The following is a 72,089-nucleotide window of genomic DNA, read 5'->3' on the forward strand; positions in this document are numbered from 1 at the left end:
GTTTAAGCATAACTGAGATATTTCATTGAGTTCAAACTCTAACTAGGTAGAGTTGAGATTGCAGAGGAGAGCAATAACTATTGATCAAGGAAGATCATGATCAGATGCACGTCCCCATATAGGAAATCAAATCTTTTACATGCAAATCTAGCTCTGAATGAACAGAAATGGTGGTCATAACTGTCATGATTGAGTAGATGGATAAACAAGGCAGCAAAAGAAAGAAAACTACATTTACCAAGCATGGGCAACACCATAGAGTGGTTGTAGGCGATCAAATGGATCTGATTTATCAGCAATCGAGTTGTTGGTTTCATGTTCACTATGCCAAATTAGATATATCATTAAGTCAACTAGACTCAATCCTTAGACCTATACTTTTCCTGTGATTTCATTGGGCAAAGACCCCCTGTCATTTTCCAGCTTGGACAAGAAAAATGCTTTTTCATGTCAAATTAGGGTATTATGATCTTATGATCACCTTTGAACTCAAAACCCTTTGTATCATCTTCAGCTTGGAAACTGGACTTTACGATCTTAAGATCGTCATTTTGTTGCATGATCAAGGGTGCCCTTTATAACCTTTACGATCCTATGATCACCACCTTTGTCATAACATCAACAACAAGCATCTTAACTCTTACGATCATAGTTTATCGTTTCATCTAACTTTTCTTCCTCTTGCCTTATGATCTTATGATCGCGACAGACTAACCTTGTCACGACTTTGGTGGCTTACCTTTTCTTCCTTGCGATCATACAACAGTAGTTAGCTAACCCTATCATGACATCGAAAGTCATTCCATAACCATTGTCTTTACCTCTCGATGATACGTTGGTTGTTGTCTGTCTTTTTCACAACCTCGGTAGCCTCAATGTTTACATTTACGATCATACGACAAGAAATCTATCATGTCTTCAAAAAACTTCATTGCTTGCTCCTACGCCTGGCCCACCATTTCCACGTGTCGTTGCATCGCTTTATTGCTTTGGCCAAACTTTGTGCATTTTCATAAAGAAGGAAAGTGACAACCATTGATCTGTTTCTGATTTGACAGTCACAATAAAACTAAACTCGTGTCATAGTTAGCACCTCTAACTAATCAGAACATGCAACTCTATCAACTTTCCCTGACATATTTCCTAGCTTATGATCTTATGATTGCTTCCCCCTTGTGGCTTTGAAAGCTTCCATCATCTAACCCTATGATCTCACAACAAAAACCCTTTGTATGGTTGTGGGTCCTCTTATAAGATTCATACGATCACATGTACTTACGATGCTATGATAACACTGACTATCATAACATTGATAGACTTGAAAGTCATCTTCATGATCATCCACCACATTGTAAGATTGTAACCTTGATGCTTGTTGTAACATCGTACCACCAACTTTCCATCTGCCGTGAGACCCTTACAATGTCACGACAATAGGGATATCATGAGATCGCAAATCTTGAAACTTACACCCATGATGCTATGACTATAAAGTATATCGTGAGATCAGGACCACTTGCCATCTACACTTACAATGATGCAATCAACTGGATCTCGTAAGATCAAAAGACTTATCATTTATCATTACGAACCTTCACCAACTTACTTCATATCATTATGAGAGACAATAATGAAGGATTACGACCTTATGCCATTGATCCCTATCGTAAGATCGTAACACCTGATGGAAAAATAAAAATGAGGGGGGGGGGGGGGGGGGGGAATGGTCAACAAATACATTGAAATGTGTATGTGATAATCTATTTTTTTGTAAAGATAGTTTGTTTAGGTGGCAAGGAATGCCTTTAGCCATTCATTAGTATCATTTTCTTCATTCTCTTGCCATATAGTTATGCAAGTTTTGTAATGCTTTGCAAGGTCTTCGGTCTTGTCTCTTGTGAACCTCATAAATTTTTGTTTTTCTATAACCATCATTTTCCCTCCTACTAGGAGGGTATTCTCTCATGTTAGGAGTGTGTTCCCTCATGCCAAGATTGTTTCTCTTCATGTTAGGAGGGTTTCTTGAATATTGGTTCTAGAGGCTTCTCCTTCTTCCCCTAGTTTCTCCTCTTTGTGACTAGAACTTTGTTCCTACATACTATGATATTCTTGATGTGCAAGGGTCTCAAGGTCTATCCACCCATCTTTCCTTCCCTATCAATCTGGGATTTCCAAATTGGAAATTCCTTCTTCTTTTTTGTATTTTCAATTAAGTTCTCTTCTTCTTGATTTGGCTCTTGGGCTCAATTTACAAGTTCTCTTAAATTGTAGTATCTTTCTTCCTATTTCCTATTCCATAGGAGTCACCATAAGGCAGTTTCCCCCCAGATTCCTCTTCTCGTACTCGCCTTGGGTCTTTGTTTGGGAATAGGGGCATGAACTATTATATTGCTTGCTTGATTTCCTTGGATTTTCCTCTCTTAAAGTTCCTATGTTTTTCTTTTAGTGAATTGCTGGAGCACTTGTTGCCTTCTCTATTCCCTTTGTGCTTCTCTTTCCTCCTCCATGTGTACCAAGTTCCTTGGGCCAGTAATCGAGGAATTTGGCCAAGAAGGTCATACACTACTAGTGGCACTAAAAGTTTGTCTCGTACCATTCTTTATGGAATCACTCTCTCGCAGGCTTCCCTTTGCACATACAGGTCAACAAAGACTTCCTAGGCTACCACCAAATCACATGTTACCTAATCCTCCCTTATGATTTCTTCCTCTTTCCCATCACTATTTTTTCACTTGTATTCATGGAAGAAATGGTCTACCCATTACTCCATTCCACCTAATACATGACATCCAAATCAAACTTAGGAAATTGGACATCAACCTGAATAACAGAACATATATTCAATGTATATGAATCAAAAGAATAATTAATGTGATTATCACATATACAAGAGTTGGTGAGGGAAAACTATATATTTTATTGATTACCAAAAAAGAAGTATATTATTCCTATTTCCAAGTTCTTAAATAAAGGACAGTTGGTTAGGAAGACCAACCAACACATCCCCTTGCTAACAACTACACATCCCCAACTAACTATCTTTAATTACAACATTGCACTATTAGGCGCTATAGACAATTATTCTTATATGTAACAACCACACTAAGTACAAAACTGCATTTGTATGATTTGAGGAAAGGATTTGGTAAGATTCATTAGGAAATGTAATTTGATTATTTATGATTCTAAGGTAGAACAGAGGAAAATTAAAATAAGAGATAGGAAAAGGAAGGAATGTGAAGAGATAAGGATGATTCTAGATCATTGATTTCGATCTATGACATAATCTAGATGATTCCTAAACCCTAATTAGGTTAAGGATTGAATATATATATATATATATATATATATATATATATATATCTAAAGAGCTATAAGGAACAATGAAAAAGGTTAGAGAGAGAGAGAGAGAGAGAGAGAGAGAGATCATTATTGTTAAGATAAGTATCAAATTTCTTGTTGAATAGGATATGCCAAGAGGGGTGACAAGGAAAATCTATTATTGAGCTGCAAAGAATAGAATCGGATATATCTATCACAAAAGGTGATCAACCATTGAGTATATAGAGGGATCTAATTAGCAAGTGTAAGTTGCAAATATACATATCAGTTGACTATTATTCTTTAATCATTATAGAAGATAAAATCCTTTCACAAGGTAGACTTAATAGCCTTATTGTAATCTCTTTATAGAATACACACTTTGCATACTATTGTAAAATCCTTGAAAAAGATAAATCCTTGCATATCTTTTTTATTACTCCTAACAGAATAAGTCAGAAGTGACACAATATTGTATCCATATCAAGGCAACCTCTTAGTGTAGTGGTGATGGATTTGTGGGTACCATCCCCACTGTGTTTTCCCTCTACCAAGGGTTCTTTTGTGACCAAAATTATTGTGTTATGTGTCATGCTTTTATCATTTATGATAACATGTTTATGGAAAGTTAGAATAGTTAAAGTTACTTTCATTTTCAATATTGATGTTAAGTTCATGCATAGTTACTGAGTTGTGAAAAGAACTAGGGCATAACAAATTTGATTAAGTCTTAAAGATCAAAGCATATTGATTCAACCACCTTCCCCTGTAGCATTCTACCTTTCCAAATTAATTCAATACTATTCAATGTCATTTTTGCAAGTAGATCTTCTTGTGGTTCACAATAGGGTGTCCACCTTAATGGGTGAGGTAATCCCCTCCTCTCTCTCTCTCTCTCTCTCTCTCTCTCTCTCTCTCTCTCTCTCTCTCTCTCTCTCTCTCTCTCTCTCTCTCTCGCTCTCTCTCTCTCATGCTAGTAGGAATATATCATAAAGCTAGGCTATTTATCATGTTTCCCTTGTATTTCTTTTGTCATCACTTATTCCCTTGTAGCAAACTTCCAAATATGATATCAATGGGTGAGATATTGATGGTCGAGGTCTCTTCACTAGTTGATTTGGGTTTATTAATGTACTAACCCCTTTTGTGTCTTTTTCTTTTTGGATTTGTTTCTTTTGTTCCATTTTGCACCCTTGTGCATGGATGTGGATTTAGGACCCTTTTCCTTGGGGGCTTGTTCCCTTTGACTAAGAGATGTTATCTTGTTATGATTCGCTAGAGCTCTTTCTTCTCTACTTTAACAAGATTTTTGGTTGAGCTTATACTCTCACTAAAGTGGGGGCTAAATGTACCCATCCCTTTAGTTTCCTCCTTTTCCATCTTATAATCACCAAAATCTATTTTACACACCAAAACAAGGATCATCTCAAGATTTGCACCTGATTTCCTGAAACCTATTATAATTCTTTAGAATAACTGAGAGGGGGGGTGAATCAGTTATTCAAGGTCCAAATGCCCTAATGAAACTTTTTCTTCTTTCTCTACAAATACTTAATGGTGCATAAATGAACTTATCATGCATGCAATTTAAATATTGAAACAACTATGAAAAGTAAACATGCATCACACCATAACACGAAGAATTTGATAACCCAGAAACCCTCCAGGAATAAGAAGGTAAAACTAGAGTGGGGATGATACCCACAAAATAACTGCGTAATTGATTTCAACCACTTCTAATGATCTGCCCTGTGAAAAGCTTGCCCTATTAAAGGCTACAACACATTGTTAAATATGACCTTGTTAGAGAATTTCACCAAACTGTTAGGAATGGGCTTGATTAAAGGACTTTGGAACATTCACTTGGAATGTCACCGTGTTAAAGGATTTACAATATGGCTATTAAACCAACCTAATTCCATAGGGTTTATCTTAACTATTACAATTGCTAGAGAGTAACAACATTGGCTTTTGATCTGATACAACTTACAACATATTTTTCAGATTACAGATCACACTTTAGTTCAATCTTTTGCTTGGCTTTTCATCACTTCAGTTCTATCAACTTGTCTTCCTCTCAAGCTTAGTCTTCTTGAGTCTTCTTACTCATCATACCAATGCAATCATATCTATGGTCATCTAGCAAAACAGAGTATCTGTGCTCTCTTTCTCCTTAGCACCTTCTTCAGCATTTCATGCTTTTCTTCCTTTTCAACCACTATATATTTGCTTCATGACCTTATGACTTCTTCAATAGAAATTTGAAATATCTTTCCCACTCAATTCTCCCTCTCCAACTTTAGGGTTTCAATGGATTAGGTAGGATACAATGTATCTACCCCATATCTCTTCTTCATCTAGAAACTTTGTCTAGCATCCAGTTGTATTCGCCAAAAAAATGTTTTACATGGTGTTCTGTGTCACCAGCTCATCACTCTTATCTTCTATTTAGTTTACAAAACTCTAGGTAACAACCTTGTTGTCTCAGATTTGGCAAATCTTCGATTTCAAAATAATGCAGCAACTCGACATTATTGGTTTACTGATGCTTGGCTTCTTCTGTGTTACTTAGCATTATTAGTTTACTGATACTCGGCTTCTTCTATGTTACTCGACACTTGTATCCTGCTCGGCACTTGATATTTACTTGGCACTTGAAGATTACTCGGCACTTGATATTTACTCGGCACTTGATATCCGACACACTCTAAAAGTGAACTTGCTCGGCTTCAACTAAGAATCTGTTTGGCACTAACTAGCTTGCTCGGCACTCTCTTATGAACTTAGTTAGGCTTTCACAAATTACTTAGCTAAACCCTTACATCTTTTATATGTTTTAGTGTGTCTATTATTTGTGTCTTAGAATATGTCAACAATACACTATTTCATCAATGGCTTAGCTAATCCTTGTACTTCATTACAACATCATAACTTCAACCTTTCTCTAGGTACTCTAGTTACATCTTATTGATTGCCACCTCCTTGTCAATCAACCAATTGATAGTATTTGTATCATTAAAACAATTGTCATTCCTGCAAGTAGCAAGTTTGACATCAATGACAAAAAAATGATTGAAAACATTCTTTGCCAATTCCATCACTCATCATTCATGATCTTATTCAATCATTTCCAACAATCTCCCTCTTTGGCATTGATGGCAAACCAAACTGATCATTTGATCAACTTAGTTACCCCCAAAATTACACACATTTTTTGCAACTTTCTGTTTCTCCCTCTTTTTCTATTTTCTATTTCTCATAAGTCTCCCTCTTTCATATATATATCCCTCATGAGTATCTCTCTCTGATTTTGTTTGTTTTGATTAGTTTCTGCATATATCTCCCTCTTTGACATAAATGCCAAAGATGTAGCATCTTTAACATGAGAAATATAAGCTTTGCATCTATATTTTCTCCCTCTGTCACCATGCTTGTGACTGATTTGGAGTTTCTTGTTTCTGTTGACATCCTCTGCATCATTCTTCTAATATTTCAATGATCTACTCTTGTTGATGCAAGGCAGCATCTTTGTTACTTTAAACTGCTTGAGTTAGGGGCATTACCCCCAACTTGCCTCTTAGATATTCATAAGAATCCTTGGGCAATGGTTTGGTGAAAATATCTGCAATTTGTTCCTTTGTGTGAATATACTCCATCTTCACTTGTTTGTCTTCTACCAGTTCTCTAAAATAGTGATATTTGATTGCAATATGCTTGGTTTTTGCATGCATTAGTGGATTCTTGGATATGTTTATAGCACTTGTATTATCATGATACAATATCACAGGTTTGGTTAGCTCTTCTTTCATTTCTTTCAATAGATGTGCGAGCCACACAATGTTTGTGCAATTGACTACTGCTGCCACATATTCTGATTATGCAGTGGACTGAGATGTGCATGTTTGCTTCTTGTTGGTCCAAGTAACTAGTCTTTTTCCTAAAAATAGTGCTCCTCCACTTGTGCTCTTTCTGTCATCAATGTTACCTCCCCAATCTGCATCTATGTATGCATTGAGCTCAAATTTTTCATTCTTTTTATAATATAGGCCAAAGTCATCAGTTCCTTTAAGATATCTCATTATCCTTTTTACTGCTATGAGATGGTTCTCTTTAGGATTAGCAAAGAATCTAGCCACTATTCCAACTGCTAATGCTATATCTGGTCTGCTATGTACAACATATTGTAGTTTTCCAATCATGGATCTGTACATTTTTTGATTAACTTCAGCTAATACATCATTTTTGGATAGCTTATGTTCTGTTGCCATTGGTGTGTTGACTGGTTTGGAGTCTTCTAATCCAAATGTTTTAGGTATCTCTTTGATGTACTTTGATTGTGTCATAAATATACCATGTTTTAGCTGATGTACTTGTAAACCAACAAAGAATTTGATTTCTCCAAACATAGACATCTCAAATTCATGTTTCATTTTGTCAGCAAAATTTTTACAAAGCACTTCCTTTCCTCCAAACACTATGTCATCCACAAAGATTTCAGATACAATAATATCTTTACCTTCTTCTGATTTGATGTACATGTTGTTGTTATCATCAATTCTTTCAAATCCTATTTGCACTAGATACTTGTGAAGTCTCTCATACCATGCTCTAGGTGCTTGTTTCAGACCATAGAGTGCTTTATGTAGTTTACAAACCATATCTTTGTTGTTTTCATCAACAAAACCATCTGGTTGTTCAATGTAGACTTCCTCTTCCAATATACCATTCAGAAAAGTAGGCTTTACATCCATCTAATAGACTTTAAAACCTTTATATGCAGCATATGCAAGTAAAGTTCTTACCCCTTCCATTCTTGCAATAGGGGAAAATGTTTCCCCATAGTCTAATCCTTCTTCTTGAGCATAACCTTTACATACTAGTCTAGCTTTGTTTTTAGTAATCTCACCATTCTCATCTAGCTTGTTTCTGAATACCCATTTGGTGCCAATCACATTTTTGTCATCTAGTCTGGGAACTAAACTCCAAGTTTTATTCTTCTTTATTTGATCAATTTCTTCTTCCATAGCTTTATGCCAATCACCATTTTGTAATGCATCATACACTATCTTAGGTTCAAATTTTCTTAGTAGACATGATTCATTTCTTAGTCTATTCCTTGTCATTGGTCTTGCATCTTTGTCACCAATTACCTGTTCAGCAAGGTGATGTCTCTTCACATATTTAGACAATCTTGGTTCTATCCTTGTTTCCATATTTGATCTTTCAGATTCAAGATCACTATGCACTTCGTTGTCAGGTAGTTCTACATCTCTGTCATATGTACTGACTTTAGAGTTAGAATAAGTATTTTCTTCATTCTGCAACTCGACTTCTGAATGCATCTCGGCATTCACTGGTTGTGAGTCAGCTGAAACTGTAACTTGTTGTTGAATCCCAGTTTGATTGATAGTATCTTCGTCAATAGGCATTCCTTCATAAGAATACACAAAGGTACTGTAGTTATCCATTTTTTTCGATTTTTCAACTTGGACATCTACATGCTCATCAAAGTTTACATTTGCACTTTCCACAATTTTGTTAGTGTTAGTATTTAAACACTTGTACGCTTTACTTCTAGTGGAGTAACCAAGGAATATGCCTTCATCACTTTTTGCATCAAATTTTCTATTTCTAGCATCTTTAAGGATAAAACATTTGCAGCCAAATACTTTGAAATGCTTTACATTGGGTGAGTGACCATACCATAATTCAAAAGGTGTTGCATTTGTACATTTCTTGACTTGTACTCGGTTCAGTGTATGAACAGCCACACTTATAGCTTCTCTCCAATATTTTAGAGCAACAGTCTTTTCCATCATTAATGTTCTGGCACAGTCATCACAGATCTATTTCTTCTCTCAGAAATTCCATTTTGTGGGGGAGTTCTAAGGGCTGATGTTTGTCTCTTGATTTTTTTTTCATTGCAAAATATCTCGAATTCATTTGATGTAAATTCACCACCTCTGTTTGATCTTAGGCATTTCAAACTCTTTCCTATTTCTTTTTCAACTCTAGCCACATACCACTTAAACATTTGAAAAGCATCAGATTTTTGCTTTAAGAACATAATAGTCATCATCTTGGAATAATCATCAACAAACAACATTATATATTTATCTCCTTTGTAGCTTTGTACTTCTATTGGACCACATAAGTCAGTATGGACTAACTCAATTACTTCTTTAGATGTATAGCTTTTACTTTCGAAACTTGACTTGGTCATCTTTCCTAGCTGACATTGTTTGCACATGATATTGTCAGGTTTCTTCAGTTTAGGTAAACCTCTGACTTTCTTCATTTTACTGATATTGACCAGATTATCAAAGTTGACATGACATAGCCTTCTATGCCATAACCACACATCATCAAATTTTGCAACAAGACAAGAGGTATTTTCCAGATCAAGATAAAATAGATTACTTCTTGTTTGATCTCCTTTTCCTATCAGTCTACCATCAGTATCATAGATTTTTGCAATTTTATTTCCAAATTCTACTTTGCAACCTACATTGCCTAACTGTGAGACACTTAGCAAATTGTAGTTTAGTCCTTCAACATAGTATGCATTATCACATGAGATTTTTTCTATAAGCTTAATGGAACCTTTTCCTTTGACTTGACATGGAGCATCATTATCAAATCTAACACAGTTTCCATCATACTGAGTAAAGTTAACAAACTTACTTTTGTCTCCTGTCATGTGATGTGAGCATCTGCTGTCTATGATCCATCTATCATTATTGTTCATGCATGTTACTAGTGTTGTAGGCTCTTCTTCATCAGATTGGTCCTTCATGGCCACATAAACAACTTCATCATCATTATCATCAGAATCTTCTTCAGCAATATAGCACATTTTGCTTTTCTCTTTGTAATCTCTCTTATCATCTTCTCTTCTATTTTTGTACTTGTTGCCTTCCTTGTATTCCTTTTTCCGTGTACACCTTGCAGCAATAGGTCCTACTTCATTGCAATTAAAACAAATGATAGGCAGCTTACCTTTGAATTTTCCTTTGCCTTTGTGAAATCTTCTAGCTAGTAATGCTTCCAATTGTTCCACATCTTCCTCATCAGTGCTACTGTCACTAGATACATATTTCATCTTTCTTCTTTCCTTCTTTGATTTCACCTGATCAACATCTTTTAATGATAGCTTGGCTTTGAAAGCAGATTCAACATTCTCTAGTCTGTAGTTGTCAAAGTTAGATAACTCAAATGCAATGAGTCTACCTACTATACCTTCAAAACTTAGATTGTTTCCTGGCACACATCTTAGCTCTTATATAGTTGATACTCTAATAGCATAGATAGCGAGCAAGGTTCTTAAAAACTTACTATTAACAATATCATCATCTAATTGACCATTCAAGCATCTTATTGCACTTACCACTTCTTTTATTCTAGCAACATACTGAACAACATTCTCACCTTCTTCCATTTTCATATCATTGAACTTTCCTCTAAGACTTTCTCTTTTTGCTCTTTGGACATTTTGATCTCTTCCATAAATGTTAGATAGGGCTTTCCACATTTTGAATGCAGTGCCACATCCTTTGATATCATCAAATTCAGCATAGTTGAGTGCAAAAGCAATTTCCAGCATTGTCTGATTGTGTTCTTGTTTGTTTTTCAAATCTTCTGTAGTAAGAGCACCAGTTGGGTCAACATGTTCAGTAATAATTGAATTTCAGGCATAATCTCCTATGGATCCAAGATGTAGCTTCATCAAGCTTTGCCATGCAACAAAGTTTTCTTTGTTGAGCTTGGGAGTTTCTCTCTTAGGCATTTTGATCTTTTTTGCTTCTAGTCCTTTTAAACTAAATCAACAGCCGAAGCTCTGATACCAATTATTATAATTCTTTAGAATAACTGAGAGTGGGGGGGGGGGGGGGAGAATCAGTTATTCAAGGTCCAAATGCCCTAATGAAATTTTTTCTTCTTTCTCTACAAATCCTTAATGGTGCATAACTGAAATTATCATGCATGCAATTTAAATATTGAAACAACTATGAAAAGTAAACATGCATCACACCATAACACTAAGAATTTGATAACCTAGAAACCCTCCAAGAATAAGAAGGTAAAACTAGAGTGGGGATGATACCCACAAAATAACTGCGCAATTGATTTTAACCACTTTTGATGGTCTTCCCTGTGAAAAGCCTGCCCTGTTAAAGGCTACAACACATTGTTAAATGTGACCTTGTTAGAGGATTTCACCAAACTGTTAGGAATGGGTATGGTTAAAGGACTTTGGAACATTCACTTGGAATGTCACCCTATTAAAGGATTTACAATATGGCTATTAAACCAACCAAAGTCCATAGGGTTTATCTTAGCTATTACAATTGCTAGAGAGTAACAACATTGGCTTTTGATCTTATACAACTTACAACATATTTTGCAGATTAGAAATCACACTTTAGTTCAATCTTTTGCTTGGCTTTTAATCACTTCAGTTCTGTCAGCTTGTCTTCCTCTCAAGCTTGGTCTTCTTGAGTCTTCTTACTCATCATACCAATGCAATCATATATGTGGTCATCCAGCAAAACAGAGTATCTATGCTCTCTTTCTCCTTAGCACCTTCTTCAAAATTTCATGCTTTTCTTCCTTTTCAACCACTATATATTTTCTTCGTGACCTTATGACTTCTTAAATAGAAATTTGAAATATCTTTCCCACTTAATTTTCCCTCTCCAACTTTAGGGTTTCAATGGATTATGTAGGATACAATGTATCTACCCCATATCTCTTCTTCATCTAGAAACTTTGTCTAGCATCTAGTTGTATTCACTAAAAAAATGTTTTGCATGATGTTCTGTGCTACCAACTCATCACTCTTATCTTCTATCTAGTTTACAAAACTCTAGGTAACAACCTTGTCGGCTCAGATCTGGTGAATCTTCGATTTCAAAATAATGCAGCAATTCAGCATTATTGGTTTATTGGTGCTCAGCTTCTTCTGTGTTACTCGGCATTATTAGTTTACTGATACTCGACTTCTTCTATGTTACTCGACACTTGTATCCTGCTCGACACTTGATATCCGGCACCTGAAGATTACTCGGCACTTGATATTTACTCGGCACTTGTTATCTACTTGGCACTTGATATTTACTTAGCACTTGATATTCGGCACACTCTAAAAGTGAACTTGCTCGGCTTCAACTAAGAATCTGTTCGGCACTAACTAGCTTGCTCAGCACTCTCTTATGAACTTAGTTAGGCTTTTACAAATTACTTAGCTAAACTCTTACATCTTTGATATGTTTTAGTGTGTCTATTATCTATGTCTTAGAATATGTCAACAATACACTATTTTATCAATGGCTTAGCTGATCCTTGTACTTCATTACAACATCATAACTTCAACCTTTCTCTAGGTACTCTAGTTACATCTTATTGATTGCCACCTCCTTGTCAATCAACCAATTGATAGTATTTGGATCACTAAAAAAATTGTCATTTCTACAAGTAGCAAGTTTGACATCAATGACAAAACAATGATTGAAAACATTCTTTGCCAGTTCCATCACTCATCATTCATGATCTTATTCAATCATTTCCAACAAAACCAATTCCTGGTGTGGAATCCTAGGGAATCCAAAGGCTTTTTACGCCTTGAGGCCAGGGACATAGTGCATCCCTACCCTAGGTCAAGGATGTAGTGTGTTCCTACCCAAGTTAGGGATGTAGTGCGTCCCTAACCTGAGACCTATTTTAGGTCCCCTTCTTGGCCTGTGTGTCAAGGTTAATCTGATACATTATTTTGATTGCCTAGTCATATGGCGAGAGAAATTTTATTCTAAATCCTTTATAAGCACCTCATTTTCTCCATTTTTCATCCCATCATCTACATACATAATCCACCCATCCATATCAAGCACATGCATTCAAGTCTTTAAGCATTCTAGGTGTTCAAGCAAGTTCTTACTTGAAGATAAAGAATCCAAGTACTCAAGCAATTAAAGGAGTTTATGCAAGGTCTTTCATAGAATTTTCAAAATTCAAGATCTCCCTTTATACATTTTGGATCCTTTGTTGCATCTTCTACATTCATTTTTCCAAGATCCACATCCATTCCTAGGGAGACTTCCAAGCACACTCATTCATGAAGGTTTTAATTTACTTTGATTTCTTTTTCTATCATTTTTGAAGTTGATTCAAGTCTATTACATCAACATATTTGATTACATTCTTAATTCAAGACAATATTCATAGATTTACATTTCTTCATGTTAGATCTACTTCTACTACTTGCTAGCATTCTCTATTTTAATCTTGATTTAAAGGTTAATTCTTAAACTAAGGTTTCAGTGATGACTTCCAAACAATTATCACTTGTATCTATAGAAGTTATTGAAAGATGATGATCTTACAATAACTTAATTTTCTATTATGATGGATATCTTACAATATCTATGCAAATTGTGATAGATTATATTTTTCATGGTGAATGTTTATATTGTAAACATTATGAAAATGTGTGTGCACATACCTTATAAACATTTTGAGTACATGGTAAATGTTATGCGAATTGATATTTAGGAGGCCATTACTCTTAATATCATTGCTCAAAGTATTTGGTGAATATCATGTGTTGATAATTTGAAGGCCAATACTCATGATATCAAAATGTTGGAGATCCTTTGGTTAAAGGTTTCTTTTAAATTTTCCATTCCTTATATTACTAATGTTGTAATAGTTATCATGTGTTTATCTTCCCTATCTAAGAGGAAGTGTTAATGTTTGGTAGCTTTAGTTGGATAAACTCATGAGACTAAACTGAAGTTATATATATTATATATGTGGCATACATGTGTGTGTGTAGTCAAATAATAAATTAATATATTAATTAAATATTAAGGAATAGGCATGTCCCATGAAGGGACATGTCTATCCATATCTCATCCTCAATATAAAGAGAGTGTTGATATTTAAACCTTGTTGTCTATAGTGTCCAACACTTAGTCATTTTCTAGGTAGAGTTGGTCAGCCATCACTATGACCGAGCCACCCAATGAAGGCCAAGTATTCATGGGCTTGCTTATATTTTAGTACAAGCCGAGAAAGTTTAAGGTTTTCGAGCACCCCAATGTAGATCATGCATGCGCCCTAAAATGGTCACTTAAACCATGGGCCCCCATTCTTCAATTTATCAATTTCTTGAATCAATGCATTGCAATATTTTATTAAATCAATTCAAATCATTTTCCTTGATCAAATTGCAATTAATTCAATTATTTCAATATTTCCTAAGATTTGATCATCTTATTCTAAATCTTATTTAATTGAAAGAAAACTTCTCTTTTAATTAAATAAAATAGCTCATATTTAATTAAAAGACAATCTTCTCTTTTAATTAAATAAAATATTCCCTCTTTTGATTATATAAATAAAATCCCCACTTAAATCTCTCCTTATGATGAAAAAAATAAATAAATCAAATAAAAATAAATAAAAATCATTTTTCTCTACACTTAAATGCACATATTTCTAAGTGGGATTCCTTGATTTCCTCTTTTCACTTTATTGTCAAACACTCCTCTTTTCTCATTGGTGGAATTTTGTCTCACATAGATCAAGCTTTATTATCCCATATTGGTTGTGAGAAGCCTCCCACCTCCACAATTGCCTATTTAAGGAGCACTCTCCTTCTCACTTGGATAGACATTAATTGCTATAGAGGAAGATTTAATTCTTATGCTACATGTTTGGAGAGCAATTTTGGAGGAGTTTGAGCATTAAGGTTTGGATATTGGAGTTTCATTGCAATTTCTCTCTTTTTGTCTTCTTCTCTCATGCATCCATGGCTTCCATGATCATGTTTCATCCTTGCATTATTATATTAGCTTGGAGTCATGTTTGCTTCATAGATTAATATTGCATTGTTATTTCCTTTCATAGATTAGATTTCCTTTCTTGCATTGCTTTGCATTGTTATCATTTAGATTAGCTTGCATCTTTATTTACATGCATATTTTGATCTTTGAATCTCTCATTTTATGGTGAACTTGCATGCGCACAAACTAGGTCAAACTAAGGGCCTCATGTAATAGGTTTATTACAATAAGCACATTTCGATCTTTTTGGCTTTGATTTATCCCCTTTAGGAGGAGGTGGCCCTAATGAACTATAAGTGATAGAATCAATCTGAGATTTTGTAGAATGAATTTTATGAGTCTTCTTTTTCGTCCCTAAAGATGGTTGAGCTACCAATGTATGACACCTGTGAGTCTTTGAGAGAATCCAACTGAGAGATCTTAGCTTGCTCTCCATTCAATCGATCACAAAAAAACCTCAAAGGATGACATGATAAATCTATTACCCAAAGCATCTTTGGTGAAATAGAAGGTAGAAGAAAAAAATCGGAAAGTTTCCATGAAGCTTAGAAATAATTAGATATATACACTCAGTGTCAGTCTTCATCTTTCCACAACCCTGCAATAAAGATCTTTGTTGATTAAACTTCATCAAGAAGTCCTCAATGGAAGGAAAAGAATCTGGCACAAGAGAAGTAAGCTCTGCCTTAATATTAAGTGCCCTAAACTCATTCATTGTACCAGACAAGCCCTCAAGCTTGGTCTACATAGCTAGAGGGGTATTGCACCCATCAAGATGAAACTGTAGATTGTTGGAAACCTATAAGGCAATAAATCCTATTGCCTCATCCATGTTGTTCATGTGTTGCATGACTTCAAAAAGGCCTCTATAAAATTGGTTGCACTGCATCTAAACCACAACTCTTTTGACGGGACACTAGTAAATTTGCACTTTTTTTTCTACCAAAATTTTGGACCAAAGCTATGATTTCATCTTATTTTTGGTTTTCATCGCCGCATTGGTCGAAAATGTCCTAAGTTTTCCCAAGTTGGTCAAAATTTTGACCAACTCAGGTCATAACAAAAAAAAAATACAAAATATATGCTTATACTTGTATATAATTATTCTTATATATTCGTGTGTCGGACTTATAGTCATATGTTATTATTCTTATTATGCAGGGACTTCATTCTGCATCAAGGTAACATTGAAATTGGCAGGTAATATTGCAGATTTCCCATTTAGTTATATAAAAAGTCTTGTTTAATTTTTAGTTTCCTATTTGATTCTGCACAAAGTGTACTTTGGGTTTTTTGTTATGCAAAGAAAAATTGACAAGGGTTACAGTGTTCTTAGGCTGTGATTAATGGTATCTGGTATTTCTGCACAGAGTTCTTGTGGTTACAAAGGGGTACACATACACATACTATTTCTGCATAGATTTTCTTTCGAGCATGGTGTGAATGATGAGATGAATCAATATTTTTGGGTGTGACTTACAAAAAGATGAAGAAACAACAACACAAGATTATTATTTTTCTTCTAAGAAATCACAGTATTTGATGTTATTATAATCATTTTTCTTTATTGTTGATTGCTTCTCAACATGTTGATTCTATAGTCTTTAGGGCCATGGCAAAAAAGTAAGAAACCTTGTCTTTTGGTACTGGTGAAAGATATTATAATTTTTGTAATAATAAATATAACAAAGAAAAAATAATAATAACCAGTATTGTGATTTTTGAATAATTTAATCACTAGAAATTGATGGAATGAAATTTTGTTTTCATATAAATGAGCATTTGATACATAGCTTAATAGAATTTGCAAGCAAAAATTATTTGCCTGTGTAGCTTCTTCATAGTCCAATGAAAAGTACATATGAAAAGCATACCAAAACATAGCTTTTAATAATCAAATCAAGCAAAATTAGATTTAAACTAGTTCTAACAAAATATCCTTCAGAAATCCCAATAGTTTCTATACCATTCCAGATATGCTGAGGTGAGAAAAGAATTTTGTATAGTTACATATTTAAAATACTCATCAATTGACAAAAGCAGCTGAAATTCTTGTTTAAGAAAATAGTTTCTTTCTAATCCGAATAGACATTGTAGTTAACTTACAAGATTCCAATATTGTAGGCTTTACATTATGAACTGCCAATATAGAAAATGATATAAGAGATTCTTGTGAAAATAGGACCACAAATAAAATTCAGTCTCCTCTTTTTTCCCTTCTTTGGCAATGGTGTTGAGAAACTACAATTAAATCTTGCAAGCCAACATGCTCTCTCAAAATAGCTTCAGGGACAGCTAAAGAAAGTAGGTAAATGAAATTATTAATAATTGGTAAAACTCAAATATTTATGTTAGACCTATATAGGTAAAATTTTGTTGTAGATTGTTAGAACACGAATTTTATATAATATTATTAAATAGTCTTAAAGTGAGCTATCAATGCGTTTATCAAATATTTTTGTTTTTTTTCATGCATGACTTAATTTTTTAAAGAGAATCTTAAAACATTGGTTTCTTTATAGAGTTCTATGCATGAGATCCTAACTCTCATGCACACCAAACATATATATGAGCTTCAATAGAATAGGTTTGTGAGATATCTTATTCTACTATAGTAGAAAACCATTCACATTCTTATTCATATTCCAATAACCTCCTAGATATTTTGGCTATTAATGTGAGACTGCATATTTCTTCATTATAGAGAGAATACAAAAGTGGAGTTTAGATGCCCCTACTATGAGATTTAGGTATGTAAATGTCACATCTTCTAAAATGCATATAAAAAAGACTTCTTACATCTGGCAAGAAAATAAAGCATGAATGATATAGTACACATCTAATACAAAAGATTATTGCCATTTCTATTTTCATACATTTATGTCTTCAAATTATGATAACAATATTCATGAGTTTTCGATAAGATTACAAGGCATTATAAGAAAAGGTACAACTAATGATTCCAATGTATGGGTAAGTGCAAGAAGTTGGGTCTCACTTTTGGGCAAAAAGTGGAAGTGTTTTTCCTATTTTTGAAATTTGTTGTCAATTGATGTCAAAATTTGAGGCATTTAGAGATTGAATATAAAAAAACTTCAGAAATAAAAATTTTAGTGTTCGAAATCTAGTTTTTGAATATGTAATTTATTTGTGTACCCATATGATAGATTTTATTTTTGGTATAGATCTTTAAAAACGACTTTTTCAAAATGTCTGTTTCAGGACCATACCACACTCGTGTACGAACACCATAATTTGAAACAAATGAATGAGTTTTCATAAATCTTTTTAAAGGGAGTTACCTAATACACCTAAGATTGATGGCAATATTTTTCCTTAATTTTTTATTATTAATTATTAATTGGCTATAAAGGTAAATTTTAAAACCTCTTGTGTACGGACACCATAATTTGATCAAAAATTTTCTTTTTTCAAAAATTCTTTTTTTTAACCTCAAAAGAATTGTATGTAGATTGATGACATATAAATTAATTTAAGAAAAATTATAAAATAAAAAAATTATTAAAGTTTTAGTGAACTTCACTATTTTACATTTAGGTACCACCTTTCATTCAAAAATAATGCAAAAATAGTAAATAAAATCATAGCACTATAAAATTTATATTTTTGAAATCAGGACAATGAGAGCTCCAATGGGTTTTTGTTTCATAAAAAAATTTGATCAGGAAGACCCTCTAAAAACTATGGCAAAGTGTGAATTTGTCGGTTTAATGCCTTAGCCAAATCTTGAGAGGTCAAGGCATAGGCTTGGTCTCACCAAGCCTATCTCAAACCAAAATTCGAGGTGGGAGAAAAAAATCCCACCTAATGTTGTAAGAAATGGGTACCCATTATTTGAAATTCAAAAAATGGGTACCCATTTTGAAAATGTCAAATCGGCATACAAAATCCCCACAAAAAACAAAATTTTAAATTTTTAGAAATGAGTACCCATTTTTTTAAAGTAAAAAATGGGTACCCATTTCTAAAAAATATAAATTTTTTTATGTTTTCAAAAATACGTACCCGCTTTTTTTAAAAATGAGTGCCCAATTTTTTAAAAAAGGGGTGCCTATTTTTTAAATCTAGGATCGGGTGCCTGAGCCTAAAATGGGTACCCATTTCTAAAGGAGTACAATCTCAATCCATGAACTTTTGCGAAATTGAGACCCAACTCCTTGCATCTACCTGTATCCATACATACACCTTCTAAGTGCTCCTATTAACACCATCTATGATAAATGAATAGAAAATCTTGATACCTTCAATTGGGAACAACACAACTCATGTTGCACCTCAAAACATTGATTTGCATGCTAGATAATTCAATTGCAATGCTAGGACTAAATACTTGTGATTTGCTTCTAATAACACTCTTGAATCAACACTTGCACCTTACTGGCTCACTTTCAACAAGCTCACCTTGGATTTAATTCTACATGAAACCTTGTAGCGTACTTCTCAAATTTTGGATGCAACAATGTAACATAAATAAGAATATTGAAGAATTCAAATATACAACATATGGTGTTCAATCATGATGTGTACACCAAACATCCACAACATAGAGTCCACCTTATCAAGCACCAAGTATGTGGAGAAGGCAACTTAAACCCTTAAATTAGAGGGATCTTAATCCTTATCAACCATTAGAGTTCATGCCATGGTATGTTTTTTATTTTCTTATCTATTAGAAAATTATTAGTAAGTAGAATAAAGGACTGAGGGCCTAGGTGTGTTTTGGCAGCATTAACAAAGGTGTAGGAAGTTACTGAATGGTCTTAGAATCAAGGCATTCCTTGGTATATAGCAATAAGTGACTTAGAACTTAAGGGAGTCCTCGTATTGGAGTCCTAGCATAGGTCTCTAGCCTAGAGAAGGGTCCCTAGCATGGAAAAGCTAAGGGATGCCCAAATTAGCGAGTAGGAGATGTTAAAAATTGAAAACAAGAAAAGTTGCAAAAGTTGCTATGCAAGAAATGTTGCAATTTTGCAAAAAATCCTTCCAAACATGAAGGAGACAGATGGAAGCCCTAAATGGAAAGGAGAAAAACTTAAGAGGACCTATTTAACCTTCTAAAACCCTAAAGTTGCTAGTTGGTTATGCCAGTGTACGAACTGTATACTGGAATGTTAGTTTTTGGACTGTAAGAAGGAAAAATTGAGAGTAAAGGAAACTTTTGAGAGTTATTTTGATTGTTGTATCACTTAGTGTTGTATGTGTACTAGTTTAGGACATTTTTGGTTCAGTAAAGTAGGTGTATTTGTTTCATTTTTCATTGTTTGTAAATTCTTTTCTTTATTGCCAATCTATTATCCTGAATTAGGCAGTTGGCATTAGAAATGGTGTAACTCAAAATCCCACTGTAGATAAATTACAACCTCTTGGGGATAGTGAGTGTACTCTATGTACCTCCTCTTGGCAAAAGGAAGGGCCCTCAAAAGCCTAGGAAGCAATTTTGAGATCTTGACCTAAGCGAGCCAAACCACAACCAACTAGGGAAATTTGATATTGTAGAGCTCCAAGACAACACATTTGTGGAGATTTCCAGAAGAGTGGAGTGGACATGTATTGAATGGTATGCTCATTAAGAGTTATTGCTCCAAAACATTTGTATCCATATGTTTACTATCTTTTTATGTTCTGGATCCTTGGAGATCCAAGGAATTGCACTCAAAATTGCAAAAACTTCATTGTATTATAATGCAAAAGTGTTGTTGGATTCGATTTTCAATAAAAACCCATGTAATATTAGTGTGCTAAGTTTTTTTTTCTATTACAAGTCATTGATTGTAATTTTGGTAGATTCCCTATTTCATAAAAATACATTTAGTTTTAGTCTCATGATTTTTGTTGTTGTTGTTGTTGGTCATTGATTATAAAAATTTATAGTGCATTCATTGTAGATATTTTATAGCCCCTCTAATATGAATACACAGAGATTAGGCAATCAAAGATGTACATATGTTACACTATTTATTCTGACTATTTTCCATATTCTGCTATGTAGAGATTTGTTGCAACATTAACAGAATAGAAGATTTCTTGCAGCATTAACAACACATAAGACACCATTGGACTATAATTTGATTTCTATTCACCAAAAGGCACACATGCTTTATATCTACTTGCAATCTACGTAATAATTAGACTACAATTATCTCAAGGATTATATATCTTGTGGTGTGTAATAATTAGACTACAATTATCTATTGGTTTATAGGGAAGCTTAATTTGTTTTTCCTAAAACCACTACTACTACAATTTTCTCACAGATTAATTAGACTACAATTATCTCTTGGTTTTAAGGCAAGATTACTTTATTATTCTAAAATCACTAGTACGTTCCTTATCTTGGTTTATAGCAAAGATTAAATTTTATTTCTAAAATCATTCCCATGTTACTTATGAATGAATGTAGATTTTGCCCAATTAGCCCTTTAGTGTTGTCCTCTTGCAACATGGTATCTAGTGCTTTTTCCATGTCATTATACTCTTTTCCTTTTGTATTCAAGTATTAATCAATCCTAATATAGCATATTCTAAGTGCTTGTTTGAATATTATATTGTTTTTCCTAACTTGTGGACCTTACCTTTTTTTTTCCATCAATTTCATATCATAGACGTAATTTCACATAAACCCCTTCTTCCAAAAATCCATTTGAAAGTGCATACATCACATCCACTTGATATATTTTCCATTTATTTTGCACTGCAATAACAAACACAACCCTCACTATGTCAAGTCTAGCTATAGGTGCAAAAGTTCCATCATAATCAAATCCTCACTCTGTCAAGTCTGGCTATAAATCATGCTTTGAACTTCTCAAATTTACCATAAACACTTCACTTTGTCCTATAAATCCATTTAATACCTGTAATATTTTTATCTTTTGCTGAACTTACAAGATTATAAGTGTTATTTCTCTCTATGGCATCAATCTCTTCATCCATGGTTTTAAATCAAACCTCTTTTTTAATAGATTTTTTAGGGTTTACAAGATCATATGTAATCAATGAAAAGTTTGAAATTTGGTATATTCTTCATTCTGCTCATGTAATTCTCTTAAACTTCATTACTCAACTCTGATTATGTTGTTTGATGTCCTCCAAAACCTGATTGATCATCTTACTCTTGAGTTTTGGGTAACTGAATTCTGATGATCTAGGTCTAGAAGATTGTCTTGCAGGAGTAATTGATATAGGTGTATCTATCTGAGGAATCATTTTTCCATCCTATAAACTATTTCATTTCTCATCACCGACTCCATGAGATAATATAACTCCAAAATAGATTTATCTATGATTTCATCCCAAGCCTCTTTCTCCATGAACTCAACATCTCTGTTGATAATAGACTTCTTGGTGATAGAATTAAATTGTTTATATTCCTTAGAATCCTTGAATCCAATAAGAATACACTTCCCACTTCAATCATACAACTATCTTCTCATGTCTTTAGGTACAAGTGCATAAGCCACACATTCTCAAATCCTCCCTCGTATGAGATAAACTACAACTCTTGCCACCCCAAGATCACTGACAAACTTCGAGCTTCACACTCTTAGTTGGAATTCTATTTAGAATATAAATTAAAAAAATGATAGGTGTTCCCCAACATTCTATTGAAAGATGCTTCTCCTTCAACATAGTCTGAGCCATGTTCATGATGGTGCAGTTCTTCTTTTCAACAACTCCATTCTGCTATAAAGTGAAATCAATAGTAAATTGTTTATTGATTCAATCACACTAAAAAAACTCAATGAAATCATTGAACATATAATCACCTCCTCTATCTTATCATAGAGATTTAATATATTTTCTAATCTCATTTTTGATCGATGCTTTAAACATCACTAATACATTAGGGGTCAATTTGCGACAGTGGGCAAATTTTATGTTGTTTTGGCTTTTTTTTTCAATTATAGCTTGACGACATCACAATTGGGACATCAAGCAATGTAGGTGTCGTAATTGTGATGTCATCAGGCTATAATTGAAAAAAAAAACTCGCATTGGTCATTCGGTGGGTTTTCTTTTGCGGCATATCAAGTTGCATTATATGCCATTTCAAACATTGAAAACTTGAACTTTGAGGTGCATTGTGAGACAAATCGACAGGTACTCGATCCAAGTTTGTGGAGTATGCACTCCCCTCCGTGAAAGTTGAGGCATTTTTGCAAATAGACCATCGATAATCACATAAGACTGAAGGAAGAATTATTAGAAAGAACAAAAGGAGAAGCATCTCTCTACAAACTTTGGGAAAGGGAGAGCTGTGCTGGCTCATCCTCATCTTCATCTGCATTCACAGTCTCCCAAACCCAAATAAAACTTAATTGGCACTAAATTAGGTCATGGATTTCATTCCAACTTCTTCTGCATTCAAAAACCCTCAAACTCACCTACAAAACTAGGGGCCATCACATACGTTATATGCATTTGGAGAAGGGTACGTGCACCGGCATTTTACGTTATATTCATTTGGAGAAGGGTATATTATCAGGCTCTGTAGGTGAGAAATGTCCACAACTTAGCAATTTGTGTGGGTGGAAGTTTTATTGCTAAATGATAAATTAGTTTTATTGCTAAATGATAAATTAGTTGTATTCATACACATAGGTTCTGAGCATACAACTCTACCAATAACATATTCTGATTGATTGGTCAAGCGAATTCAGTGTAATTATTTCTATTACAGCCAGTATCGTGTTATTGATGCCCAATGACCTAACACTCATCACAAAATATATACCATAAGAATAATTCATATGTAATTCCAACATTGAAACTGAAGAAGATCATGGTTTGCCATCCATTCAAAATCATGTTGTAAATGGAACAGAGTGAACTATCAAAAGGAGAACTTTTAACTACTTATTGTAACTTATTATAGGTTTAAACAACCATATACACCATGAGATGCCCAATTTGGTAACAAACATTTTCACCTATAAAATACCCAGATCTGAGTCCATTGCTACTAGATAAGTTGCATTTGATGAAAAAGTTATATTTTTGAAACAAACTTGTGGAGGAGTTCCTTACCAAATAGATAGCGCATCAAACTTGAATTGTTGCATTTTTAAAATTACCCATCATTGCATATCCTAATTAGGGTTTATACCAGAAATTGAGTTTAGAACATAAAATAGAAAGAGTGATTGTGCTACTAACCATAGCATGACACTCAAAGCCACTGAAATTCGAAGAAAAGCCCATAGATCATGAAAAGCAAGCCAGGAGAACCCTTTCCAAGCCTCTTGGCAAAAGTAAACTATATACAAAAGCTGATTAATATCAATAATATACCATGATATGTTTGATGTAATAGCTACTCTAGCTAACCCTAAACCCACTTGGAAGATTAATAACCAGCTTAGAAATGCATGAAACATCAACACCGCCAAGGCAATCCAAGCCATTACCATGACTTTTCTCTGTGCTTGAAGAAACTTTTGCATTGAGAAACCTAATGCATAGGCAGACATTTTTGGTAGCATCCAAAGTGCATATTCTTCTAATAGATTTGCTACATTCTCCTCCTGCCATAGTAGCTTCAGGATTGGAGTTGCAAAGATGTAAATAGAACTCAAGAGTATTGATGCAACTAGTAGTATTAAACATTAACGCTACAAATACACTCCAAGCATTTGATGTTTTCCTACTCCAACTACCTGATCATAGAGGGTTTATTTATATAGAGAACAAAAAATTGTAAACCTGAAACAATGTTTACAAGCTCAAATTAATCTTTATAACCATTAACTTGGTGAGTGAACTTTTTGGGTTGGGTTAGGTGTTTGAGGACCTTGGAAACCATAGTAGAACCCTCGTGAAGTTGAGTGGACTTGTATTTGTATATGTAAGCCATTAGTAGCCCTAAGGAACATTGTCAGTTTGGATTGCAATTTGATCTTTTGGCAAGACTGCCTAATAGTTGATAAAGAGCCCTTACCCATCTCTGGATCATTCCCCTCATCCTTAGTAGGGATGAATCTTCTAAATAGTACCACATAGATTTTTCCAAGACAAAACATATGAAAAGATCAGATAAATTCCATCTAAATTAACCAAAGTAGATATATAAATCCTATTTTAACTATAAGTTTGCACATAATTATAGAAAAAGACTATATTCGTATCTCCTTCCTAAAGCCAATCAACCCTTACCTTCTACTTCCTAAAAATAGTTCTCATTACTTACTTCAGTTCTCAAACAACTTGAGACTCCTCTCTACTCAAATCCTATGAAAAGACAAGATCTTGAATTTTTGTAAGTGACAACACACGATCTTGTGCCTACCTCTTCCTAGCATAAATATTACCAATACATGACCATTTCTTGATATGCCATTTAAACATATTGCAATTTCTTACTTCTATCATATGCTCATATGGTAGGCCTCCATCTCAGAACCATGAAGCCATGAAATGAAGCCACATTGGTTGGAACTTAAAAGGAGGATTCTTAGGAAGTACAACTCGAGTAGCATAAAACTTAATAGGCCAATTATCTAAACCCCTCCAATCAAGAACTTCAAAAACTGGATAATGTACCCAATTTTGTTGTATTACTAATCTCTAACTACTATTTCCGATCTTCCTATCCTCTAATATCGATATTCCTATTTACTCACTATTTCCATGTCACTGTTATTCACATTCATTTTTTATAATTTATTCATAACATCAATCACTATTTTGCATGTATATTCACTACTATCTTTCTCTCTGATGTCACTATTTTTTGCATTGCAGTAGCACTATTTGGATGCATATCTGCTCACTGTTTCCTTACATTGTTTGATCACTATTTTTTCTCTTATACATATATTATTGCTGCTTTTATATGGCACACACATTATTTCTACTCTTGGCCACCTCACTGCTCTTTGTTGTCTGATGGCCATCATAATATTCCTACTGTGTTTCTATGTCTACTTTGTGTAACCAAGAGCATCGTTTCATACAATCACAAATATTGTATCTTCACCAAAAGTGTTGTACCATTATTAACAGAAAATGGTCTTTGACATTAGTGCTTGGACCCCTTAGACAAGACAGTAAATTGATGATCATTATATGGTGAATATCCTTCAAATAAAAGCTATGAATGTATCCAAGGATAGTGAATCACCTTGCAAGCACTCTAAATACCTTTAACAAAAAGGTGAAATTATCTCTCTTTCTGCCCCTCATCATATGAGTCATGCTCTCTGATATTTATCATAGTTTTGATCTTCTTCTTCACTAAAATTAATTGTGATCATGTTGTTTTAATGTCATTAAATCTACTCATATCATTGTTGATAGCTCTTTTGTAACCTCTGATGATGATGCTCCTCTAGACAATGGTAAATGTACATCTTGTCATGTCCTATCATCTTTGAGTTTCTATAACAGTCCATCTCACTGTCTCGTCATCACTATTATGGATTTCATTTGATGACATATCTATTTTGTTATTTTCAACATTTACCATTGTTCTTGATCTATGCTCACTGAACATACATATAAAAGTGTGTCAACATTTCTTCATCACTGTCCTTTAATGTCGTATTTCTTATCACTATCCTTTAACATTGTTCCTAGATAACAATGACTGATTTTGATGACTTTTGATTGATCTCTGCTCAAGATATCTCCAATTCCTTCTCACTATTTTTAGTCTTTTGCAGCACTTGTGTTTTTCTTTGAATGAGCACCATTTAATGACTTGGCTCTTGTCCATTAATTTTCTTTTTACTATCTTAATTGCATGATTCTTGACTATTGTTGTCCTTTAATTTGTTGATCACCATTTTGCATTGGAATTCTCATTCTTTGGGCTTTCCTTTTAGATTTCAGTATTCGTCTTTTCAACAACAATGTTCTTGTCTTATTTTATGTAATGCTTTGCTCTTAGACAAACTTGTATCTTTGTCTCTAAGACACATGCCTTTTTTATCTCTTTCTTACTGCTATAATATTCATGAGACTTTATGCTCTGTTGAACATCCTTTTGACTGAGTTGTCATGACCATCACTTTTTTTTCAAAATTCTGTAGTGGTACATATCATTTAGGACCTAATATTCATGTAAAATCCCTCTGAGTCACAATATTTTCCATGGATGTCTAGATCAACCTAATCATCCTACATTTGATGTAAGGTGCCATTCTTACCCAACTACCAATAGTAAGTTTACCAAAATCATAAAGATTTGCTTTGTAAGCAATGCAGCCTAGATAGATCTTCATTTATATAATGAAAGTTAATAAAAATGGAAAACTATTATAAGAACTCCTATACTGGAAACATTTATGTAAAAATGTATTTCATCTGCTTTGTATCTTCTCTAATAGCTATCACATTCTTTTGATGTTTTCATCAGTGCCCTTGATATTGTCTTCATTTCTTATTTTCTTTCCTTTTTTCATGACTCTTCATAATGTTGCTCCTAACTGCTCTTATCATCTTCAAGATCTCTGTAATATAAAAGACCTTGCTTGTCATAGCAGTGACATCTATTGAGCATCACTGTCTTTTATTGATATCTCACTATCTAAGAGATGTGTATTGTCTTAAAGCATTGTTGATATCATTGTTACATTAAATATCACTGTTCCATTGAATATCATTGTTATCTGTCACATTTTTTTCATTCTGAACATCAACACTAGAATGTACCCCTTGAGACTCGGGTTCTTTAGAAGTAGAAGCATTTGCATCAGCTCCAGCAACCAACTCCACAATTAGCAACCCTTCTTCTTGTTGCTTCACAATATCATCACTCCGAGACAGGATCTCAATTGACGATTGAACTATGGTTGGAGATTCCTACTTTTCCACCAGGTGCATCTCAACCTCTTCAGTTATATCTTGTTGCATAGGAGTTTCAAAATTTTCAAGTCTTTTTTCACTAGAATCAACCTTACCTAACTGGCATCTATCTTCCTCAAGTGGTTCATTTGTTTCCTTTGGTTTTTCTAAAAACTCTAGTTTCTCTACTTCACCATGTTCCTCAGTAGCACTTGGACGAATGGTTGGCATATCAGTGGCTATAGAATTTGAGGCCTCTTCAATCATGGCTCTCTCATATAATTGAGCCTTAGTAGAAATCTCACCAAGTGATGAAGCACATACCTGTGATAGACCATTCAATATCATTCTTCAGAAAAAGCATAACCTTAATTTACATTGAAATTAACTGTAATAAAATTAGAACAAAAGTGAATATAATAGATTTGAGAGCATTTGGCATCCCCAGATTTTCATAACAGAAAATGAATTGTCTCTTAACATATGAACATAACTCTCCTGTACCAAACAATAATTGTGTGGTTTATTTTATTTAATAAGTATAATTATGGAGAGGCAAAATTGATAAAATTTTCTGGGAAAATTTTGCTAAAAGTCTTAGATGATACTCATCAATGACAAGTTAAAGCAATGTAAAGTTCTTATTTTCCTGCAACACATATAACAACAATGTAAACTTATCTTGAAACTTCTTCTTTTCCTGCAACACATATAACAGAAATTATAAGTGCTTGCAAGGTATATACTTATGAATAAATATTACATCCTGATTTAAATGTATGAAAACAATTTTCATTCCTTTTAAGCTTCATTCATCTCGGGGTGCAATTCAAAAACTCAAGAATAATGGCTTTTGTTCTTCAGGATACCTTTAGGGGAAGAGTATGTGAATGCCCCCTCATGTCTGGAGTCTAGTTTAGAGGAGATGGCTATTTACACTGCTAAGGTTTGTTGAATCTAATTCTGAATAACATTTCTTTCTATTGTATCATCACAGAAACGAAAGCAAATGATTTAAGAGTTAAAAGAACAAAATGGATTTTTTGAAAAGGCTTTAGAAACTTTCAAGAAAATACTATTGCTAATGATTTATTGCTACTCTATTTTGGTATTTGATGATTGTCCATGCTTAAACATTTAATGTCATTATGGTTATATGAATGGATTCTTTGCCTTAGAACACTATCGTCTTCAAAATCCCATATGAAATCTATATGACCATTTCATTTCTTCAATATGCCCTATGGATGTCCCTATCTAACTTTATATCTTTTAATTGCATATAATAACTAATTTATGTGCTTTTTCATGAATATGTTTGACTCATATAATTGTGATTTCTCTAGCACTATGATATCATTTAATATGTCTTGCTAAAGCTTGTAAATTTTGTTCCTTTTTCCATGTAATGTAATATGTCTTGTCTTGTAGCTTATATGTTTTGAAATTGTTGTTAGGCCTTGTAGCTTGTATAATTTGATTGTTGGAGAGCTTCTACAGCTAAACGAGAAGGCCGTTGCACGAGTTATAGTTGTGCGCTCGGGTATGAAAATTGTATATTTTTTAATCTAATGTATATTTTAACTAGACTTGTACCTTATATGTTTTGAAATTTTTGTTAGGCCTTGTAGTTTTTATAATTTGATTGCTGGAGAGCTTCTACAACTAAGCAAGAAGGCCGTTGCACGAGTTATAGTTGTGCGTTCAGGTATGAAAATTGTATATTTTTTAATCTAATGTATATTTTAACTAGACTTTTAGCTTATATGTTTTGAAATTTCTTTTAGTGGCTCAATGTTGTAAGGTCTCTTGAAATAAGACCTTCAGGTGGTTGGTCAAAGTTTTACAAATAATCTTATCCACAAATTTTCCTAGAGCAATTGATTGAATGTTATGAAAAGTGATTGGGTTAAATGTCTTAGGAATAAAGTCAAAGAAAGTATTTTTAAAATATTAAAGTATTTAGCTAGGTCTAAGAAGATTTGTGTACTTTTGATAGTTTTTCTTAGTTTGTGAAAGTTGTAGACCAAAGTTTTCATAGCTTGATTTTTGCTTCCTGCAAAGAACAATCATGTCAGATAATATAAGTGAAGAACAAAATAGGGAGACAATTGCTAGATTGTGGTCTAACTTGAAAAGAAAAGGTGATGAAAAATGTTATTGTCCTTGCAAAATTTTTAAGGGCTTAAACCGTAGAAGAATGCTAATCAAAATAGTTAAGAGACATTGTAGGGAGAATGGTCACATTGAAGGGGGGCATGACTATCATCCACTAGTAAGTCATTCATTATATCATTTTAACAATTTATATACATATGAAATCACTTGATGATGAGTTGATGATCATGGTTTATTTATGTTAATCATTTTATATAGGTTGATCTCCTCAGGGAAGTACATGATATGAACCACAACAATCCGAAGAATATGGTTTTCGAAGTGGAGGAACATGGAGGTGCAAATATCCAAGGTGAAGATAATGATCGCATGCAAGATGACGATCATGCACCAGAAAACACAATTGAAGATGATGGTATAAATACATTGATCCATGACACATTTAGTCCAAGCATATCTGATCATCATGATGATGATAGCCTCGATGTACCTCTACTTGAGAAGGCATACGAGCCCCTATACAAAGACTCCCAAAAAGCTCTTCTCTCTATTGTATTGTTGTTGTTGAACTTGAAGGTTATGAATGGTTTATCCAACATAACAGTGTCACCTATATTAAGGTATGTCATATATGTCTTTATAGTTAACAAAGGGTGAATAATGTACCACTAATATTGTTTATATTAACAACTTATATTTTTTGCTTTAGATTGATAGGCAAGTTTCTGTTACCATCATCAAATATTCTACCTCGCTCATATCGAGAATTATCTACTATTATGAAAGATATTGGAATGGAGTATCAAGCAATACATGCTTGTCCCAATGATCATATTATATATTATAAAGAACATGAATTTGCAACACAATTCCTTGTATGTCATACGAATAGATATCGAACAGATCGACTAACAAAAAAGATGCCTCAAAAGGTTCTTCGTTACATCCCTGTTATTCCACGGATGCGACAATTATTTAAGTGTAGTAGCTTGGCTCAATTTATGGATTATCATGCATGCAATAGAAGTCGAGATGACATTATTCGAATCCCTGCGGATGGTTCAACATTTATGCACATAGAGGACAAGTGGCAACACTTCAAAGAAGAACCTTGTAATCTCAAGCTTTCATTGGTAACGGACGGTGTCAATCCATTTGAAGAGATGAGATCTGTTTACTCAGTGTGGCCTATTTTTGTTATTAACAATAGCATTCCTTTGTGGATGTCAATAAAGAGGGAGCACATTATGTTGGAAATGATTGTTCTAGGTATCTTATCATTTGATAGTTACTAATTTACATGTACTTACAAATCTTGCAGTAAAATGGTCACAATAATTATGTAATGTTACTGTTCATTCAAGTAGGTAAATATCAAGTTAAAGATATGAATGTATATATTGAGCCTCTTATCGATGAGTTGGTGGAGTTATGGAACGGTGTCACTATGTATGACATATCTAGACCAATAGGACAAAGACAATTTCAATTCCATGCAATACTTGCATGGACAATACATGATGCCCCAGGGCTAACACATTTTTGTGGTATGTTATAGTGAATTCAAGTTGCGCACGATAATTCTAATTATAAAAATCAACATATTTAATAATCCAATTATATCATTATCTTGTAGGTCTTCAAACAAAGGGAAAAGTTGCATGTCCAGTTTGTGGTCCAAAGATGAAATCTCGTCATTCAAAAAGTTTAGGAAAGTAGGTGTTTGATGAGTGTAGACACTTCCTCCACAGGAATCATATGTATCAAAGTACAGAAAAACATCTTTTCAATGGGAAAGAAGAGACTACATCAAAGCCACGAAGAGTGACACCTCGCCTATGGAAGTTGGAATATAATAGAATTAATCGCCGAGGTAATTTCATTCCACCTAATGGTTTATGTTTTTAATTTATATATTTTTGTTGTGATTTTTGTTTACTAATTGTGTAATTGATGATTGTGAAGGTCGTCAAGGCAGTACTGACAACCTTCCAAAGGGACTAAAAAGCTATCCCAGACAATTTAGTAGGTTGCCCTACTACGAGCACTCACAAATTCTGCATTTGTTTGATCTATGAATATTGGAAAGAATATAACAGAGACACTGTGGAAAATATTGGATGGAAGGTGTGACAAAGAAAAAATTGTCAAAATTTGTAATGACATTCATGAATCCAATCATGCATTGAAGAATTTCATTCACTCAAATAGCAACAGAGATCAGATTAATATAAGTGCCCTTCCTTGGTTATTAACGAAGCAGCAAAGTGATGCCATAAAAGAAGTCATACGAAAAATTTGATTTCCCACAGGATTTGCTGCGAACATAAACAATCTCATATAAAAAAAAAGTGAATTTGGGCCAGGGCTCAAAACGCATGATTGGCATACTTTCATCAAGGTAACTTATGTTCTTCTGTATTTACAATATATTCATAAACTACGTGTATTGTTCATTATGTTATGTTAGAAAACAATGAAATGATTGGTTTATAATTACTATAGTATGTGCTTCCTCTATCTCTCTCAGAGCCCTTCAAAAATAACATCAAATAAGTGATATACGATCTTGGAAAATACATGAGGTAAGCAGTAATATCTATTCAATTTGTTGTGTATATTTATTATATTCGTGATTTGTTTTTCTTGCTATGTAATCTATTGTATATTATTTTGTAAAGTCTCGTATCTATATATTTTTTGTGACTTGAATCTCTTAATGTAGGTGGTTGTCATCTAAAGAAATCCATAAAGAAGATATAAACTATTGGAAGAGAAGAATTCCTCATTTATTGTGTGAAATGCAAAAGTGTCTACCTCCAACTTTTTTCAATGCACAGGAACACTACCTCATACACCTAGTTGAGGAGATTGAATTGTGTGGACTTGTACACACTAGGTCAATGTGGATGGTTGAGAGGCACTTGAAATCTTTGAAGGCTTTGGTTCTACAAAGAGCACATTCTGAGGGTTCTAGAGGGATATATGGTATACCAGACTATGGTGTACATTACTGAATATCTTCCTAAGTTTGCATCAAATATCCATGTAGATCGTATTTGGGATCTTGAGCCTTTTAAAAAATTAGAAGGGGAGTACTTGATGGGGAAAGGTATATTGAGGAAAGTGAGAGGTAATAAATTATAAGATGTTATTGTAATAAATTATTTCTTAATCTTTAAAATAAATCGGTTGTAAGTTGTCTTCTTTTTTTTTGTACAGGTGCTCGAGAGTGGGATGCACTACATTTGTATATTGCAAACAATCTTGATTGGATGATGGTATGGATTGAACGATGTCAACATTCTGGTCGGACATTAACATGGGAAGGTGTATCTTAATTGGTTAAAGAAGCTCATTGTAATGGAAATTCCAATGTTACACAAAGGGAAATAGATTTAGCATGTGATTTAAGAGATTTCCAGGTACGTACAAATTTATTAATCACCCATATGTTTATCAACTCATGATACAATAATTTTGACATGTTTCACATATTATTGCAGGTTAAACACCACAAGGCTATGTTCTATAATGGTCAAAAATTTCATATCAAAGTGTTGGATGACATGAAGAAAACTTGTGATTCAGGAATAACTGCAGTCTTTCAAGTGACTAATATTTCATCTAGAAACGACTTACATCCTCGAGAGTCTGAAAATCGATACTATGGCATTTTGGATGATATACTTGAGTGTGACTTTAGTTTCTTCAAATTAGTACTCTTCATTGTCAAATGGTACAGGCTACAACTTAATCCAAATGATCCTGATAGAACTGTTATTGAACATGATAATGGATTTACAATGGTTAATACAAGGTCATTTGAGCCTGTTGGGGATGAGCCCTATGTTCTTCCAAGCCAATGTGAGTAGGTATTTTACTCAGAGGTTCCACATAAATCGGGTTGGTCATTTGTTGTTAGACATGAACCGAGAGGAAGGCCAATAAAGTATAATGCGATGGAAGAAGAAGATACCGAAGAAGTAGAAGATGATGTAGATGTTGCTACTGATGATGATGATGAAGATGATGTTGATGTTGATGATGATGATGTTGATGATGACGATGACGATGACGACGATGACGACGATGATGATGATGGTGAGGATGATGATGATGATGATGATGATGATGATGATGAGGATGATGATGATGATGATGATGGCGAGGATGATGATGATGAAATTTAGAGGTATGCCATCAATCCTTAATCTATTTAATATTCATTTCTTGATAGAAATATATTTGTCTTATATGGTTACATAGTTTATTCATTATCTATTTAAAAGCTATAAGTTTCAACTAGAAATAGAATACTGCTAATCTAAATTAACTATTAATCTAAATTAATTAAATAAAACTATTTAAAACACATATTGATGCATGAATGTATTGAGCCTTATTTTCTTTCAGGTCAAAATCATTTGTAAGTGTTTAGTTTAGAAAAGGGAATTCATTAAATATCTATAAAAGGGAGTTGTACCTAGAATAAAATTCATAGGGAAAACATAATATAAGTGCTTAGCCCTTCACTATGCCTACTTCCCTAGTAGGCTTATAATGTGAGCCTGATTTAAGTGTTATATTGTGTACCTTTTAATGTTTTTAATTTTTATGTGATGCTTATGATGGATGTGATTATGATTATGATGTGATTATGCTCACGATAATTGAATTACATTTGCAGGAAACTGAACCCCTTTCAGGAGCATCCCGCATAATCTCATGGATCGATAGGTATAAGTCAATACTCCTTATAGACAGTCTATTTAATACACTTATCAATAGTAAGATTGATGTCTTCTAAGATCTCTCCCATTTTTAGGTACCAACGAATAGGTATTTGTCAGAAGTGTCTTCCTCGAGTGAGGGAAATATAGGAATAGAAGAGGAAAGTGAGACATGCAATTTATCTAGAACAAGGAGATTAACTAGAGGTCAAAGGACTAGAAGGAAATTCAATAAACGCATGAAATTTTTCCTTTCTCAAGGGGGGTCATGTTCTTATGATGATGAGACAGAAGGTGACATTGAGGTGCCCTTGAGGTACCAACATCTACAGAAACATTAGGTACCCAAGGAACTTCCTCCAATAAACACTAATTTTTGTGTTAACGAGAGGATATATCGCATAGCACCATCATCATTACATGGTTTGGGCCTATTTTCTATGGACGGCATAAAGGTGTCTTACAACAAAGTTTCTGAATTGATGGAGTATATTGGACCATGTTACGATTACAAAAGTTGGATGCATATTGTTCAATATAAAAAAAAGTATGCATAGGTATGCCCTCTCAGAAAATTATATACAACAACAAGACAATAATCAAAGTAAAAGTGTGGCTATATATATTGATGGAAGGCCAAAAGCAATAAGGAATATTATAGGTTTTATAAATAGTACACGACCCGAGTCAACTATAAAGCAACCCAATTGCATATTTGAGGTGCACAAGAGAAATCGTGTATTCATTTGTGTGATAAAATCAATATGTGTAGGGGAAGAGCTTCTTATTGATTACAATTTGAACTGCATAGATACAAACGAGGCTACTATCATGGGGGTGGTACATACCATTAAACCAACTTCTAATTAATGACTCCAACATACCATTTAGTCAATAAATTTTCAACTAACATTTTTATACTTGATCTCTGACACAGGGGCACAATATGGAGCAACCGCTTGGAGGGGATGCTAGCGATGTTCCTGGCTCATCTACACATGAGCAGGTAAAACTCATTGTAATTGTGCAAACTAGATAGAAGCAAAATGTTTTTTTTTATGTTGTTTTCTTCATTGTTTTGGAGTAATTTTGATAATACTAATACTATTGTTGTCATAGAGGGCCAGTGGTTGAAGGGAGGGAAAGGAACCTGTAGTCCCTCAGCAGCCCGACCCTGAGGAGGACCCTTTTTATATTGATTTAGCAGAGACCGATGACCCGATTGGTTCAATTAAAAAGTTGCTAAAGAAAATTGGCAAAGAAATTATACGTTTGGCAACCATTAAGCCTACTACTCAGGAAATAAAAGATAGGGCATCTAAATTGTTACACACCTCTGAAACCTTAAAAGTAAGTATTAATGAAATTTTTAATTATAACAAGAGTTCAATAATGGTTTTTATGTTATGCTCTTTTATGGCATTTATTAAAATATGGATGTGTTGTCTTTACAAAGTTTTTTGCATGATTTCAAGCCCCATTCCCATGATGAGGGTGCTACAGGTGGTTCAAGTAGATCGCATGTTCCATTCCCCACTTGTGTTTTCCATGGAATATATATAGGAATTATCATAATCATTGACAATACATGCTCGAACAATCCTTTTTTTTAATGCTCTAACAATCTTGTCCATGTTGGTCCACACGTTCTATATTTATGCATGCCCTAACAATTTTATTCTTTAGCATTAGATCCTATGACGATGCTGCCTCCATCTAGGACAACCACAAATCTCTTTCCGACTGTTGAGTCGAGAACACGCAGCTTACAGGCATCGACTGTTGCACCATCTACTGGTACACAAATCCCTCTTTTTCTCTCTTTTTTTATGTGTTTAAGTGTTATGCGTTTATACTTCATGACAAAGACTTATGAAACTTTTTGCAATAGGAGTTGCAGCATCATTTCCTGGATGTTCCTATGTTCCTAGTACAGGAATGGTGAAGGATGTCATATTGATCATCAGCGACGATGAAGGCATTCCATTAAAAGTAGCCAAAGTTCCAGGTACTTTAAAGATATTATTCTATAGTGATATAATAGTAATTTAGTTTTTGATCACTCTTCATCGACTAATGATCCCATGATTGTTTTGTAGGGAATGATGTTTTTTGAAAAAAACTTGGTGATGAGTGTTTGAGAATATTCAAGCCCACCGTGCGTACCTAGTGGAACATCATATCCTAACTAAAACCCCAAACCACTATTTTGATTTCATATCTTTGCTAGAATAGTTTTCCTTTTCATCCATTTCTTGAACTATATTAAAGGTAGCTTCACTTCATTTATGAGTCTAACATGTTTTTTTTTACTTAAAAGGTGGAATAACCAAGACAAAAAGTTGAAGGATGATCTTATAGAGAGCATGACCCAACTCTTTGGACCTCGTGCATTCAAGAGAAACAAGCTCCTTGAAAAATTTGGTTTATGTTTGAAGTATATTAGGGACCAGTACAGAAAAAATTTACAGGATAACCCTAGGTACGAGTGTCCGCCCCATGTTCCTGAGGCTGAGTGGCAGGCTCTGATTTTGGATGGAAAGTATAAAGCTGACAAGAAAAATGCAATTACACTAGTAGAGAGTACACCAAGGTATGTGATACTATTGAGAATGTAATTATGTACTAATTAACCTCTATATTTATAATATCTAACATATTTCAAACTTTTCATAGATTGCCTGACACATCAAAGGCAACAAAGGCAAGACTAGAAAAGCACGGGACACACAAGCTTGACTATAGTGGTTTTTCGAAACTTCAAGCACGAGTTGTAAGTATTAGTAAATGAAAAATTGTATCAAATTTTTTATATATTGTGATGGGAAATGCTAGGATAGACTAGCTTGTCTATGCTCTTGATCGTCAACTTTTGCAACTTTTGTATTTCCTTTTGATATTTTAACTGCCCTCCATTGGTTGATGAAACAATGCAAGTAAAATTCACCATACCACGCAAAAATGTAGGGCTCAGAGTTCAAGAGATTCCTCACAGAAGAGGATAAGATAATTGGCTTCCAACAAGGCTATAGAGTCGTGGCTGAATGGCTATGAGCTGAAATCAGTGTGGAAGGTTCTAATAATGATGCATCTGAGCCACAGGTAAATAAGCTAAATGAAATTTATTTCAAATTGAATACTTTACCAATTAGTCTATTTTATGTTAAGTTCCAATATAAAGTGAGTATATCTATTTTAAGCAAAAAATGATAACAATGCGTAGGATGTTGGAATGCAGCCTGACAATCCTTCTACACAATTTGTGAATGCTGAAGGTTCGCATGATGTGCATCCCAGTGGTGGAGGTATACATTTGCTATTAAATTTTTTATATGTAATTGCAATTGGTGTTTGGATTAACGTAACATTTTGTATAGTAGTTGTAGAGGATCAAGGGGTTGATGTTCATGAGCGTGTTGACGTTGAGTCTAGACAAAATGATTTGGTCAGATCAGGTAAAGAGCACCACAGTTATAGTATTTAAAATAATTAAATACTTGTAACAATTATAATAAATTATTTTTAATTTAACTCTTTTATTTGTTATTGCAGAGGAACCCCCTTTGCAATAGCATAGGAATTTGAGATCATCAAGAATAGAGAAAAGAACAACTAATGAGGGGGGAATTGATGATGACACTAATGCTCCTCTTAGAGCTTACATAGAAAAAAGAAATAGAAAGAAAAAAAAGAAATGATTGTCATCTACATACCTTAATTGATAATGACTGAATTTTATGTCTCAATGAATTTAATTATGTGCTAATGAATGTTCATGAATTATGTGTTAATGCAAAATATTGATGAATGTTGCATGTTTACGAATCTAATGTGTTAATGAATGTTATCATGTGATATTGATTGAATGTTACATTTTATTAATGGTTGAAAGAATGAATGAATATTAGATGTTAATGAGGAATGTAGAGTGATGTTAGGGGGAGGAGGGTGGGGCCAAATGAGCTTCCACCTTCACGTGGTTGGCCCTGTTTAGTAGAGAATATTAAACTGTTCTCAAAACAAAGTGAAGCTCAATAAGATACTAAATATTTCTCTATTTTGTCCTATGTTTAGACTGTTGTCCTATGCATATAAGGCTTCATGCTTTGAACTGTCATGAAGTTCTAAACTTGTAGCTTTTTTATTGCATCCTTGGATCTCAACACTATCTTGGGACTGTGTTATCACCAATGATACAATTATCATAATTAACCAGGGAAACCCTTGATCAGCATTGTCTTGGGACTGTGTTATTTGAATATGCTGCTACTTGGAAGAGGTTATTTTAAGCAAAGGGAATTAGGATTTGATCATATTAGTGATGCTAACACAACACAACACACACTCCGGCCCCAAGAAAAATGCTTTTGACCTGGAGCTATGGATTGGTGAGGCCACAAATGGGGGACATCATCCACAATTAACGAAGTTAAGGCTCAATCCCAAGAGCAAATTGGCACAAGCCTACAATGACGATGGCCTAGTGGCTGTTTGAACCTTGTTGGCCCCTACACCATCACCACCACCACTTAACCAACATACTTAGTGGTGAACCTCACTTTTGATATTACTAAGCAGTAAAGGAGGTATCACTGTTAATACTTGTCAATTTCCTGTCCATATTTTACCGATCCTTCATTTGAATCCATGTATGGTGCAGGGGCACCCAAGAAAAAATGAACCTACAGGGTACACCAGGAGCTATGTAGGAGATAATGAAGATACAAGGGAAATCAATGCCTAATGGAGACCTATTGAGTTATTTGATGATGAATCATGGCTATTAAAGCCATTAAATGTAATAAATTTCACAAAGTTGACAAAATGTAAGGTATTGCCAAGAATAGGCAAATTGGCACAAATAGGGAGTCAATATGATGTAAGGGGTCATTTGAAGTCCTAGGGTGTCCTAGGAAGAGTTATGGGTGGATGGTAGTGTTTACATGATGTAATAGGCTATTAAAGCCCCTAAATGATGTAAAGTGCACTCAAAGTGCAAGATCTTGTAAAATTGCCAACATTGGCAACATAAGCCAACTTAGGCTTGAATGGGGTTAGTTAAAGTTATAGGTGTGTGAAGAGTGTTTTAAAAGTTATTTTAGAGTCATTTAGGAATGACATTATAGTTTTCATAATTCTTTAGCCGAGAAAAGGTCACAAAAGATAATCAAAGGTAATGATGTTAAAAAAGTTATAAAACTGTCTATTTCCTGTCATAAGATAGTTAGAAGAGCAGTTGGCGTCCAAGGTGGCTTTAGTTCAGTTTTATGAGTTAGTTAGATGGGAAAATGTTTAGTAAATAAATTTCTTTATAAGACACAAGGGCAAAAGTTGAAGAGAGGTGTATGTAACAAGAAAATAAATAAATCAAAGAAATCTACTATTCACTGTCATAGTGATAGTTTCCTAATTGCAAGATTCGACTTGGTAATCCAATAAAGTTCTTTATATTCAAGATTTATTTTTGTTGCTCCTTGAAAAGATTTTCATGATTTTTTAACTCTTGGCAAGGACTTTGTATGTTATTTTTTTTTTAAACTATCTTTGAAACCTCTGCTGTCACAGGGAACGTGATTGATTGTCACAGTTTTGTAGTCATTAATGGAGACAAGCCTCTCCCACTTTTTGTTAACGGACTGTAACTTGTGGGAGAGGAACTTAAGTGTATGAACATGTTGTTTTTATGATTTTAATGCAGGATGATGCAGGGGACAGTGAACAAAGAAAAGAACAACATGGTGACTGTTGTACCAAACAGTGAAGGTGCATTTGCAAGTTACCACATGGTGAATATGAGAAAATGGAGGTTGGAATGGATAAATGTGTGTTGAAAACATTTTAGGGAGTATTTTTAAAGCTGTTTGAGCCAATAGAAAGGTTTTATGAGTTGATTTAGGGTCTTTTCTAGGAAGCCCTAGGCTAGAAACCCTTAAAGGGAGGGTTTGATGAAAAGGTGTCTAGAAATACATGAAGGGTCAAAAAAATTGTGGAATCCTATCATTTATTAGATGCCTTAAGACTGTTTCAAGGTTTGGAGAGTTGGGTGTGTGTGCAAAGCATAGTTGCTTTGTTAGGCAAGGGCTACTTAGGCCTAATTGTTGTAGTGATAGCCATAGAAAGGTGCAACAGCCACAGGTTGAGAAACTAATATTTGCAAGGTTTGAAGAAAACCATAAAGGGTATTTGAAAAGGTGACTAAGTCACTAGGTTGTTTGGGGAGTTAGAGAGAAAAGTGCAATTTGCTGCAAGACAGGGCTACTAGACAGGCCTAGAAGGGCTAAAGTAGGAAATGGTGAAAGATGGGTTGTTGGAAGTTGGTGAAGAGTTGAAGCATGGTAGATAGGCCATGATAAGATGGTCTAAGGTGTTAGGGTCAGTGAGAAATGTTGGAGTTGGATTTTGGTATGATGGAGGTGCTAGGTACACTAGGTGACCTAGAAGGAAATTGATACAATAAGAGATTGTGGTAACGAGGTAGGAAGTGAATTCATGGGTATGGTGTGTGGAAGAGATCTACTAAGTGAGGGACTTCTTATTGATCCTTTAGTTGAACTCTAGTTCCTTGAGTGGATTCCAAGACGTTTTTGAATCCTCGAGTTGAATAGGGTTCCTTAAGGGGATATTAGAACGCTTTGCATCAATGTAACTTCCAGTCCTCGATTTGAAGATTCTTTAGTTAGTTTGTGTCCACTTTCTTTAAAACTGGTAATAAAACCATTTTTACAGGAATAAAATTCTTACATGGATCTATCGATAAGAACTCTTTTAAAACTGTGGAAAGAACACAAGAAACTATAGTTTCTGTTGACTCATCTGTGCTATGTGCATCATGAAGTTAAAAATTGCAATGTTGTACAAATAAGCTTCTCAGATATGGAATATTTACATAGAGGTATGCAAATTACTTAAAATTTAAAGACATTTAGGTGGCCAAGTCTTGTATGAATATATTCATTAAAATGTATCGCCCTCTCTTATATCTTGTCTCTTATAAGGCTGAATTGGCCATGTGTGAGGATGGTTTCAACATATGTGTTTTGACAAGTCTTTTGATGGAATTACATGGATAGGGTGATCCCACATTACAAAATCCAGTACTCTATGACTATGGGGTGACTTACATGTTCATTCAGCATAACAATATCTACCTTATGGCAGCATCAAGACAAAACTCTAATGCAGCTAGCTTACTATTATTTTTACATCTAGTTGTGGATGTAAGTTCAACAATCTACACTTCTCATTCACAATTTATTTCTTGTCTGAGGCTCTATTTTCAATTATTAAATGGAACACTGCATTTAGGGAACTTACTGAACCTATAGAGCCAAGGATTCTAGTGTATGCATATAATTCTTTTATTTGTAGCTATTGCATGCATATTTAGGTGTTATTACAGTAATCAAGAGTTGTTAATGTTCCTCTTTGTTTTCTGCTATGATTAGTGTGTTGCAATAACTGATTCACATGTCAACTTTAGGTTCAGTTTTGGATTGTCATGTGTGTTATTTCTGCAGGTATTCAAGCACTATTTTGAAGAGCTAGAAGAAGAGTCTTTGAGAGACAATTTTTTCATTGTTGTGAGTGTACACATCTATTTTTAATCTGAGCCACAGAGGGTCGAGGGTTCAAAATTCCTTGTAATGAACTATTTGAGAATATTTTCTCACGAACTTAAAATTTAAAATATGTGTATATCATTTCACCACTTCTATTTCCCATTGTGCAGTATGAACTACTAGATGAAATAATGGATTTTGGGTACCCTCAATATACAAAGGCAAAGATTCTTAGTGAATTCATCAAAATGGATGATTATAGGATGGAAGTCACTCAGCGACCTATAATGGCTATTACAAATGCAGTTTCCTAGCAAAGTGAAGGAATACAATACAAAAAAAATGAGGTTGAAGGCTAATCTAGATTTAACTTTGTGCTTTGCTTGAATATGGCAATTGATATTTAACTAATTTTGTGCTTTTAATTTTTTATTAACGGTCTTTTTGGATGTAGTAGAAAGTGTAGATATTCTTGTGAGTAGCAATGGGCAAATAGTGTGATCTGATGTGGTTGGAGCATTGAAGATGAGAGCATACTTGAGGTAGTTTTTTCCTACCCCATGCATAATCTTATTATTGAGTTCTTTTAGAAATAAAACTAATAGACTATAGAGAGGAAACATGGAACTGTTTCCCATAATCTCTACTAAATTGAAACATTGTAAACTCCAGCTAGGTTCATGGAGAACATTATAATGTTACTGCACACCTATTTTCTTAAATATGTACCGTACTTGTGGAATGCCTTGAAATAGGAAAATCCCCATTTTCTAAGCTGAAAGGCCCATGTATGCTTATACACAGCTAAATGAATAGACATATATTATGAGAATGGGATTGGCGCATGAGAGTTCAAATAATAAACATCTTGTGTTTATTTTTACGTGGTAGAATTATGAATTACAATCAGACAAAGAATCTACAAATTGTCCAACTTTTATAAGTACAAATATTATGTTCATATTCATTGTTAAGATTTAATAAATAACAATTTTTAGGTCACGAGACAACCAACTTCGTTGTTGGATACTTGCATTTCAACAGATTATAAACTTCAGCGAGAATAAAACAAATATAGAAGAATAATGAATTGTGGTCGATGATTGAACAGAGTCCAATTTCTTGGAGAGTTTAGAGTGATAGATTAAAATTCAAATTATAATGACCAAATATTGAAGTTTAGATTATGCTACAGTGGGTCCCATACCCAGACTAGGTCCAATTCGTATAGTTTGTAGGCCTTCCTTGTTAGGATAAACCACGGACAGAAATAAAAAACTACATGCAAATATAACCAATAATAGAAAATAATAGAACACACAGAAATGAACACAAGGCACCAAGATTTAACGTGGTTCACCCAATCCCTGGGCTACGTCCACCAAATAGCAAGTCCGATCTTATTACAATCCAGTGATTACAACCTGATTACAATCCGTAATCCCTTACAGCTCAATACCACCGCAAGAACCAATTTCGTATCACCACATATGAAAAATACCCAACCCTAAGCCCTTTTTATACAAGTACTAAACTGCTTTAGGGTTATAACATGTCGGCCATATGTCGGCCACCATGTCGGCTACTTCCCAAAAAAAAAAATTTGACCCCACTATTTATGAAGTATGTACAGTACTTTCCTGATCAGTCACCACAATCTAACAATCTCCCACTTGGGGACTGATCAGGCTCCACACTAAACAACAATCTCCCACTTGGAGACTAATCCTGTAGCAATACAACTACCACATGGGGCTCCCACTGGATCAAACCACCCTGGACTCTGTTGTTCTTTTATTCACATTTAGTCTAAAAGACCAACTGAAGCTAAAGAGGAGTTCAGCTTCTCCCTTGTTACAACCTTTGTCAACATATCTGCTGGATTTTCATTGGTATGTATCTTCTCCAGATTTAACTATCCATCCTCCAAAACTGACCAAATGAAATGGTACCGCAACTGTATGTGTTTGGTCTTAGAATGCAGAGCTGAATTCTTAGCAAGATGAATGGCACTCTGACTATCTGTGAACAAATAATTATCCTTCTGAGGATGTCCCAATTCTTCCAAGAAGAACTAAAGCCATATCATCTCTTTGGCTGCCTCTGTAGCAACAACATACTCTGCCTTTGTAGTGGAGAGAGCATTAATCTTCTGTAGCCTAGAAACCCAGCTCACGGCTGCCCCACCAATAGTAAAGATATAACCCGTAGTACTTCGCCTGGTATCAATATCCCCAGCCAAATCTAAGTCAACATAGCCCTGTAAATTAGTAGTAGAGCCCCCAAAGTGTAAACACTTATTGGATGTTCCTCTCAAATATCTGAGAATCCACTTGACAGCATTCCAATGCTCAAATCCTGGATGACTCGTATACCTGCTAATGACTCCCGCTGCATGTGCAATATCTGGCCTAGTGCATACCATAGCATACATCAAACTTCCTACAGCTGAAGCATAGGGTACCTTGGACATCTTATCCTCCTCTTCCTGTGTCTTGGGACACATCTCCTTAGTCAATTTCAAATGACCAGGTAAAGGTGTGCTGACAGCTTTAGCATTCTCCATGGAGAAACGTTGCAACACCTTCTCAACATAATCAGCTTGAGATAGCGTCAATGTTCTGTTCTTCCTATCTCTGCAAATCTTCATACCAAGGATTTGTTTTGCTGCCCCCAAATCCTTCATAGAAAATGCATGTGCTAATTGGCATTTCAGCCCCTTAATATGATCCATGTTAGACCCAGCTATAAGCATATCATCAACATATAAACATAAAATAATGTAGCTATCATCATCCAACCTCTTAAAATAAACATAGTAATCTGAATGACACCTATTATATCCATGCTCATGCATAAAACTGTCAAATTTCAGATACCATTGCTGAGGTGCTTGCTTCAAGCCATATAAACTTTTCTTCAATTTGCACACTAAGTTCTTTTTACCTTTGACCTCAAAACCCTGTGGCTGAGCCATATATATTTCTTCATCCAAATCGCCATGAAGAAAGGTTGTTTTAACATCCATCTGCTCTAAATGCAAATCTTCAGTAGCCACAAGACTTAAAACAGTATGAATAGAAGTCATTTTAACAACAGGAGAAAATATCTCATCAAAATCAATTCCCTTTTTCTGTGCAAATCCTTTTACAACTAACCTGGCCTTAAATATTTTCTTACCTCCTTCCTCTTCTTTCAACCTGTAAACCCATTTATTCTGTAAAGCCTTTTTACCTGCAGGCAACTTGCACAAATCCCATGTCTTATTTTTCAGCAAAGAGTCCATTTCATCTTTCATTGCAGACTCCCACTGAATCTTAGTATCCACCTGCACAGCTTCATCATAACTTTCAGGTTCACCAGCATCAGTAAGTAAAATAGAATACAAAGAGGGAGAAAACCTTTGTGAAGGTCTAATTGGCCTTGTTGACCGTCTAACATTCACTGGTGTGTGTGGTATTTGTTGTTGCAGTTGTTGCACATCATGAGGAATGGCTAGAACATCAACTTTTGGAGTATCATCCAGCACTACATAATCATCTTCTTTCTTCTCATGTTGCTGCAACAGATCTTTGTACAACACTTTTTCATTGAATATGACATCCTGGCTTCTTATAATTTTATGAGTTTCAAAATCCCAAAGCCTATAGCCAAATTCATTAATGCCATATCCAACAAAGACACATTTCTTTGATTTAGCTTCTAGCTTGGTTCTATTTTCAGAGTCTATATGAGCAAAAGCTTCACAACTGAAGGTTTTGAGAAAAGAATAACTCACCTTCTTACCAGTCCATGCTTCCTCTAGAATACCACAGCCCAAAGGAGTAGAGGGACCTCTATTAATCAAATATACTGCAGTATTGACAGCCTTCGCCCACATGTGTAAGGGCAACCCAGCATGCAACCTCATGCTCCTTGCGCGCTCCATTATAGTCTTGTTCATGCGTTCAGCCACTCCATTTTCCTATGGAGTCCTTGGAACAGTTTTTTGTCTATGAATACCATTAGTGGAGCAATAATCTTCAAATTCATGACTACAATACTCACCACCATTATCAGATCTGAGACATTTTAATTTCTTACCAGTCTCATTTTCAACCAAGCATTTCCATTTCTTAAAAGTTTCAAATACATCAGATTTTTGTCTAAGGAAATAAAACCATACTTTTCTAGTTGCGTCATCAATAAATGTAACATAATAATGAGAGCCACCAAGGGAAGATACCTGAGCCGGTCCCCATACATCTATATGCACAAGCTCTAATTTCTCCTTTTTGTTTTCCTTCCCTGTCTTTACAAAACTCACTCTCTTTTGTTTTCCATACACACAACTTTCACAGAAATCCATATTCACACATTTTAGACCTGGTAAAACTTTCCTTGAATGAAGTACTTTCATACCTTTCTCACTCATGTGCCCAAGTCTATTGTGCCACAGCGTTGTATCAGAATCTACAGCAGCTATTTGTTCTCCCTGCTCAACTGCAGTAATTGTTCCTGAATATTCATTTTTCTTTGAAACAATCAAAGTAGAAGGAACAATATGACCTGTACAAAGATATAAGGTGCCTACTTTCACACCTTTTGCTACTACAAGGGAACCTTTTGGAACCTTCCAATTTTTATCATTAAAAGTAACTACACAACCCTCATCACTGAGTTGCCCTGCTGAAATTAAATTTCTACTTAGTTTTGGAACATGTCTTACCTCATGTAGTAGCCAATGATTCCCATTCTGCAACTTAATCTTAATTTTTCCCTTTCCAACAATCTGACAGGGTTCATTATCCCCCAAATAAACAAGCCCAAAATCCCCTTGGACATAATCAATGAAATAACCTCTATGAGGTGTAGCATGAAAAGAAGCACCAGAATCTAAAACCCATGAATCATCAACACTTTCTAAAGACAGAAGCAAAGCATCCTCTTCGGATTTGTTACTTACCACATTTGCCTCTTTGTCTCCATCTGATTTATCTCCTTCATTTTTCTTTCAAGTCTAGCAATCTTTCTTTTTGTGCCTTGGTTCCCACAGTACCAGCAATCATTTGGTCCTCTCGATTGAGACCTCCTCCCCTTTGACTTTCCTCTTGATTTCCCACGATTTCCAGAGTTACTTCCTCTTTCAGTCATTTTTCCCCTGCTTTGTGCATTTAAAGCACTTCCTGATGTAGATCCACCTAAGGATTTTCTATGAGTTTCCTCACTTAAAATAACACTGATCACATCATCATATTTTAGGGTACTAGATCCAGGAACAGAATTACTCACCGCCATTACCAAGCCATTCCAGCTTTCAGGCAAAGAACACAAAATCAAGAGAACCCTAATTTCTTCATCAAAATTGATACCCATAGAAGATAATTGACTAGTAAGCTACTAGAAGCTCAAGGCAAAGTGTCAAAGAGTAAAGCAATTGATTTGGATGACATCAAGTTTCATCAATATGCAATCAAGCTCATTTTCTTATTCAATTCCTTAAACTATCAATTTTATCTTATATTAAAGTGGTTGCAAATTCCTTTGATGTTGTAATTGGTCTTTTTTTTCCCTTGAAAAGGCATATGTTAATTTCTATTTCTTCTTTCAGGTGCATTCATCTTGCTCATTTTGAAAATGATAGAACTATATCCTTCATACCTCATGATGGGACTTTTGATCTTATGAACTATAAACTTAGCACACAGGTTTGTTCATATATTCAGAGAATGCAGTTGTTGTCAAATCTTTGAAGTTCTGTTATGAAGGATATCCTTCTAAAGTAGGTTTCGTATCATATGTTTTTATTACTTTGTAGGTAAAGCCATTGATATGGGTTGAAGCTCAAGTAGAAAAGCATTCAAGAAGCCGGGTAGAATATTTGGTGAGAGCACGCAGCGAATACAAAGATCGCAGGTTTCAAATTATCGCTCTGGCTTATGTATGCCTATTTTAGATATGATTTATCTACTATTTAGATAGATCTTTCTAACATGTTAGCTTTAGGGAATGGTTTAAGTATGATTGATATTTCTGTGTATTTGCTAATTTGTCTCATGTTTTTCTTTAACTTTGCAGTACGGCAACAAATGTTGAAATTGAATTGCCAGTAGCAGCTGATGCATCTACACCTCATGTATGCACAACAATGGGTACTTCTGCATACTCCCTAGAGAGGGATTCTTTGCTTTGGAAAATAAAATCATTTATTGGTGGAAAGGTATCTTGCAGCTTTCATTGGTTTTCTTGTTCAAAGATGGTTAATAGTACCATGGTTCTGGACCCTGATGTTTTAGTTTCTTGATTGACTTATTATGTGGGTTTTGATTCATGAATACATATTGAGGGTTGAATTTAGCCTTTCTAGCATAACTGCTGAAGAAGCAACCCCAGAAAAGTGAGCGCCTATTCATGTCAAATTTGAGATACCATTTTTTATTGTATTAGGAATTCAGGTCATTTCTTAACTTTAGTTTACAAATGTAGATTATTGCTTTTGCAAACTTACCATTAGCTCATTACCATGATTTATAACTTATCTAAAATTTGAGTCATTTCAAGTCATTTTGGACTAACTCCATAAATTCATCACAGTGTTGGACCCTTTTGTGTGTTCACTTCTATATTTTTGATGAGAACAAGCTCATTGCTTATATTTATATTGGCCTCAATGAAAATCATCATGCTTTTTAAATATTTAGCTCCACAAGTAAATTGATGCATTGAATAAATGGTTGAGAATTTACATTTTGTTCATTTAGATTTAGGCTGCTACTTTATAACAACTTTCTTTTGTTGCAATTCTTTAGTGCAAGTCAGATATCTGAAAATCATTGAAAAGAGTGGATATCAAGCATTGCCATGGGTGAGGTACATTACAACGACAGGTGAATATGAACTAAGAATGATCTAGACTAGTGATAACTGAGAAATTTTGTAAACAAGAGAGAATGTGGTATTTGATCATTTTGATGGCTGATTAAGTTGTTTTCAGTTTCTAAATGAAGGATCAAGCAGAAGGATGTTATTTGACTATCCGCCTAATAGCTGTGTCTTGTTAAAAACCCATCACAAATTTGGTTTTGTTGTGTTCATCATTCTTTCTTTTATATATTTTGATTTCTTTCAATCGTAGTTTCTCGATCTCACCTAATTTACTCTCTAAGGGAAAAAAAATCTTTGGAACGAACTTTGCTTCAGCACTGGGTGGGAGGATATAGAGATTAGTTACAGTCGATTGTTTCAGCCACTGATCATTAGAATTGAGGTCAACCAATAACCTTCTCTCTATCTTTTCTAAATATATGTATTGTGATATCATATTATGATCTGAACAACTGCTTAAAAGATAACATATTCTAATTATTTCATGCAGGCAGAGAAAGTGTACAATCAGGCTGTTTATTTTAAGAAGACTCTCAAATGTCAAAGTCAACTGATGTTTCAGTTGGAATGCATTGCAACCTCTGTAGTAAGTACATAAAATTATTTTAATTCCTTTTGCCATGACTCAGGTTTTGTTTACAGATGAATTTTAATGTTGGTTGTAATTTACTATTCATTTGATATGTGGAAAGTGATATAAATTTAATAGAAGTATTTGTATGATAATTTTAGGTAAGTGCAGCAATCAAAGTGAAAGCTTCTATCATAGCAGTATTTACAACATCTGAACGAATTGCAAAGTAATTATTTTGTTATTCTACATTATATATTCCTTGGACAATTGAAACTATCAAATTTGGGAAATTGGTGATAAGTTACAATTTGGTTTCATTTTTTCTACTATTGGGGTTTGGTTATCATAATCATTAGCTCATAATGCAGGCAATTTCATCAATTCTAGATTTATTTGTTGCCATGCCAATGTGAATTTGATTTTTTGACATACAGATAACACATCTATAAATTCTGATTCTCAGCACGATATTTATGTTTTATTTGCCCCAGGTTGATTGCTAAGTACAGGCCTACTATGCCAATAATTTATGTTGTCATCCCAAGATTGACAACAAATCAACTGAGATGGGGCTTTACGGGTGCATTTCAGGTATGCTATACATATTATTAAAAAAGAAAGTTGTTCTGTTTTTCTTCTACCTGAGTGACTTGGATTAAAAATCAAAGTAGCTTTATTATTCTGTGTAAGTTTTTGTTCAAATCATTCAAGTAACGTTAATTAAATAAAAAATGATGAGATCAATACGCACATCTCAGAAAATTATGATGTTACTTTACTGGCATTAATATCTAGAGATATTTTTGATCCAATTACATATATCGATGTATTCAATCTAATGCCACATCATTGCAATCTTTCTTCATAATATTTGTTTTCATTGAACCTTCCCAATTTTATTGGCTTTTGATTCCATGGTTTCACTAGTTCTATATTTGTATTTGTATAATCAGTTTCACTACATGATATTGTAGTGCACAAAATATAAATTGCACATTCCTAGTCCACCATAGCCAGACCTATCATAGTTTATCCTTATAAGAAATCTTTTGAAAAGAGAAATGTAAGGAATCAATTTTAGCAAAATTGTTAGTACTCAATGATTTAAGCAACATAAGTATGACATATTAAGGCCTGAGAAGGGGTGAGGCAAAGGGAGGAGACAAGGGAGGTGAAGCTTCCAGCTACGTCATTCTCAACTACCTCCAACATCAAACAAAATCAAACCTCTTAAACCCTACATAACTTCATTTGGTCACATCTTATATTTGAGTAGGATGGTGTCTTATTGGTGCTCCTTCCATTATTTCATGATATATTATTATCAAGCCATCCAATCAGCTATAGGAAAAAGATGATTCTTGAACAATCGAATTAGCAATACGGTCGATCTGCATTGCATTTGGACACTTGGTTTGAGGTTCATCTCATCGATTCCCATTCATCACAAGATCTTTATCTGATTAGACCTCGATAGAAAACATTGAGATTTCCCAAGCCCCACGTCCAAATTGTGCAGGCTTCAATCTCTACATATCATAAAGCCTGTATATAGAGTTGAGCATTCTCACACCATCCGAGAGCTGATGCAAGTGAAGCTTCCAGCTACGGGATGCTCAACTCTATATACAGGCTTTATGATATGTGGAGATTGAAGCCTGCACAATTTGGGCATGGGGCTCGGGAAATCTCAATGTTTTCTATCAAGGTCTAATCAAATAAAGATCCTGTGATGAATGGGAATCGATGAGATGAACCTCAAACCAAGTGTCCAAATGCAATGTAGATTGACCGTATTGCTAATTCGATTGTTCAAGAATCATCTTTGTCTTATAGCCGATTGGATGGCCTGATAATAATATCTCATGAAATAATCGAGGGAGCACCAATAAGATGCCATCCTGCTCAAATATAAGATGTGACCAAATGAAGTTACGTAGGGTTTAAGAGGTTTGATTTTGTTTGACGTAGTTGGAAGCCAACAAATTTTTTTTTATGTTTTACTCCGCCGTCGTCGCAATTATGATGAGAGAGCCGTAGTGGTGACGCCATGTTCCGTTGCATCTCATTGTAATTGCGACACAAAAATGATGAATTGTGACGAGGTTTTTGTAAAGGTGATGCCCCCTTCCATCACCATCACAATTGCAACACAAAATGGAATTATTGTGATAGGGTTGTTGTTGGAGTCGCTACAAGTGGACACCCCAACTTCCATCGCAAAAACCTTGGAGGTGTCGCTATTGTGACAAATACCCCACGAATTGCGACGAGGTTGGTATCACAAGAAAGAAATTGGATTGCAACGACTATGCATCGTAATTGCGATAGAATAGGGTAGATGTCGTATTTTGCGACTAAAAAATAGCGATGTCTATTACTATCATAGTGACGACACATAGCTGTCGTTATTGCGACACATAGCCATCGCAAATTGATGCCAAATGTATTAGTGAACCTTTTGAATACACTAAAAGCTTCAAACTTAGAATGATGAACTGAAGTCTTCCAACTGAAATCATCAATAGAAGTTATAAAATAAACATTACTAGTTAATGATCAATCCACACAAATTTGTGTGTACAATTTCCAATGCATCTTTCATTGTATACAAATCTCTAGGAACAAATTCCTCTTTGTAATGATTTGCTAGTATGCAATATTTACATGAGCTTTCTAGTTGTTGAATACTAGGAAACCCTTTCACCATATGCTTCTTCTACAGAAAATTTGGTCCACCAAAATGTAAATCTCCATGCCATAAATGATATAGCCAGGACTCATCTAAAATGTTTCTCTAAGCTTCTTCTTGGATACTTATCAATGATTATAAATACCTTGTTCATTAAGAACACTTTACACATTTTCTCTATCATCTATCCAATGCTCAATAGATTGCATTTTATACTAGGTACATAATATACATCACTTATACTTCTTTCACCATTCTTGGTATACAATGCAATCACTTTTTTACCATTAACACTTACACTATTATCATTACAGAGTTTTAACTCTGAGTGATTGCTGGTGTCTAGATTATAAATAACTCTTTGTTCCAAGTCATGTGATTACTGGATCCACTGTCCAAAAATGAAACATTGTTTTTACTTTTACAAGTCACATTACACATCAATATGATGGATTTCAAATTATCTTCTAACTCCTCTGTGATGTGTACGAAGTGCTTGCCAGCATTAGCTTTCTTCTTCCAGCACTTGTTAGCAAAATGACCATACTTTTGCAATAAAAACATTATAAATTTGACTTATGAAACCTTTAGTTTCCTTGCTCCTAGACTCTATCATTATTTCTTAGATTAAAAGTTTCCTTTAATCTTTATCCTTATATTTTGAATCATTTCTATTGTCTATTTCATTAACAAATTTTCCCCCTCTTTGTCACTACTAGACCTTCCTCTACATATACCTTTAGTAACTTGAAAATGAGTTTCGAAGGCATTCGTCAAATGAAAATTGATTAAGTAGTTGGTTCTTGAATTGTATTTGAATTGAGAATGACAACATGTGATGATAATCCATTGCAGAATCTCAAATTTAATTTGCTCAAGCACACTTGAGCTATCATAGTATTAGAATGAGTAACTTTCGATGAAGTCTCAATGCTTCAGGTCTATGAGCATCACCTAGATACAATGAGTGCTAAATGTTCCATTACCTCTCGTGGGAGATGGGATTTTGTAAGCCACTATTCATGAATAATGGGCCAATGAGTTTGACTCAAAAACTACACAATTGAATCATAATAGCTATATTATAATGTTTAAATTCCTCTATGGGTATATCTACTTCAAAATTATTTAGTAAACATGTCAGGATTTTCTCAGTCACTCTCTAATTTGAGAGGTCATCTTCATATTTTCTTAGCTAATTAACAAAACTCTCTAATTTTTGATGGTTGAATTTAGTAGCCGAAACATGTATTTTGGAGCCCAGATGGATATAGTTGGTTGGGTGGGAACAACCAACAACATTCTTATCTTTCTTCAAAGATGATAGGTGTGGGTTCTAGTCTTTTCTCTAATTTTATTTTATATCCATTTAGGCTCCTAGAGTTGGTCTAGATTGTTGTTCCCACCTCTCAATGTTCCTCCTATCATGCTCCATAAGTTCATCCAACTTCCTCATGTTTGCCTCAAGTGCTTGTGTTGTGCTTCTCAATTCCTCTTGCCTCATTTTCTCATCTATTTTCTCTTCTTGTTTCCTTCTCTCTTCTTCCTCTCTTTTCTTCTTCCCATTACTCAATAAAGTCTTGCGTTTCCCTCTCTAACCTTGTCGGACGCATCTTCACCTTGCAAGGATCTAATCCCTTGCTTTGGTACCACTATGATGCAGAAGATAATGGGCCCAATCAAAAGTCCTATTAATTTAGGAAAAATTCTTCAGAGTCTTAGTGCAATACAACTTCTCACATTATTAGTCTTCATCAAATACATTATCCCAATTCTTGGATCAAAACATATGAATAGAAAGTTTACAAGTATGAATAAACTCGTGATGACACCAAATTTTTCTTTCAAAACCATATGTGTAGATATAAATATTAAGTACAAAATGTCCAATTTTTTTTGTAGATATACAAATTAGTTACACCAAATTTTTCTTTCAAAACCATATGTGCAGATATAAAAATTAAGTACAACATGTCCAATTCTTTTGTAGATATACACATTAGTTACACCAAGCTTTTCTTTCAAAACCATATGTGTAGATATAAACATTAAGTACAACATATCCAATTTTTTTCCAGATAATATACACATTAGTTAGATCAAATTTTTCTTTCAAAACCATATGTGCAGATATAAACATTAAGTACAACATGTCCAATTTTTTTGCAGATATATTTTCCTGTGAAGAAAGACCACTCCTATCAATATGAACCCAGAACAAAATAATGAGACAATGACTACATTGTGGTCTTAGTTCTAAAGAAAACTTGATAAATGTAATTGTCCTTGAAAAAAGTGTAAGGGCTTAAATAATTGAAGAATTCTAATCACAATAGCCCAGAGTCATTGTAGGCAACATGGTCACGTTGAAGAGGGTCACAATTTTTGTCCATTGTTTAATGTGGATTTCATACTGGAGGAACATGGAGGTTTGAATATCGAAGCTAAGGCTAACACTCCCATGGAAGAAGATGATAATGTGCTAGAGGACATGATTGAAGAAGATGGTATTGGAGCAGGTGATGAAGAGGCTCACAATGATGGTGCTAGCGCATCTAATAATGATGATGAAGATAGTCTTGATATACCTTTACTTGAGAAGGCATGTGAGCCCTTATACCAAGGATCCCAAATAGATCTTCTTTTTGCTATAGTTTTGTTGGTGAACTTGAAGGTTATGTATGGTTTATCTAATGTAGCAATGTCACGTATGGTAAGGTATGTCATTTTTGTCATCTTCAATATTAGCATATAATTACTATTCATTATATTAACAATACATATTTGTTGTTGTAGGTTGATAGGTGAGTTTTTGTTAACACCATCAAATATCCTACCTCATTCGTACTGAGAATTATCTACCATTATGAATCAGATTGGAATGAAGTATTAGACAATACATGCATGTCCCAATGATCACATTCTATATCATAAATAACATGAATTTTCAATAGAATCCCTCGATTGTCATATTAGTAGATATCAGTCAGATCAAATAAAAAAAAAGGTGTCTTGCAAGGTTCTCTGGTACATTCCCATTATTCCATGTCTTCAATGATTATTCAGGTGCACTAGCTTACCACAATTTATGGATTACAATGCATGCAATAGAAGTCAAGATGACATTATGTGGATGCCTGCGGATGGTTCTACATTTAAAGAGATAGAAGAAACATGGTCACATTTTAAAGAAGAACCTTGTAATCTAAAGCTTTCGTTGGCAGTGGATGGTGTCAATCTATTTGGAGATATGAGATTTATTTACTCATGTGGCCTATTTTTTTTATTAACAATAACGTTCCTCCTTGGATGTCCATAAAGAGGGAGCACATAATGTTGTCAATGATTGTGCCAAGTATTTTTTTAATTTAATAGTTATCTAAATTTATTTATAGACAGTGCATGAAAATGGTCATAATAATTATGTAATGTTTATGTTCATTTAGTTATTAGGTAAGTATCAAGTTAAAGATATGAACATATATATTGAGCTTCTAATTGATGAGTTGTTGAAGTTATGGAATGACATCACTATGTATGACATCTCTAGATCAATAGGACATCGGCAATTTCAATTCCATGCAATTCTTGTATGTTTAATACATGATGACCTTGGGCTAACTCATTTTTGTGGTATGTTATATTGTTAAGATCACATTCTTTTGGTCTATTATAGTGCTTAGACATTACTATTGTATGTTTAAGTTGCACATGATAATTTTATATGATCTAATTGTACATGATCTTTTAGGTCTTCAAACAAAGGGAAAATTTTCATGTCCAATTTGTGGTCCGAAGATGAAATCTCATCATTCAAGAAGTTTAGGAAAGTAGGTGTTTGATGAGTTTAGGCACTTTCTCCACAATAATCACAAGTAACAAATTATTGAAAAACATCTTTTTAATGGGAAAGAAGAGACATCATCAAGGCCATGAAGAATGACAAATCATCTATGAAAGTTGGAATACGATCCACTAAATCATCAAGGTAATGTCTAGTTTGGGGTCTGAAGTTTGAAATTTATATTTTGATATTGTCTTATGTTTAGTAATGATGTAATTGATTCTCATGAAGGTCATCAAGAAATCAATGACCAACTTTTTAGAGGAATGAAAAGTTATCCTACTCAATTTAGGTTACCACACTACAAGGATCTCCCAATCATGCATTTGTTTAATGCTATGCATATTGGAAAGAATGTTACCGAGACACTATGAAAAATATTAGATGGAAGGCATGATAGAGAAAAAATTGTCAAAATTTGTATTGACATTCACGAATCCAATCATGCACTAAAAGATTTCATTGAATCAAATAGTAATGAAGACTGCATAAATACGAGTGCCCTTCCTTGGTTATTAACAGAGCAACAAAGTGATACATTAAAAGAAGTCATAAAAAAACAAAATTTCCCACAAGATTTGCTGCAAATATAAGCATTCTTATATCAAAGAAAGGTGATTTTGGGCCAGGGTTGAAAACACATGATTGGCATACCTTCGTCAAAGTAAGTCATGTTCTCTATTTACAATATATTTATAAAATTGAATGTACTACCTATTGCATTATTTATTAATATTTTGAAATGATAATTTTTTAATGTTTGTAGTACATCCTACCTCTATCCCTCCCACACCAGTTTGACAATAGTATTAAACAAGTTATATATGATCTTGGAAAATACACGAGGTTAGAAGTGTTTTTTCTTAGATTTGTATAATTTTATCTGAAATCTCGTTTATATCTTCTTACATGTTGAATCTCTTTTAGGTGGTTATCATCTAAAGAAATTGATAAAAAAGATATAAAATATTGGAAGAGAAAAATTTCACAGCTTATGTGTGAAATACAAAAGTGTTTACCTTTAACCTTTTCCAATTCTCAAGAATGCTACCTCATACATCAAGTTGAGGAGATTGAATTGTGTAGATTTTTACAAACTAGGTCAATGCGGATGGTTGAGAGACACTTGAAATTTATGAAGGGCTTGGTTCGAAAAAGAGCACGTCCTGAGGGTTCTATGGTAGAGGGATATATGGTATACCAAACCATAGTGTACATTAGTGAATATCTTCCAAAGTTTGTAGAAAATATCTATGTAGATCACATTTGGGATCTCAACTCTATTGACAAATCTAAAAGGGAGTACCTAATGGGAAAAGGTAGATTGAGGAGAGTGAGAGGTAATTATAAGTTTTTTTTTTTGTAGTTAATTAATTCTTATCCATCATCAATATAAGTTGTTTCTAACTAGTCTAATTGTTTTCTTTATAGTTAGTCATGAGTGGGATGCACTACATTTGTATATTGCAAACAATCTTGATTGGATGACAGTATGGATTGAACAGTCTCAAAAAAATGGCCACTCATTAACATGGGATAATGTTGCATCATTGGTTAAAGAAACTCATCGTAATGGAGATCTCAATGTTATGCCAATGGTACCTAATCTAGTATATGGCTTAAGAGATAAAAAGGTGTACAGAGGATTACTAATCATGAGCCATAAGTTTAATATCAACTCACAAATCAATGCAAATAATCTTGACATGTTTGAATAATTATAGGTCAAACACCACAAAGCTATGTACTACCATGGTCATAAATTTCACATAAAAAAGTCAAACGAAACAAAGAAAACATGTAATTCTGGGATAAGTGCAATCTTCGTGGTCACCAATATTTCATCTAGAACTGACATACCTCCTCAACAATCTAAAAATTGATACTATGACATTTTGGATGATATACTTTAGTGTGACTTTAATTCATTCAAATTAGTTCTATTTGTCACCAAATGGTACAGGCTACAACTAAATTGAAATGATCCTAATAAGACTATTATTGAACATGAAAATGGATTTACAATGATTATTACAAGGTCATTTGAGCCAATTGAAAATGAGCCCTATGTTCTTCCAAGCCAATGTGAGCAAGTGTTTTACTTTGGCATTCCACACAAACCAGGTTGGTCATTTGTTGTTAAACATGATCCAAGAGGAAGGCTAGTAAAGTATAATGTGTTGGAAGAAGAAGATACTGAAGAATCACAAGATGAAGTCAATGATGATCACGAATGACTATTACCCAATGATGAAGAAGAAGAAGATGATGATGATTCTGGTCATGCTGACGATAATGGTGATGATGATGATGATGATGATAATGATCATGATCTTTCTGATGAAGATAGTGATGATCATGGCAATGATGGCCATGATAATGGTGATGAAGATGATGATGATGGCGATTAAGATGGTGCTGGTAATGATGATGATCAAAGTAACAAGTGTAATGATGGTGATGATGAAGACATGGATGAAGATGATGATCACTGACATGATCAATGAAATGTCTATCGAGGTACGATCAATGTCAAGTATGATGTGGTCATGAATTTTATTTATAAAAATTTGCTTGATTTTGATGAATGCATCATGTAATTTTTGTCTTCTACTTAATTTTTAGTTTATAGAGCACTGTAAGTGGACAACTTTTCATTCGTAACAATATGAATGAATTTGATAAGCAAGGTGACCAACTTTTTCTTTCAAAACCATATTTGTAGATATAAACATTAAGTAGAACATGTCAAATATATTTTTAGATATACACATTAGTTACAAAAAAATTTTGGCTAACTTAAGATAAATGATTTACATATGTAAGCTATTCAATGCCTTTGACTAGGATCTTGCATAGTCACATGGATCGACATGTATATGTTAGCAGACCCTATAAATTAACATAATCAGATTTCCACAATCCATTAGTATGTGAGCAATGTTTCTGGATTAGACCCTATAAATACAATTTTTTGTTTGCATAGCTTCTCTTTACCATCAACATTAACTTTTGTCCTAGTGTGTCTCTCATTTTATGGATTGTAGGTCTCACCAAATAGGTATTTTTCTTATCTGTCTTCCTTGAGTGAGGAAAATGCGGTAATAGAAGACAAAAGTGAGACATCTAGTAGGTCTAAAATAAGGAAACCAACTAGAAATAAAAAGACTAGGAGAAAATTCAACAAATGAATGCAATTTTTTCTTGCTAAGGGGGGGTCATGTTCTTATGATAATGAGAGCGAAGGTGATAGGGAGGTTCCCTTAAGGTACACACATCTTCAAAAAGAATGGGTATCCAAGGAACTACCTCCAGTTAACACTAATTTTTCTAGTAATGAAAGGATATATCGCATAGCTCCATCTTCATTACATGGTTTGGGCCTATTTTCCATGGATGGCATAAATATCTATTACAATAAAGTTGTTGAATTGATCGAGTATGAAAGACCTTGTTACAATTACAACAATTGGATGCAGATTGTGCAATATAAAAAAAGTATGCGTAGGTATGCATTGTCAGCAAATTATATACAATGCAAAGAAAATGATTAAAGTAAAACATTCGGTATGTATATTGGTGGAAGGCCAAAACCAATAGGGAATATTGTAGAATTTATAAATAGTTCTCGACCTGTGTCAACTAATAAGTTGGCTAATTGTATATTCAAGGCATGCGAAGGAAATCGTGTTATTGTGTGTGCGATAAAATCAATAAGTGCAGGGGAAGAGCTTCTGATAGATTACAATTTGATGTAATGATCCCATGTTTTAGCCTTCACGTTCTCCAAAGTCTAAGTGGAGGATAAGAAGAAATTAAATTAATTTCTTACACAGTCATTCAATTTAAAGGTGACTTTGTATTTAATTAATTTAATTATTAATTACAAGGGAGTAGCTTCTAGGGTATGTATTAATTATTGCTAGGGAGGGATTTCTAGAGAATGCATTAATTATTGGAAGGAGGAAGCTTCTACCACTTGCAATTAATTAATTTTTTAGTTCTTTCTAGAAAGGTGAAGGAATAGGATAAATAGGGGTGAGAGTCTCATTGTTTAGCATCGGATTATTGTATCGGATGATTATGACTTGCATTTGATAAGAGCTTGGATGTGTGAATCACACTCTTTTTTGGCAATAGGGGACGTTCATTCTCTGTTGTAACATTCTAGACGTCATTCCCTTAGGGTTTGGCCTTTGGAATACATTATCTTTGTACTTGATTGCAACATTTTTAGAATTAATATAATTTCAGCAGTTGATTCAGCTTTTGGGCATTCCTGGGTGTCCATTACATTTGAATTGTGTAGATACAAAAAAATTCCCTATCATGGGATGGGTAAGTATAACATTTAAACCAATTGCCTCTAATTACTATTGACTCCAATATACAATCTACTTTTTTTTTTTTTTTTTTTGATAAGTCTATTACTTTCATTTTGCTACTGATTGCTAAGAATTAGTAATCTTTTTCACAGGGCAACATGGATAGACCAACATGCACAAGCGGGGATGCACCATCTCACACACCTTCTTCAGTGAAGGTAAACCTTAATTATTGTAATTGTTCAAATTATATATAAACAAATGTCATATTATTATGTTCTTTTTGTATGGCTTTGGAGTTATTTTGATGGAATTTTACTGATATTGAATTTTGTAGATATACACATTAGTTACACCAAAATTTTCTTTGAAAACAATGTGCAAATATAAACATTAAGTACTGCAACATGTCAAATACTTTCATTTCACTGCTAATTGCTAAGAATTACTAATTTCTTGCATAGGGTGACATGGACACACCACCATGTCGCACACATGGAGATGCACCATCTCATACACCTTTAGCGGAGGTAAACCTTAATTATTGTAATTGTTCAAATTATATATAAACAAATATCATATTATTATGTTCTTTTCATTATGACTTTGGAGTTATTTTGATAGAATTTTACTGATATTGAATTTTGCAGATATACACATTAGTTACACCAAAATTTTGTTTGAAAACCATATGTGCAAATATAAACATAGTACAACATGTCAAATACTTTCATTTCACTACTGATTTGTAAGAATTACTCATCTTTGTCATAGGGCAACATCAGTATACCACCACGTACAGGTGGGGATGCACCATCTCACACACCTTCAGCGGAGGTAAACCTTAATTATTGTAATTGTTCAAATTATATAAGAACAAATGTCATATTATTATGTTCTATTCTTTATGGCTTTGGAGTTATTTTGATGAAATTTTACTGATATTGATGTCACAAATGATAGGAAAAAGCTAGAATGACAGCAAATCAAATGTGATCTGAAATACGGGCATCATTTCTACATGACATTGCCCTTAGTGCTGACCCTATGTTCATGGCCCAAAAAATCAAACCAAGATACATTGATGAAATTATTAACATTATCATCAACTGTGACACAAGCAAGGAGAAAGAGGCACTGAGAAAAGAATTGGACCGTAGGGTCGAATCTTTGAAGGTAAGTAGTAATTAATCTAAAGCAATAGTACAAGTTCAATAGATTTTTATATTTTATGGTATCTTATAGATCATGATCTAAAATATTATGTGTTCTTATATAGAAATATGTGACAGTTGTGACACCATGTGGTGAATATGGTGAGGGTTGTAGCACACAACCTTCGTGTAAGTAACACTTTCTTTGTTTATTTTCATCAACATTATAACACTTAAATTTTATTTTTGGAAGCTTCTATTTTATTTTTGAAGCTTCTAGCTAGTATCGCATTTGATCTTTATCCATTTAAAATTTCTTTGTTAACAATATTGTATTCTGTAGCTCATGATGAATTACAGACGCCTCCTTCGATCGGCAGTCCAATATTGCCTTGTGCATTGTTAGCAACAAGGAGCATGCAAATATCCTCATCTATGCCCACTACGACTAGTAAAACCTTGTTTTTCTATATTTTTTAATGTGCTAATCATGCATTGTTTTTTTTTTTGGGTGGATTTTGTACTCATGTACCTATTTTGTGCACTAATAGATAGACCATCAGTTGATAGAGCAATAGAGACCAATACTCCTGAAGTTGATCCATTTCCTAGAGTAGTCTGTGTGACTAGTACTAGTTCATTTGCAGGCACATTGTTGCTAAACAAGAAAACTATGTTTCCGTTAAAATTATGAAAGCTTCTATGTGCTTTAAAATTGTTATTATTTAAAGTGTAATATTAGTTTACTTATACATAACTTGTTTTGGTCTGATAGTCCCCTTATGCTTTTGTAGGTAATAATGTTTTCTTTGATCATCTTTTTGATATGACATTGAGGCTATTGGGACCCACCATATGTAAAAGGTACGTATTTTCATATCATTGCTACAAAAAAAATCATTTCTTCTATTTATTGTACTATATTAAAGTTATTGATCTAACAATTTAATTTTTTTTTTAAAGCTAGAATGACTAGGGTTCTGAATTAAAAAATCAACTGAGTACATCTTTTGAGGACCTATTTGAAAAAAACATTTTTGACACTGCCCTACTTTTGAAAAGAGCATCAAGGCATATAAAGATTGTGAGAGATTAGTATAGAAGGGGTCTAAAGGAGAACCCAAAGTATGATTGCCCTCCTATGATTCCATCGATGGAGTGAAATGAAATAATAGAAGATGCAAAGGAGAAAAAGCTACATTTAAATAGAGGAAATGAACCAACACAAGGAAAAAGAAGGTATGTCATGATAGTATTAAGTACAATCTAATCATGCACTAATTAGTGATCTTTGTAAATATATAATCTAACATGTTTGAAACTGTTCATAGACTGCAAGACACATCCAAACCTACCAAAGCAAGACTAGAAAAGGTTGGCCAACACAAACTTGGCTCTGGTGGCTATATGAATCTCCAATCTTGACTTGTAAGTAGCATCAATGAAATTTCATATACTTCTTTTTATATAATGTTGCAAACAATTTTGTTTAATGAAACCATACATGCAAAACTTACAATATTAAGGAAAAAATACAAGGCACAAAATTCAATGTGGAGCTCATGGATGAAGATAAAAAAATTACCTTGAAGGAAGGCTATAAAGTCGTGGTTTCACGCCTATGCCAAGAATCTAAAAGCCTTGCCCAAGAATCTAGTGCACCAAATGAGATCTAACGAGTAAATTTGTTAGATGGAAAGTAAATCAGATTGAATAGTTTAGAGATTTCTTGTTTGGTGTTAGTTTTGAACATAAATTGACTACATAGCAATGTGCATAACATTTCACTATAGCCTTCATATCCTATCATAGAACCTACTTGTGATGAAGGCCATGATGTGCATTATAGTGGTGGAGGTATTAATTTGCTATTGGAAATTAATTATGCAATTATGAATACAATTTAACACCTTCAATGGCAATTTGACATGTATCCTTTTTTTAATATTTTAGAGCATGTTAAACACCATGGTGAAGAAGTGGAGGATGCTCCAAGTGTTCAGCATGTTGACATGGTGGCGGATCAAAATGTTAGTGTACATGATGTGGCAATGGTCAGGTAAGAAAAATGAATGTTATGTTGTACTACTTAATTAAATACTTGTAACAGTTAAGAAAAAGAGTATGCCAATTAAACCCATTTACTTGTTCTTGCAACAGTGCCCCCTTTAGTTCAGCAACCTCCTACTCCTCCAAACAGGAGGAGGCATCATAATTTGACATTACATGTGCCACAAGAGGATGAAAATGAGCAAGATATTGATGCTCCTATCAGCCTTTTTCTTAACAAAGCTAAGAAAAACAAAAAGAAGAAATGATGTTTTAAAAATGCTCTTTGATAAACCTTGTTGGATAATGAAAGAACTTTGTTTTAAGTAATTATCTATGAAAGTTGCGTATTAATATTGATTTTATTTCATGTTAATGAAGTCTTGATTAGTATTATGTATTAATGAAGTTTATATCATATAAATGAATGTTAGGTGATTGTATTGATTGAATGTTGTAGTCCATAAATGGATGAATGAATGAATGAATTATGTAATTAGATGATAATGGGTAATTTAGATTGATGTTAGGGGGAGGGGGGTGAGGCCAGATGAGCTTCCACCTTCACATGGTTGGCCTTGTTAAGTAGAGAATATTAAAGTATTGTCGAAACCAAGTGAAGTTCAAACTAACATACCTAGGAATCTTAAACTAAATCCATCTACCTCTCATCTTCTCATCTTGATATTCATCTTTTTTGCCACTTTTTGCATATTCAATATTCTATTATTCATAATCTTGATAATGGAAGCCTCCATCTTGTTGGTAATTTGTTCCTATCCTATCCTTTAATTTTTTTAAATGTGTCTATTTGTCTCCTACCATAACTCCCATATGACAATAGATGGTGTTGCAGTCCACAAGACACCGTACAAACAGTCCTTATTTCAAATAGATGTTTGTCGTTGGTCTTAGCTATTTTCTAATTAGGTAATTATAGCCCTCCTTAGCGTTCTAGTTTCCAGTAGTCATTTGACAGTTGCTCTAAACAACCTCGACCCCATAAGAAATCCCCAAACCATAGTCGATGAGGACTGCTGGAGCAACCTTCATTACTGCATCCAAACCAAGGTAACCCATTTACTTTGTATTTTTATACTATGGAAAGACTTGTAAACTTATATCCACATTCCAACTTTATTAAACTAAGTTCTCCTCTTTCTCTTTTGTTGCTTAGAATTTTTATTGCTATTCAAGGATGGTAGTAGAGAAAGCAACGTCTAAGTATGCAATGTTGGTATCCTTCATTTGATAACATTTTAGGTTGCTTTTAATTTGAACAATGAGCATATTAACCCATAATTGGGTGACAAAATGTTTACTAATATTCTTCATTGTATTTTCCATTCAATGTGTTTGTAAAATGAATGAAAATGAAGATCACATCACATTTTAGGGATTTATTCACCTTTTACATGTTTGGAAGAGTAGAAAAAGGTCATAATATGTGTGGATGGTCTAAATTCATATCCTCGTCAAACACAAGATGAATCAATATGCATTCATGTTTCATTGTGTCTAATGTGGAAATGAATTAGTGTAGTGTAAAAATATATTCTAATCACACAAGAAAGATCCAACATAGAAGTTCAACAAGTTTAATAGTATTTGGTAAAAATGTTCATATATTTCTATTCTCTGCAAAATCTTCTATTCTCTGAAAACTGTATCAATTCATTATAAGCTGATATGATTTTACACCTTTTTCTTTTACAAAAATGGCATTTGACATAAAATATAAATACTTATTTGTTGTAATCATTGGAATGACAATGGTCATGGCGGCTAGAACTAGAATTGCCATTTGTCGAGATCACACAGACAGTATTTGACCATCTTATTTTGGTTTTTACTTTTCTTATTATTATATTTCACATGTTACCAACACTTTACCTTTGAGCAGAATTTCTACTAAGTAATCTATTTGTATGTTGGATAATGTTGAGCTGCTTCTCACACAAAATTTATATTGCTCCCTATTTATTTCATGCTTCATTTAAATGTTGAAATCTATGAAGCTCTCAATATTTATGAAAAAATAGAGGTGTTTGGCATGTAGGTCTTTTCTATTCTCACTCTGCATGTGTAAAGCAAGGTAGCCCAGATGAATTAGAAGTAGATCATTGACAATTCAAACAATAGCAATACAAGTCATCCTCCTATTTCTCTTCACACCATCCTCCACTAGTAAGCTATATTTTGTCTCAAATCCACCATTCAAAATTAAATACATAGTGGATGACTTTTGAATACCATCACATAACAATATATTGCCAGATTTGATACCATTTAGTATAGATAATAGAAACTTATGACGCTATTAGGTTAGATAATTTTCCTTATCTATTATCATAATAATTGACTTTTTAATATATTATTAACAATAAACAAAGATGAAATGATGTTATAATTGTTGTAGGAAAATTGGGAGTGGAAAGTGTTAGATGTTGTCCTAATGCTTGTTGCCCTTGCTGCAATTAAAAATGAATGATCTCTTTCTTCCTTTTTAAAGGATTTGTGGACTTCCTATAATAATAAGTATTTAGTAGAACATTGTCAAAATGATTTGTTAATTTTCCATCTTTAAGTTGTGTAGAGTGTTTTTATGTCTTTCAAGATGCGTGGAGCTTTTTAGAACATCTTTTAGTTGAATTATAAGAATAGTTTGCATGGATGCAAATGTTTATTTGTTTCATTTAATGACAAAAATTGTATGGAATTGATAAGGAGGATGATAATTTTGTTAAATTATGATGAATGATGTTTCTTGGTTTCTATTATAATGTCCTTTGATTTTTATCTGTACTTTATTAAACTAGCAGATCCTAGCTTAGAATGGATTTGAACATGGCACATGAGTTCCAGAGATAAGAGGTTTGATTCTCACTTGAATTTGTGGTATAGTGATCAACCTTTACCTCTTTTGCATGGTATTAATGAATATCAATACAGTCCATACAGATCTTTGGAGACTCAAGTTTTCTTTAATGGTTGTTGTTAGAGTCAATAGCAGAGATGCCTAGGAATTGGAACGATTTAGTAATTTAGAGGGCTTGTACAAAGATGGGGATAAATTTTTACACATGATTATAGGTTATGATGTGAATCAAGATCAATGGGTCTTTACTCTTTTCATTCCTACCTCAGTAGGCTTTGTATATCGCCTTATTGAATGGGAGGGAAATCTATTAGTTTGCAGATCGAAAGTGGGTCTTGGGCATTTTGTGTTCTGGATACTAGATACAGAACATAAGCTATGGATTCGAGAACGGGAAATAGATTTATCACATGGGCTTCACACTTCCTGGGAGGTATCTACAAGTAGTGGCCTAATATGGTTTACATGTGATTACAATTGTGTCATAGTCTACCATATGAAGGAGAGGTATTGGTCACTTTATGGAGCAAATGATGCCTTTGGTTTGCAACACCCAAGAGGTCTACCATTTGTAACTTTTAAGCCTACCCTTTTGTCATTTTGAAACCCTCCTGTGGAAATTGGATTACATTTCTGGTGTTGTTTGTATTCTTGTAAATTTAAATTTTTGTATTTCTAAGAGCAAAGTTATTTGATATGAAAATTATTTTTGGGTATAGTTTATGGTCTGATTTGGTTGGGAATAGTTGCCTGTGTTGTTGAAGTGCAATAGAGGATAGCTAATTGGCTATCTTTCTACCATTCACAGTTGCCATTTTTTGCTTGAACAATTTGTTGTTTCATGTTTTTGTGTATTACAATCACTCACTACTTTATGAACATGATGAAGTTTTATTCACAAATCCAACAATAGTCTCATAATTTGTGTGTTGATATTTTAAGCATGGTGTTACTCACAAATCCAATAATAGTGTCATAATTTGTGTGTGATATTTTAAGCATGGTGTTACTCACAAATCCAACAATAGCGTCCATGTCTAGATTTTATACCATTCAGTACCTAAAAAGGAAGGGACTAACGTGTTTCCAAGGAGATGCATGTCTAAATGCAGCCAATGGATTGATTCCCAAGATAGGGAAGAGGTTAGCATCCCTTTAAAACCTTGAGGGCATAGTCCGAAGGCAAGATAAGGGTTTGGATCTCTAAACTTTGAGGGAAGCTATTGTGATTGATATCTAAGAAACTTGGTTACAGCCTAATCTTCTTCTTCTTGAACTAAAATGGTGTTAGAGGTAGTATTGACACTAAGGATCATAAATAGTAAGTTTTCTTAATATGGTTGGTGATTGTATAACTCTCATTACTTTGAATAATCAAATAACATAGATTTGATTCAAGAAAACTTAGTCCATTTAGTTTAGGCCACAAGTATATTAGATAGGGCTTAATTCTAGTTATAACATGCCTAAGCATAGAAGGGAACATTACATGCTTGGACGTGTTATTGGGTACAATGAGTCTTCAGATTATAGGTGCAGCAAACTAATAGTGAGGAGATAAGGAGATCCTCAATGTTCACTTGTGTTCTAAATCACTTCCATATTTATTCTTGAAAACCCTATTGGTGACTAGTCAACTACATGTTTTCTGATTAAGAACATAGTTGTTCGTTCAGATATAACATTGTAACCCATGTCTTGGAGAAATACAAGCATATAAAAGTGTAAAATGGGATCAACTTTATGTCCTCTTTGAGGCAGTATAAAGAGCATATAAGTGTTCCTAGTAAGGAAGATGAGTAAGGGTCAGGGCCTTATAACCATAGGTTAAGTTCCTAGGAGCCTAGTGAACCCAAAGTGACGAAAAAGCATCCAGGTACCCAGGAAATCTTGCATAGCCCAAAAAAAATGACCATTCAACTTTTCATGTTTTTACTCTAATTTAGTATATGTTTTCAAGTTGTATTTTGTCCATTTCTAGTTTCTAGCTTACTAGTTGTGACAGTTTCCTTGTTATGGATCACATGCTAACTTGACCATTAGAATTCCTATGGAAGTTCACTATAGACAACAATTGGTGCTTCATGTGTTAGACTAGGGCCTTTGCCCTTCTCTAAAGTTGTCATTTTTTGCTTTAAACAACATTGTCTTATGTAGAACCACCACTAAGGATGTGACATTTACTTTTTCATTTCCTTAGATACCCCTAAGGCCTGCATCATGGATCTTTTGTTCATTACATACTAGACTAGCTTACCCACTCACATGGAGATTTCAAACATTTCTGTAATATTAGCCAGGGCCCACATGACTAGCCTTTCTTCTTTTTATGTTGTGTATTTCAAGCGAGAAGCTGGGCTTCGTTGTCTATGGGTCTGACTAGCAGTTACCCATGAAAGATCTTTACTTCATTTGCTATTCTTCATGGGATTATGGGTGGAGCCTTTGATAGCTATCAGTAGATTACTTTTTTGGAGTGGATGCCCACTATAAAAATAAACATATTAAGATTGCAAGAGGTTTAAGGGGGGTCAAGGGAGTAAAGGAACTCAAACACTTTCTTGCCTCAATTGTAGTCTTTCTTGATCCATTAATTATGAGTTAAATGTTATGTCCACGCTGCATTTGTAATCTGTTTTCTAAGAAGGTGCTATGGTTGGTTGCCATGCACTGGAAAAGAGGAAAAAGGTGACACATGACTCATATTTTTTCTCTATTTAGCCACTTCCTGCTTATGTCTTGTGTCCTTCATTCCATGTTCTTGTGTAATGCTCGTGAGCTTAAAGAAAAGGGTAATCCTCTTCACCCAATTTCTAGAATTAAAGTTGAAGCAAAATCTGCAAACATTGAAGAGAGTGTAAGTAGTATAAATCTAGATGGAATTTCATTCATAATTTATGTTGTGGAAAAAGATCATAGTCCAAGAACTGGGCATGATAATCCTCCTACAACCCCTTACTGCTCAATCTCGTACTATTTTTCATATGTTTTTTCTCAATTACATTACAATACTTTGTGTTCCTCCTAGTGTTTTTCCATGTATCCAACTAGTTTGTGGACATCATGTATTTAATTTAGATATTTCATCTATTACATGTTGATTCAACCCAAAATGTCTCCTTCCACGACACCTTCCATTTGGATGTTTTAGCCACAAGGACTACATAAATAAATGTTTATTTTGTTTTTAGGGCTTCTTGATTAAATGTTATTCAACATTCAGTTTTTGGATAGATGGAAGGCATTTATGTTCGATATTTGACAAGCAATATAATTTAGAGTTTATTGGTTAGTTAGAACACTTAACAATGAACAACTTACATTTACTCTTTCAAATATACCATGATTTTTATATAACCCAAAAAAATATTATATTTTCTATCCATCTATATAGATATAGAGAGATCATTAATCTTTTTCCAATAACTAACTCAATATGTAAAACATTTTAACATATACATTGATCCCAAGTGAAACATTTAATATTTTATCATGTAAACCATGTTCTTCTATAGTTAATATTGTTGAAATCTTGTGTACTCAATATGGGCAGCCACGAGAATGGTATTTTGTATGTGATTTTTTTCATTATAATGGTATATAATTTGATTGATTGGAATATCTTCTCTTCAAATACTAATTTGTTCCATTATAATCATTTCCACATTTCTTTGAAACAAGTGACAATTTTTGGACTTCATCGATTATAGTATCAGAACTAGAATTGGTTTCTTCTTGGTTATCACTGTTGTTTGAAATATCACCATGCCATCTAGAGTTTGCATACTCAAACATATCCTCTAAGAGATAATTAGCTATGTATTGATAAAGAATTAATTTATGTAGAAGGCATCTTCATACAAAAGTTCAATGATTTGGTCTGGTGAGGATTAGGTAGTATGTCAATTATATTTGCATCTGAATACTTTGAACAGACTTGATGCTTATTAGATTTTAGTTGATATATTTCCAGAACTATATACATCATCTTCTTTATGCTCCATGAGATTAATCCTGACTGATACCTGCCAACAAAGCTATCACTATTGTTTAATTGTGTCTTTTGCTACTGAAGGCTCTTCTTATATTGCTGAGTCCCTAAATACACTTGTCTCTGAGTTCATGCCTTCTTGAGACCATCATGTCTTTTGTAATTGATATCAGTCTTCAAGATATCCTTTGTGATAGATCAGACCTATTAGATTAAGAGACACATAATATCTCATAAAGCTTTCCATGAGAATGCATACTCTCATCTCTATATGGTTGTTTATGTCCTTTCAACATATTAATTTTTTGTATATGTCAATGTTGCATGAAAATTTCACATTTGCATAGTGTTCAAATAGGAATCCATAAACAAGCTCTTATTTGAGTAGTGATCCAAAGATGAGACATTGATCTCCAACATGTCTTCACAAATGGAGACTCTAAATTTGATGAAAATTTAGGCTCCATCATATGATAGGAATGGATGAGTGGCATCTCTTCATCGCAGCCTTAATGAGAATATCTTCATTGCACCTATTGATTGATCAAATAACTAATCTACTTTAGACTTAATTAATGAATTAAACATTCTTTAAAAGTGATTCGTGATCTATTCTCTTGCCGATTGAAACCAAATAATCATTATTTTAAAACCGATGATAATAAATGGATATTATAGTAGTTATGATTATCGATATACCTTAATATACAATCCACCTAGTATTCTCCTTGCTTATAGTAATCATTAATAATATATGATACTATTCAAAATTATGTTCTCTGATCATTGCTAAAGTAATATTTCAAATCTGCATCATACTTCCTTTGATACCATATTTTTCTTTAGAATATTAATGAAAGGAACTTTATGATCAACATGTGAAATGCCATATAATGGACATGTCAGAACATGAAATCGTTGTTTATTATGTGAACCTTACTGGTTTGATTTAATCAAGGGCAATATCATGATCTTCATGTTGATGAGGTTGGCAACTAATAAGATTATTGAACCCAAATCATACTTTGGATAAGCTTAAGTATATATTATTCATTGGCACAACTTGGGGGCAACTTCTTGAGATTTAGAACCTAGTCGTCTCAAATTTTAGTAAGCTCTTTGTTCATTCATTGACATCATTTCAAATTTTATCTTTAAAATTTTAATGTTTTTTTTATTCTTGTCAAGGAGATGATTGGAAAAGTAGTTATAGAGGTGAAATATCCCCCCTAGTCTTCTGGTTTCTCCAATAAGATGAAGTGTGGTATTGCATTTCTATTTTGACAAAGTATTTTCTCTTTTTTTTATTGTTATAAGATTAATCTAAGTTAATGTTGTAT

The 72,089-nt window shown here is 33.8% G+C and overlaps 1 pseudogene; it reads left to right on the forward strand.

The window, feature by feature from the left end:
- The first annotated feature begins 23,600 nt into the window (after window positions 1–23,600).
- Window positions 23,601–49,270, forward strand: LOC149565451 (AP-1 complex subunit mu-2-like; annotated as a pseudogene).
- Window positions 49,271–72,089: the final 22,819 nt, after the last annotated feature.

The sequence above is a fragment of the Cupressus sempervirens genome, chromosome 3 (genome assembly GCF_028749045.1).
Source record: "Cupressus sempervirens isolate cs-2001-9-10 chromosome 3, ASM2874904v1, whole genome shotgun sequence".
Classification (NCBI taxonomy): Eukaryota; Viridiplantae; Streptophyta; class Pinopsida; order Cupressales; family Cupressaceae; genus Cupressus; species Cupressus sempervirens.